The 72089-nt window shown below is 40.9% G+C and overlaps 1 protein-coding gene and 2 long non-coding RNA genes across 3 annotated transcripts; 2 read left to right on the forward strand and 1 right to left on the reverse strand.

Moving 5' to 3' along the window:
- Positions 1 to 6299: 6299 nt before the first annotated feature.
- Positions 6300 to 43928, reverse strand: E2F7 (E2F transcription factor 7). The gene is made up of 13 exons (XM_081796220.1): positions 43723 to 43928; positions 42939 to 43031; positions 35831 to 36106; positions 31699 to 31867; positions 27851 to 28141; positions 26306 to 26464; positions 24707 to 24841; positions 15355 to 15540; positions 14798 to 14870; positions 11728 to 12229; positions 10116 to 10371; positions 8233 to 8654; positions 6300 to 6697 (listed from the first exon to the last, which is right to left on the reverse strand). Exons 2-13 carry the CDS (start codon positions 43029 to 43031, stop codon positions 6527 to 6529), a joined length of 2733 nt encoding a protein of 910 aa, XP_081652346.1. The 5' UTR covers positions 43723 to 43928; the 3' UTR covers positions 6300 to 6526.
- On the forward strand, positions 24886 to 27840 carry LOC132694041 (uncharacterized). The gene is made up of 3 exons (XR_009617130.3): positions 24886 to 25040; positions 25700 to 25831; positions 26462 to 27840. It is a non-coding gene; the product is annotated as an uncharacterized LOC132694041 (long non-coding RNA).
- Positions 43929 to 45045: 1117 nt separating the features above from the next.
- On the forward strand, positions 45046 to 58527 carry LOC132695478 (uncharacterized). Its single transcript, XR_009617839.3, has 3 exons — positions 45046 to 45143; positions 48464 to 48529; positions 58244 to 58527. It is a non-coding gene; the product is annotated as an uncharacterized LOC132695478 (long non-coding RNA).
- The last annotated feature ends 13562 nt before the right edge of the window (positions 58528 to 72089 follow it).

Here is a 72089-nt window from a genome sequence, read left to right on the forward strand (position 1 = left end):
TCTGATGGTTGGGAACAGCATGAAACTGTGGCCAGTTGCTACATGGTCCAATCAAATATGGCAGCTGGGAAATCTCAGTGTGCTGCATTCTGTGCTTGAGGAAGAATGGCCCCAGCTTCCTTGCTCTCTATCAAATCCTGCAGGAGAGTAATTAACTGACAGAATCACAGCTAGCACCTGGTAGCAAGGGGATCTGGGAAATGTAGTTCCCAGGCTTCCAGACCCTGTGATAAAGAACTTGGAAGAGGAGCAGAAATGAATGCAATATCTAGCATAGGAGGGAGGGAAAGTAGGGTCCAGACTGTGAAGGGGCTAGAAAGCCTCACTCACAGGGTCAGGAAAATGCTGCATGGGATAACGCCTGAAAGCCTAAAAGCATGGTTATGGCCACTTTGTTGTAGAAGCATTGGTGGCACAGGAGATGTCATTCTTTTAAACTAAAAAAGGAAAAATAAAACAAGCTATACTACAATTATTTACTCAACGACTATTATGTACCTAGAACCATGCAGTGAAAAAGGCTTCAAAGGTTTTGTTTGTTTGTCTTTTTAAGTCTTTGTGGTAACTCATCCTTTAATACTCTTTCCCCCAATTTTTTATTGGGTGCATGTTTTGTGGTAGATACTGTGAATATGGATATAAATCATTTATGGTCTCTGACCTTAAGAAGCTAATATTGATCCCTTTGCTTTTCAGTGAAGACTAAGAAGTCTTAGAGAGTTGTTTGGTAGATTAATTTATTGCTTCTCAAAGTAACTTTTGCCAAACCCTGGTTTTGCATAGTACTCTAAGAAAAATAGTCCCACTATCAAACCAGTTAAAAAAAAAATTTGGGTATGTATTTCTTCTTGCAAATTTAAGTCTAATAAATCCTGTAGTAGCAATAAATTAATTTTATCAGGGTCACCCACTTTCATGTGACTCTTAATAAATATTGGGGCGCCTGGGTGGGTCCAGACTGTGGTTGGTTAAGCATCCTACTTCAGCTCAGGTCATGATCTAGTGGTTCATGAGTTCAAGCCCCGTGTCGGGCTCTGTGCTGACAGCTCAGAGCCTGGAGCCTGCTTCGGATTGTCTCCCTCTCTCTCTGCCCCTCCCCCACTTATACTCTGTCTCTGTCTCTCTCTCGTCTCTCAAAAATAAATAAAACATTAAAAAAAATTTTTTTTAATAACCATCAATAGTTGAGTTTTTCAGGGCACAGTTGGGGAAAGAGTGGATGCTTGTGCAGAAGAACTGGCAGGCTATTTACAAAATGGAATGGAAGGAAGAAAACTTTTAGCTTTATTATTTTTTAGCTTCTGAAGCGTTTTCAAATGCTTAAAGTACATTGACCTGATAAAACTGATCTTAACACTAAAAAATCAACAGCTATCAAAGATTACTTTTATGAGATAGTAAGTGCTGTAACAACCATCTAGGAAAACAGAAATCTTGGACAGTGGAAGTTTATAACTATCACGACAGGTTGTTAGATAGTGAACTTGGCTGCAGCACCAAATTGAATAAAGGCTGCGTTCCAGAGAATTGATAGAAGAGGTTTTGCACATCAGTTATGCCACTGTTGAATCTGTTCACCCATAGGCCTTGAAAAGATGGAGCAAATGGAAATAAAAATGGATTTTGTGATTTCTTTGGAAACTTATGCTGTGGCTTCACACCCCTGCCTCCCTAGAACCATTAAGGGGAGGTGTGGGAGGTGTTGCTTGCCTCTCCCTCTTTTCTGGTGTCTGACACTGGCCTGGGGGATGTAGGGGATGTGGGTGAGCCAGCAGCTTTGGCAGCAAAAGGAAGGAGAGGCCGCTATGAGTTTGGCTGGACCTTCTCTCCAAGAATCAGAGCAAAGGGCACCGCATGTGGGCTAACAGTGGATAGAGGCAGCCCTGGACTGTTCTAAATCCCGCCCACGAGCGCCTGTGGAACGGACTGCAGGAAAACCAGAGACTGCGGGAGAATAGCAGCTGCAGGAAAACGTACTGCCTGCTTTGCAGGAAGTTCAGGCAAATGTTCGCACGCTTTGACCTTGCCAGGGTTAGTAATCTAGGTAAGCACGTTGAGTAAGGGGAAATGCTCAGTAGAAACAAAGATCCACGCCTTCCTTGCTCATCTTGAGCCCCAGGTGCAGAAGTTTTAAATGTTCACCTGCATAAATTGAGACTGTCTTTGTAACTTAAAATGGCTGTAGAACTTCTGTTATTGACGGTAACCAGAGAAGTCACAGCACCTGACCTGATGTTCATAACAGGGGCAGATGGGTTACCCTGGTTGACCAGGCTTCAAAGGAGTGCGGGGAGACAAAACAAAATCGGCTTCAGGACTACCTCATGAGTCCTGATTGTTCACTGCACTTACCCCGTGAAAGACAAAAAGGGGAGGCTTGTAGGGAGAAGATATTGGTAGGTGCCTACAATACAGCACGATCCCATTATAACGTAATATACCGCTAAATATATGCTAGTAAAATCCTAACCAATCCTGGTGTATGTGAAGAAACATGTTTAATCCTGTGTTATACAGCTATGAATAACATGGGTTTGAACTGTGCAGATCCATTTAAATGGATTTTCTTCTTTTCTCTAGCTTTATTGTAAGAATACAATGCACAGTACCTATACAAAATATGTGTTATGTTATTGGTAAAGCTTCTGGGCAACAATAAGCCGTTAATAGTTAAGTTTTTGGGGAGTCAAAAGTTATGCTGGTTTTTTTACTGCACGGGGGCAGGCACCCCTTAAACCTCGTGTTGTTCAAGAGTCAACTGTATGTATGTGCCTTGCGAGAAGGAAGGCTAGAGACTGGGACAGGAAGTGGTGTGTTGGAAGGAAGAGGCAACAGTAAAATAAGAGAGGCAGGAGCTGACTCTAACAGTGCTGGCAAAGGGGCCAGCTCTGTTGGGCGGGGTCCTGTGGTTCCTCCCTTCACCATTTCGGGCCTTCTGAGTACCAAGACTGGGCTTGATACTGGGGTTTCAATGCCGCTTTCCCCAGGACCCTACAATTTAGCAGGGGTGGGGGGACTGACAATAACATGACATAAATGACTGGAGAGCTAACAAAGTAGAGAAAATCAGATTAGGCCTGTTTGGAGGTTAATCTGAAAGTGAGGGTTAACAATGGAATTTGGCTTTGAACTCAAGGTAGGCATTTGCTGGAATGAGAGGCATTTAACCTTGCAGATTTCATGAGAAGTTGGGGAAGTGGTCTGCAGTGCATTCACCTGAGCTTCTTTTAAGTGGATAGGCATCAGGATCATCTGGAAGCTCCAAACCTATGGAGATTCTGACTCTGTAGAAATCAGAGGCTCAAGGGCATAGTCCTATCCTCTCAAGCTCCTGTGTAATTCTGACATATTAAGATTTGGTGTTTGGGAACTACCGGGAAGTCTCAATCAAAAGATCCGATTTAGGGGCGCCTGGGTGGCCCAGTCGGTTAAGCATCCGACTTCGACTCAGGTCACGATCTCACGGTCTGTGAGTTCGAGCCCCGCGTCGGGCTCCGGGCTGATGGCTCGGAGCCTGGAGCCTGCTTCTGATTCTGTGTCTCCCTCTCTCTCTGCCCCTTCCCCATTCATGCTCTGTCTCTCTCTGTCTCAAAAATAAATAAACGTTAAAAAAAAAATTAAAAAAAAAAAAAGATCCGATTTGGGTTTTATGAGGGCTTGGTTAGCTGAGCTGCGACAATGAACAGTTTTACTGAAATTGGTACACACAGCCCACGAGCAAATACAACCAACATCTCATTAAATGAATTGATTTTTATTGCTATTTTATCAAGTTTAATATTTTTCTAAAAGAAAAACAAATCAGTTTACATGTAGGAAAGTTCCAAGCAGACAGCTATAGATAATATAGCCGTTAGAAAAAAGAGCAGAGCTAAATAGGATGAAAACAAAAGCAGTAAGCAGCAATAAAATTAATACCTACACAAAACTAGCAGTGCAATAAGATTAGCTGAAAGCAGCTTTACGTTGAAAAAAAAAAAAAGTTACTTAAATACAGAAATAGCACCTTACCAAAAAGAATTGAGCAATGTAAACTTGGTAGGTAGATTCAAGTATAAAAGTTCTCCCAACTCTTGTACCAGAATGAAAGGGTTTCACAAACCCTGGACAGTGTAGGGCACACACACCTTCCCTCAGTGCCTACTCACAGCTGCGTGTCCTTAGCAGGGTCCCCAACAATTATTTCTTTTACTAAGTAATACAACGATAGACTCAAGATTGCCATTGCTTTTCCGCTTCTCCAAATATCCAAGTCTAGCTTAGCAGTCCATTTTCATCAGTTGCTCTGTAAGGAACATACGTTCTCCTGACAGACACAACCACCGCATCATTTTATTTTTTTATGTATCACGAAGCCACATGAAAAAGTGTGTCCCGGATACAAAAGGGATTAGTTCTTAGTTTTCTATTGCTGAATATGGTCACAGAGTCTTAATAGTCTCATTTAGGGGGTTGGTTGCTCCTTAACACCCCTCAAGAACCGTGAACTCTCTGAGGTTTTTATGGTCATCGTGTGAACAGAATAATAATTAAAAAAAAGGGATAGCAAAGAAGTTTAATAAGTGGCGAACATCCAAAAACAGTGAGGGGAAAATCAGATTGGGATGTCTTCCAAATGTAGACCTCTCAAGTGAAAATATTTTTGTGGACGTTCTTAAGTATGGTATATTTAAAAATGCATGTACCCTGTGCAGATATAGATGCTGTGTGTCCTGAAAAGGGCATATTTTTATTTGTTTCAATAAAAGTATAAAACAAATATTAGCTCATATTAGCTCAGGGTAATCATTACCAGGAGATTGTGGATGATTAGAACCATAATTTTATCCATTTAATGCTAGGAAAGATTGTAAAAAAGAAAAAAATGCCATGTTGTAAACTTTATAAGTTTAGTGTTGATAAAAATTTTATATAATAACAAATTTATTTAATCTGGCTATCTACCTCAAGTTTTCAAAAATCTCATGGGGTAATAAGGCTAATATTATCCTGTAGTTAATATAAAGCTACTTTGCTCAGACTCCCAGAGTCTCTTAAATTAATATTTTTATTTCATAGAACATTTTATTGGGTCCAAAAATAATAAAATAGAACCCTACACCAAGATTCTAAATCTAAGACAGAAGCTTAAAAAAGAAAGGGAAAAAGGAAGGAAGGGAGGGAGGAAGCCACTTACTGGAAGAGACAAGAATGAGGTACATATCAAAAAATCTAGGAATAAAAGAGCTAGTTTGGCTACTTGATGAAATCCTAAAGCAATATGGTTTAACAAACGAGTATTGCATAATTGTTTCCAGAAAAGTATTCATGTTAGCACAATGAAATCCCTGCACTCACCACTTGTATTTTTCAGCAAAACTCTGAAAAATAACTGGTTTGCATACTCTTGGATGCTCAACGTAATGTGTCCATTTTCCCTCTTACTCTTCCAATAATAAAGAAAAAAAGCAAAAGAAAAAATAAAACGATCACCTATCTTCCTATATCAAGTTCCACATCATTAGCTCTTTAGAATTCTACCACCAGGTCCCATCCAGGTTCCAATTTTCCATATAATCACTTGCTACCATCCTGATTTATTCAATAAACAGCGATTCTTTGAAGGCCTCCAAACCTGATACTCTACGGTTAACATTTAAATAAAACACCCACGGGGCACAGAGTGAAGGGAACTGCACATGGTAGGATTTTTACAAATGAACAGTAAACACCTCACGGTTCACACGGGTCAGCTCTCAGGCTGCTGGCGTCCCTCTTGGTTCTCGCGCCCAGACAGGGTTAGCACAGTTCAGTATAGCAAGGCGTGCCATTCACAGTTATTTTGGTCTTGACATTCTGTCATGCATATACATTTATCCACATTATTAGCAGGTTGTGAAGTAAGTGCAGGGCAAATCATAGGAAAAAAGTATAAACATTCAAGTCGTCATACCCTGAAAAAACATGTGTTTTGCTGTAGTTGTAAACTTTTTGCACTAAATCCCATTTCAGGAACAAAATAAATAATACCATAGGATTCACAACTGGAGTTGGCTTCCTGATGAAGCCTAAGGAAGCAGTAGCTTTTTGAAACTGCAGAAAGGAAGTTTCTCTCACCACAGATCTATAGTCAGGGTGAGGGGAAATACATGCCCAGAACGCTCACCCTGGTTAAGTGCTAGACAGCTCCCCCTTCCCCCAGCAGAAAAACCACAAGGCTCCAGTAGCCTGTTCAGATCTACTTCCAGCAATAAGAGGATTCTTGAATCAAAACCACAGAAGTCAGTCGGTGCTTTCACTGTGACACCACGCGCAGAGTCTGGACTCTAACTGGTATTGAATGCACAATTAGTAACAATTACTTTCCGGAAAACAGAGGATCCGTGATGACGGGCAGGTAACCAGAACCAGTGGGTGAAAGACAGAGGAAGGACCTGTGCCGAAGACCGGATGGCTTGCGTTCCGTTTTGCATCCAACGTCAGGGCATCACCTGCGACAGGGAAGTTCAGGTGGTTTGATCCCGCCCCTGCCTGGTGAGGCGTGGGGTTAGTCAGCCCCGCTGCTGGGGATTTCGAGTCTCCTCTGTGCTGAGCTGGTGTTTCGTGACGGATTCCTCTCTCTTCTCCTAAGGACCGGGTCTCCTAGGCTGCCAGGCGTCTTGAAAAATGTCTCACGATGTGTGTGTCGGATGCTCTTGGGGGTCACTGGAACCGGTGACTGAAAGAGCAAATAAAAACAGCGGTGAGGTCCATATTGTCCTCGATCTCTGAACTAAGTAAGCCCTGTCTTGGCCTGCGTCATTGTGATCTTCGTGTAAGCGTTCTCTCCTTTGCACTTTTCTGTCACACTCATCTGGGTTGACCTTCCCAGCACTTACCACAACTGAAATTAACTTTGGTATTTCATGTGCAGAAAGGCAGCCTAGCAAACAGGTTAGAAGGGTGCCACTGGCACAACCAGCTGTGTGACCTTGGGCAAATTACTTAACCCATGTGTCCCTTAATGTTTTCATCCATACAATGGGGATGACAAAAGTGACGACTTCACAGAGCTGCACGAATTAAATATTTTTTTTTTTTTTTAACATTTATTTATTTTTGAGACAGAGAGAGACAGAGCATGAACGGGGGAGGGGCAGAGAGAGGGAGACACAGAATCTGAAACAGGCTCCAGGCTCTGAGCCATCAGCCCAGAGCCCGGCGCGGGGCTCGAACTCACAGACCGCGAGATCATGACCTGAGCTGAAGTCGGATGCTTAACCGACTGAGCCACCCAGGCGCCCCGAGCTGCACAAATTAAACAAGATCATATTTATCAAGCACCTTTTAGACCACACTGGGCAAATAGCAAGTATCTGCATCTGTCTCGCCGCTTTTTATTTACTTGCTAATATGTATCCTCTTGTGTTAAACGTTGATCTCCTTAATGTTCCCTCAAAGGACAGGGGCCTTTATCCTGTTTACTGGCATATCTTTACTGCCTGGATCAGTGCCTGGCACATAACTGGTGATCAGAAAGCATGTTATTACATTATAATCACCTTTAGAAACTGTTTATTTCAATGTCTAGCAAACTTGTCAGCCTCTGACAGACTTGTCTAAAATATTTTTGGCCACAGCATAACTCTTCCTCTGTGAGAGAAAAGTAACCACTCTGAACAATGCCTAAGGCATAAGAGGAAATCAACACATGCTTACTGACTGCTACAAATGGGAGTTTAGGGGGAAATAGGGTATTGATGAATTTATATCGATTATAATAGTCTTATGTGTACATTTGTATACATTATATGTATCTCCTGTCTCCTAAACACTGCATTTTAAGAAATGACAGATGCTAAGAATCTTTGTGTTAGTATCTAGACTTCTGTTTCTCTCGATTATTTCTATAGCTGTACAACGAAAATTCAGGGCGGTCTCCTTTATTGATCTACTGAAATGAAAGCCTGGAGAAATCATCTGACTATTCAGCATTCCTCACAAATCCCCCCTGAACCATCACTCAAATAAGTCCCTCTAATTTTAAGGAACAGATTGACAACTAAAAAATATTTCTGTCTTTAAGGCACAGCATTTCCTGCCTTAATATCTCCATGCCTTATAAAATAAGCAGATAACTCTGGGTCTACAGTGGAAGCTAGGAAGACCCTGACCTAGAGCCTCCGTCCTACAGTCATGTGACTTAAAGCTAATTAAAGGCAGGCAGACCCCATCACAGAGTGATGACCTTCCTGGGCTCACTTTAGGACTCACCTGCTGTAATTTTACTACAGAAACTGGATGCCCCCCATACATGGGGGATTCAGGCTGGATGGTGTTGTGTGATCTTGACATCACAGGGCTCAGGTTGAGTGAGCCTGGACACTGAAGCTGAGGGTCTGCGGAGGAGAGTGTCGATGATTTTGGATTAACCATGTTTGCAGGACCGATGAGAAGATGAGCCGTTGATCCAAGGCCAGGCAAGCCAAAATTCACAGGTCCCACATTTGGGATAGCACCAGGGGCAGAGGAAACTGGCCTGGGCATCGTGGGAGAATAGAGAACAGGAAAAGTGCCCAGCGTCGGGGATGGTAAGACCATGCAAGGAATGCTGAGTGATGGCAGCTGACCTGAAGGTGGCCCCACAGGATGGGGGGTCTGACTGCCAGATAAGAGCACGTTGAAACCATTTAATCCTGAAACAGAAGCAGAACAAGGTAAGTCAACACAACAGGAAGATACCATTCCAGCTCACATCCCGCACGGCGCTTCCAAATGAGAAAGAACCCACGATGAATGGATTCTGCCTGACCAGCCAACCCCCTTCCCGTGTTCTCCCCACCCTGCACTGCGTCTCCTCAGCAATGGCCACGAATGAGATCCCACAACCATCTGTGTGACAATGTGGTAGATGCCCATGGCTACTGAGAGGGTCAGTTAATGTGAGTTCCACGTCGAGGAGGAAAATGAACTTGGATGGAAAAATTGTTATCTTTATTCTTACAAACTTCTAGCAAATTTATATTTTCCTCAACTTGGATCCTAGGCAACAAATCTGACAGTATTAATAGCACCTTGACCTTGTCACTAGTAAAAATTATTTTTCGTTTGGTACAATTGGCTTCCCCTTATAATCGTATGTATTTAATAATTTTAAGCATTTGTAAACATTGTGAGGAGGAATCCACAGGCTTTACCAAAGTGTCAGTGGGTCCTTGGCCTAGAAAAAGCTAATAATCCCTGTGCTGGGCTGTCATTTTCATTCGGCAGGAACCAAGTCTGTTTCTTGTTCATCAATGTATCTGCACCACTGAGTATCACGCTTACGTCAGACCCTCAAAAAATATTTGCCAGTGGAATAAAGAACATTTTCTAGGTAAGAGAACAATAAAAAAACACCTGCCTAACCTGTGAAGTGAATGGAAAGCTGAGGAAAATCAGTTGAAGTCTCTTTGCATTGAGAGCAGCTTTACGTACATGGTGCATACCTTAAAAATTAGGTATCTATTATATTTCAGCTTTGTTTTGAAATACTAACAGCACTTGAGTCTTTCTGTCAGGTCCTATTATCGAAGTGCTTCAGATGTATTATCTTATAAAATTTAGTTCAACTTTGAGAGCACCCCCATGGCATAGCAGTCATGGTTAGTGCTGCTTTACCGGTGAGGATGGCTGAATACTTCATGAAGACTGTAAATGGCTTTGATGTCCAGCCCTCTGTCTCCAGACCTGGCCCTCGACCACAGTGAATGCTCAGTACCTCCAGATATGCGAGACATCGGCAGGCTAGCTGCACATAGTGGCCATGAGGTTCATGTTGTTCAGTAAACTGAACCAATGCCAGATTCAGCCGAATTATAAAAACAGAATGATCTTTTGAATTGTGCTTTTTTAGCAAATGAAGTTCAACGCATTAACAAAAAAACTCACTTGCCCTAATTATTTTCTTAGTATCCTTCCAGTTGGTGAAAACGAAGACAGCCTTCGCCTTCGGTTCACAGAGGGAGGAAACAAGGAGTTTAGAGTAAAATGGCTCAGAGGCTGTACACAGCATCACTAATGGGCTACTTCGGTCAGGTGACATGGACGAAAATTTAAAAATCTAATTCATGATCTGACTACCCCAAGGGGCCCTAAGACAGGGTGACATTCCTTACCGGCTGGCGACTGTACATAAAGATACTGCAGCAAAGAGGGCTCTTTGGTGCTTTCATTTTCTTTTGAAGACTTTTCAACCTCTGCATCTCTTGAAGAATTTCCCCACTCGGAAGAAACGCAGCAGTTTGCTGAAGCCTTTCCCGAAGCCTGTTCTGCAGCAGAGAGTTGACTCTCCATGTGAATGTCTTCGAGGGGCGCAGATCCCCCGGGACCCAGGGTCTTGGGAGAAGCGATGTCTGTGGAATCTGAGGGTTTCTAAGCACAACCAAGCAGGAACCAGAAAGGCACGTAAAAATCCCAGTAGTACATCTCAAGAACAGCCTTCTCAAAATAGCTAAGACATAAGCAGAAAGGTCAGAGATCGCCATGTGCCACACTGCATCGTGTATGTGAGTTGTTTCGGTCACACTTCTAGGAATGGTCTGAAAATCAAGGACATGTCATGTGCTCCTGGAGGTTTAGGATTCTGAAGCACAGAAATGATGGAGTTTTAATAATGAAAAACTGGCCACGGTATTTACACTATGAAATAAATTTCTGAGCTGCTAACGCATCCAGAGTGTGGATGCATCTTTTAGTGGCCCAGTATGAACAGCAGGATGGGCCCAAACCCGGTCTTGTTACCTAAGACATACCCCGGTCAGTCTTCCCTGCTGTTATGCAACCCCAGGCTATATACACAATTAGAACAATTCACTCTGGCGAGAGGGAGGAATAAAAGAGAAGGGGTTGTAACTAAGGTACTGATCTCTATGAGTCTGGCTGACCCACCACGGACTGCTGTCATGACCGTGCTTCTGCTCTCACAGTGTTTTACTGGTCATATCTCATTAACCTTCGAGGGCTACTTTGTGGGAGATACCAACAGCTCACATTTTTGCTCCCTTCACTTTGTAGCTGGGGATGAACAGGGATGAGAACAGACACAGACACTAAAAGCCAAATAGCACCCGTATTCCTGACTCTGAGACTCTGGTGCCTCCTGGATTACGGTGGCTATTTCAGTGATCTCAACTTGTTTGAAAAAAACAAACAAAAAAAAAAACCCAAAAACAAACCCAGAAAGTATAGAAAAAGGGAGGAGATCTACAAACATGTTAACGGTGATTGCCTCTATGTGGTGGGATTATGGGTCTTTCTTTTCTATTTTTCATATATCATTTAGCATTTTATGCAAAGCAGGAGCTTTATAGAAATCACTTTTGTTTTTTTAAATTTTTTGAGTGAGTCTGTGTGCGTGCATGCATGCGCTGGGGGGAGGAGCGAGGCAGAGAGAGAGGGAGAGAATTTAAGCAGGATCCATGTTCAGCACAGAGCCTGACGTGGGGCTTGATCCCACGAACCCTGAGATCATGACCTGAGCCAAAGTCAAGAGTTGGATGCTTAACTGACTGAGCCACCCAGGCGCCCCCAAAATCGCTTTTCTTATGGTACTACTTTATGGCAAGACTATGGGAGAGCCAGTCCCAGGCTTAGTTATACAAGTGATACACAAAATACCTTCCATTCCAGACTCAGTAGCTTATTAGTATCTGTGTGTCTTTACTGGGAAGGAATTCTGGGTTAACGGGATGTCACTAAACATGTCCCTCCCTCCCCAAACTCCCTTACCTTGGGCATGACAAGGGCTAGAGGGCTGTCATCATAGTCCCTGCTCTGTCTTTTAGTGGCTGGTTCCTCCTCTTGAGGCTTCCTCTCCTCACCCAGGCGCTTCTGAACTGAAGGTGTGGGTGACTGCTCTGATGCCGTGACCTCCAAGCTTCCACCGTCCCTCTCCGACCCTGAGCCTGACCCTGGGGACGGTCCCTCCTGTACGTTCCCATACAGCATGAACAGTGAGGTGGAGGGCACGTACACCAAGGGCTGACCGGTCAGCAGGGCTGGCTTTGGCGTTTCCCCATCTGAGGCGGCAGAAGATGGTGAGACACCTGCTTGTGCATTCAGACCATTCTGCATGGAGAAGGACTGCAGGTCCGTTTGGGTCACAGAAAATACTTGGTGCGCTAAAGGATTAACACGATATTCTGAGTCAGCTGACAGGGTAGGGGAAGGAGCAACAGGGTCCAGGCTGCTTGACGGAGGCATCACTCTCTTACCGGCAAAGGCCTTTCCCCTGAAATGAAAAGAAACATAATGGGTCTCAACAAGTTATCGTGTTCCACCAGCTCCTGATTCTTTGCCTTCCTCCAGAGAGATGTACCAAAGCAGAAATGAGATAATGCTGCTCACGCTGCTACTGAAGTGTGCCCCCTGAGCACCTATTAGCTAATCCCAGAGGCAGGGGCCCATGTAACGTGGATAGATGGTTAGGGATTGGGAGGGCCGCCCTTGAGGGATCTCAGGTTAGAGCTCAGACTGGCTCCTCCCCTGCCTCTCCTACATCTAATAGTTATCAGTTAGCATAATATTATAATTGTTTTACATAATTATGATAATGATAGCTCTCTGCCACCAGTTTACGAGACTGAAGCTCAGAGGCTCATCAGCCTACTGAGGGTCACCCGGCTCTAATGTGATGAAGCTGGGCCTCACACTAGGCACTGTATGACATTCTGGGTAGATAGCAAAGACTGGACCAGAGTTTATTCATTTTTTATTATTTTTTATTTATTTTCACTTATTTTTTTAAAGTTTATTTTGAGAGGGGGAGAGAGAGAGAGAGAGAGAGAGAGAGAGAGAGAGAGAGAAGGAGAGGGGCAGAGAGAATCCCAAGCAGGCTCTGTACTGACAGAACAGAGCCCAATGCAGGGCTTGATGTCACAAACTGCGAGATGGTGACCTGAGCTGATATCAAGAGTCAGACGCCTGACTTTAGCCACCTAGGTGCCCCCGGATCAGAGTTTCATTTAAAGGATGCATCTGGTTTGTTTCAAATCCACTGTGACATAAATGAAGTGGACAGTGAGGAAATAAAGTTACCTACTAAATTATTTTCTGCCATTCTTGTCCCATTCTGTTCAGTATCACAATTTTTAGGCAGAACACATGAAAAATTAACCCCCATTTAACATATGAGATTATAAACAATGGGTGTTTTCTATGGAAAAAATGTCTAAATATTAAAAAACATTTATATTTCTAGTGTATTTTTGGAAACAGATGAAGAAAATCCTTTTAAGACTCCTCTAAGAACTAATCAGTAGGACCTATTTTGCCCAGTCTTGTTGTCCGTGTGCTGAAGTTAAAATGGAGGGCACCGGGCTGCAGAGGTGAGCGTATCTGTCCGACCACAGCCTGAGAGAGTGATCAGTACTACTCGGCTGTGAGAAGCTCAACATGGCCATGCTGAGTCTATCACCCACCGTCCTCCCTCTGGTCGTCCATCCTCAACCTGTCTACCTCCACCAACAACAGCACCACTGTCTGAGATCCAGGTGTCCTTTGTGATGTCTCTCTACTTCGGTGAGTCTTGCTCACTCACCGTCTTACACTGACTTCTACTCTTCCGTCTGCAGCTGACACAGCTCAGATCTGCACCATGACAGAGCAGAAAGGCTGCAGGCGCTGAATCCCACCTGCTTAATAAAAGCGGACAGAGTGCTGTTCTCCACGGAGTCTACATAGTTCATTATCGTCTGTCTCATAAACCCAAACTCTTCCACCTGGCTTTCAAAGCTCTTTGCCAGCCTGACCTATTCGCCTCCAACACCCCAAGTTATTTTTATGGATGATGTTTCCCTTTACTATCCTACTTGGACAAATCATTACAGCTAAACTAATCGGCTTAATGTCCCGGTACTCCCTGGCCCCACATCATAATCTGTTTCTTCCCAAATTTGTCCTTAAAAACCACTCTCCTTCCCTCATCAGCACTTCCTCTGCTTCTTCTGATAATACGTGATTTTCTTCAAAATCAGACCCAAAATTTGAATCAAAGAGCCTGGGTTTGAATCCTGGCTCTGTCACTTATCAGCACTGTGACTTTGGGCAAGTTATTTAACCTCTTTGGGTTTCCATTTCCTTTCTGTAAAATCAAGAAAAAACAGTACCCACCTCAAACGTTTGTTATGATTAGATGAGTTAATATATATAAAACTTTTGGGACAAGATCTGGTGGTTCATAAACAAAGTTATCTATGGTAATGACAAAAATGACTCCTGGAGCTCCAATCTTCAGTCCTCAGTGCCATGTTAGTAGTGGATTGTCTTTTCTCACTGTATTTGTTTTTATTTTTTTCCCATAAGCTTTCGTTAGCATAGGGGATCCATTCTTCCTACTTTTGTGTCCTTGATGCTATATCCAGAACAGGGTTAGGCACAAAGGGGAAACAGAAAATTCTTTTTTTTTTTTTTAAGTATTTATTTATTTTTCAGAGAGAGAAAGAGAGAGAGACAGAGAGAGAGAGAGAGAGTGTGTGTGTGTGTGTGTGTGTGTGTGTGTGTGAGTAGAGGAGAGGCAGAGTGAGAGGGGACACAGGATCTGAAAGTGGGCTCTGTGCTGACAGCAGAGAACATGCTATGGGGCTTGAACTCACAAACTGTGGGATCATGACCTGAGCCAAAGTCTGACGCACAACCAACTGAGCCACCCAGGCACCCCAGAAAATTCTTAATAAACAAATGGCTGACTTCTGAGGAAGACTGCTAAATTTATCTTTTGATGGGTTGCATTTCAATGTGTTCAAAGTTAACACCAGAAAATAGAAAAGAATACACTCAAGAGTTTTTAAAAACTACTTACTGTGAACTGTCTTCTATTTTCTGTCGGTAAACAGCTGCCAGACTTCCAATTTCTAAGGAGTAGCCACCTGATCCTAAAAAGGAAAATAAAACTCTAACAAAATATGGCAAGAGACTTACACACACCAATTATATATAGTAGGATTCATTATTCACAGCTCGGGGATTATAAGATTATCTCAAATCCGTTCTGGTTTTGATTCAAAGAGAGAAATTTCCAGAAGCTAGCTATTAGTGGGGAGTTCAGGTCTCATCAATAATTAGAAACAAAACAAAGAAAACAAGTGTTGCTTTGTAAACCTGATGAATGTCTGAGATGCATCAAACAGACCCAGTTGGCAAACCAGTGGATCTTCATGGCTGACTAGGATGAATTTCAGGCACGGAGCCATGTTCATTCCCTGTGAAGTCAGCAACTCTTTTGCCCTCAACCATCCTTTTACTTCAGGTAAGTGAAAAAAAGGGCATGGCCTAGAGTCAGCTCATTTTAAAATGCCTGGGTAGGGTGACTGTTACATGACAGCTGACAGAGTCCACGGAATAAGAAAAGGCATATACCTTGTTCTTCTCTATAAGGACTGCTGGGCTCTGAGTTCACTTTCCTCTGGATCCTCTCAGAAGCCTGAACTGTGTTAAAAGAACCATGTCGAGCCAGCCTCTGTTTTGCACAGACTTGAATCTGGCCATATGTTTCTCTTTTCAATTCTGGTAAGACAGATGCAGAAACATCCACTAGTTCTTCATCTAAATAAATGAGAGAATTGGTAGTGTTGTTATATAGCTATAATTCAGGATAATTTTAGCCTTTTTAGAATATAGCTTTGGGAGCCTGTAATTGTAATGGAGCTATCCTATAAATTAAAAACTAAGACAATCAAAGGAATTTTATGAGCCTTGTCTCAAACCCCAATTTCTTTAGATGTACTAATTTTTTTAAGAGTTAGTAAAAGACTATAAAGTGAGACCGAATTCATATATATTCTAAAATTATCCCAACTGCAACAAAAGTAGAGCAAAATGTTCTCCAACCCAAATTAGAATGGACCTGACATTTCAGATGCTTTCTTTGGGCAGAGATATCAAAGGAAAACCCAACCATGCTCAGCCCAACACACATATTTAGAGATTTTAACATTAATTGGGATCAGCCGCTTCTGCCACAGCTCTAGGGCAATGAGTATACGAATCTCTATTTTCTATTATGCTCTATTATGTCTTTCTTAGGCGGTAGGAGGCTCAGTTACTAAGTGACCAAGGGAATAAGGTCAGCAAAAACGTCATGGTTGAAGTGCTGCAGAACAGTGAGAATAGAAGGGCCTTGGAGGCCTATTTTTTTGCTTAAAGAGGCTGTGTAAAATCAGGACAAAATTTCCTGTATAGAGCCAGGCCTATGTTTCTACATAGAAATAGTCCCTGTTGTTTAGTCATTCCTACCCTGTTCATCTGTGTGATTTTTCTTTCTAGGTTCAAAGCATGCACATTTGTTTGTTTATTCATTTATTTTGAAAGAGAGACAGAGGGAATGAGTAGGGGAGGGGCAGACAGAGAATCCCAAGCAGGCTCTGTGCTGTCAGTGCAGAGACCAAAAAACATGCATAATTTTATTTTTTTTTAAATTTTTTTTTTTTTCAACGTTTTTTATTTATTTTTGGGACAGAGAGAGACAGAGCATGAATGGGGGAGGGGCAGAGAGAGAAGGAGACACAGAATCGGAAACAGGCTCCAGGCTCCGAGCCATCAGCCCAGAGCCTGACGCGGGGCTCGAACTCACAGACTGCGAGATCGTGACCTGGCTGAAGTCGGACGCCCAACCGACTGCGCCACCCAGGCGCCCCAGAAACATGCATAATTTTAAGAAATATTTATTTATTTTGAGAGAGTAGGTGCCAGTGGGGGTAGCAAGCAGAGAGAGAGGGAGACAGAGAATCCCAAGCAGGCTCCACACTGTCATTACGGAGCCCGATGTGGGGCTGGAACTCATGAAGCGTGAGATCATGACCTGAGCTGAAATCAAGTCAGACACTTAACTGACTGAGCCACCCAGGCACCCCAAAGCATGCCCATTTTAATGAAAAGATTAATAAACTGAAGGGCCCTGCTAGACTTACATTTTCTAAAACACATAAAAACTGAAAAACAAAATCACCTTTACAAAAACCCCCAAAATGGTCTTTAGAAAGTTAAAAATTACAAAATCAAAAAGAAAATGGGTCCAGACAGTAACAGGGAACAAATTTACCCTCCTTCCTGAAACAAAATATCAGACAAAGTATATCAAAACAATGGCTCTCAAGACACTGGACAGCAGGGTCCTTAGAGACAGGAATCAATGGAGTGAGATTGAGGATTGCCCCCCCACTTACTGTCTGGAGAATGTTTCCAAGTTGGAGTATAGGGAAGGGAACCTGGACAGAAATTGGAAGTCTCTCCACATTGAGGTTGGAGCTGGGAGTCAAGGAAAGCCAGGATGATTAGAATTTGCAGGGCAAAATACCAGAAAGGAGAACCACACAAAAAGAATGGTGGAGATCTGCAGAAGGTACTCCCACTCTTAAGTATTCCGTGGAATACCCACGCATGTGAGAAACCTATCCAATGTTACGGAAAGAACCACTCAAAAGGAGAAGAAGGAATAGTGTCTTGCAGCTCACCCAGGGCTGAAAATAGTGCCTGTTGCCAATAGCTAGCATGGAAAAATCTTATAATTCATGGGTCACTGCTTAGAATGCTGAAAAGGGTATTATTGCCTCAGTAGTGGGGATAATGCACTAAAGACTAACTGCTGATGGTCCTGCCTACCAAAGCTTAAAAACAAGGCCTGAAAGGTTCACTGTTCCCAAGTAACTTCACTGCATCCCAGAACAAAGCTGAAGAACATTTTTAGAAAAACTGAAATATCTAGCACCCCACATCGTAGTGTCTGGCATATGATTAAAAATTACCAGGTACACAAAGTTGAGCGAAATATAACCTGCAGTGAAGAGACAAATCAATGGAAATGGATTCAAAAGTGACACATGATAGAATTAGTAGACGGGCACATGAAAACAGGTATTATAATTCCAAGAACTCAGGGAACTAGAGGAAAGACTGAACATGTTGAGTAGAGACATCGAAAATCTAAAGGCTCAAGTCAAACTTCCAGTGATAAAAACTGTAATGCTGCAGAAAAAAAATAGTGAATTTGAAGATATACCAATAGAAACTCTCCCAAATGAAACCCAGAAAAGAGAATGAAAGAAACAAAACATCAGTGAACTGTGGGGCAACTTCAAGCAGCCAAATTTAGGCATAAGTGGAGTCCCCAAAGAACAGAAGAGGGGACAGAAAAAAAAATCCAAAAAAATAATGGCTGAAAATTTGTCAAAGTTGATAAACACCTTCAAACCATAGATCTAAGAAGCCCAACAAACCCAAGTACAAGAGACATGAAGAAATACCAAAGCACACATAATCAAATCATTTAAAACAAGGCAGAAAGAAAATCTTAAAAGCAACCAGAGACAAAGGACACATTATATCTGGAAGAACAAGATGATGATAGATTTCTAACAAGAAACAATCCAACCTAGAAGACAGTAGAGCAACTTCTTTAAAGTACTGAGAGGAAAAACCTTCAATCCTGAAACCTTTACCCATCGAAAATACCTTTTTAAAAATTTATTTTATTTTGAGAGAGAGAGAGAGAGCACATGGGGGAGAGGGGCAGAGAGAGGGAGAGCGTAAATCTTAAGCAGGTTCCACACTGCCCAGAGCCCAATGCAGGGATCAATCCCATGACCCTGGGATCATGATCTGAGTCGAAATCAAAGAGTCAGACACTCAATTGACTGAGCCACCCAGGAGTCCCAGCAAAAATATCTTTTAAAAACAATGGAGCAAGGTGGTAAAAAACATACAGATTTCCTGTTACATGATAAGTACTCAGGATGTAATGTCTGCCATGATGGCTATAGCTAACACTGCTGTATGTTATATACAATAGTTGTTAACAGAGTTAACGGTTGTTAACAGAACTCCTAAGAGTTCTCATCACAAGGAAAAAAATTTGTTTCCCTTTTTTTTTCTCTTTTTATTGTATTAATATGATGTATGCTAACCAAACTTACTGCAGTGATGAATTCACAATATATGTAAGTCAAATCATTATGCTCTACACCTTAAACTTATACAGTGATGTACATTGAGTATATCTCAATAAAGCTGGAAAATGGGGAAAATAAAAACATCTTTAGACATAGGAGAGCTGGAAGAATTCATTAGTGGCAAACCTGCACTACAAGAAATGTTAAAGAAAGTCCATCAAGCCAAGAAAAATGATACCAGATGGAAACCTGCACCTACAAAAAAGGGATGACAAGCACCAGAAGTGGTGATTACATGGATAGATATAAAGTTTTCCCCTTATTAAAGTATTTTAAAAGACAATAGACTGTTTAAACCAAAAATAATAACAATGCATTGTGGAGTTTATAACACACAGAGCAGTAAAATTTTTGGTAATAATAGTACAAAGGCCAGGCAGGGAGAAGTGTAAGTACGCTATTATAAGATCCTTATATAAGTAGTACATCATTTGAAGGTAGCCTGTGATAAGTTAAAAGTGCATACTATAAATCCTAAGGCAGCCATTAAAATAACACAACAAAGAGTTACCGCTAATAAGCCAATAAAGCCAGTAAAAAAAATTTTTTTATGGAAGCATAAAAAATAATAAATCCAAAAGAAGTAAAAAAAAAAGTAAAAAGGGAAACAATGAGCAGATGGGACAAATTGAAAACAAATAGCAAGACAGACTAAAGTCAAATATCAATAATCACCTTAAATGCAAATGGTCTAAACAACTCAATTAAAAAGCAGAAATTGTCAGATGAGATGAAAAAACTCTCAACCATATACTACCTACTAGAAACTCACTTTATTTTTTTTTTAACGTTTTTATTTATTTTGGAGACAGAGAGAGACAGAGCATGAACGGGGGAGGGTCAGAGAGAGGGAGACACAGAATCTGAAACAGGCTCCAGGCTCTGAGCTGTCAGCACAGAGCCTGACGCGGGGCTCGAACCCACGGACCGCGAAATCATGACCTGAGCCGAAGTCAGCCGCTTAACCGACTGAGCCACCCAGGCACCCCTAGAAACTCACTTTAAATATAGGTACCAATAGTTAAAAGAATGAACAATATACACTATGCTAACTAATCGAAAGAAAGCTGAAATGATTATATTACCATTAGATAAAGTAGATTTCAGAACAAAGAATATCATCAGGCATAAAGAAGGGTCATTCATAATGAGAAAAGGGTCAATTCACCAAGAAGACGTAGGGATTGGTCTTAAATGTTTATGTACATAATGACAGCTTCAAATACACATAGCAAAACCTGATAGAGCTGAAAGATGAAATAGACAAATCTGCAACTATAATCAGACATTTCAACATTCCTCTACCAGCAATTGAGAGAAGAAATAAACATAAAGTCAGTAAGGATATAGAAGAATGACAACACAATCAACCAACCTGATTTAGTTGTCATTTGTAAAACATTCCACTCAACAAAGTAGAATATACATTCTTTTTAAATGCATATGGGTAGACCATATCTGTACCATAAAACAAACCTCAATAAATTTGAAAGGATTCAAGTTACATAAAGTATATTCTCTGCCCACATGGAATGAAGTTAGAAATCCATAAGAAAAAGATCTGGAAAAATCTCAGAAAAATTGGAAATGAGCACACATCCAAATAAAAGGAAAACATAAAGGGAAATTGCAAAATATTTTGAATTGAAAGAGAAAACACACATATCAACATTTGTGGGATAGAGCTAAAGCAGCACTTACAGTAAAAATTGACAGCATTAAATACCTACTAGAAAAAAGAACGATCTAGAATCACCTCCACTTCTACCTTAAGAAACTAGAAAAAGAGAAAACTGAACACAAAGTAGAAGGATAGATCTACTAGAGATAAACTGAATAGCCCAATAGCTGAAAAAATTGAATCTGTTATTAAAAACCTCTCATGTAGGAAACTGCTTGCCCACATGCTTCACTGGTGAATTCTACCATATGAACAGATGTACATGACTATTCACTGTAGCTTTATTTGTAAATAAATAAATTTATAAGTAAATTTCTAGCCAAACACTGGAAATAATCCACATGTCCACCAACAAGTAAATGAATAAAGAATGATATATCCATATAATGGGATACTCAGCAATGTAAAGGAATAAACTATTGATACATGATACAATACTATTAATCTGAAAGTAATTATGCTGAGTGAAAGAAGCTTGAGAAAAAGAGTATACACATTACAGTCAATTCTTGTTATTCACGGTAGTTATGTTCTGTGAAGTTACCATGAACACTGAATTAGCAAATACTGAACTACTGCTCTTAGAGGAAATACAGGGTTAGGTTCCTGCCAGCCTCCGGTTACAACATTTTCATCAACTGATCAACACATAACCCTGTTTTATATGTGTGTCTGTTTAAAGACACCTTATTTAATATACATTGTTGATTCATTAGTGTTCAACTCTTAGCCAAAAGCACTAGAACGCATGCCTGAAGGAAGCTTTTCTAACATATGTATTTCCACTGTAAGGCACTTCACAGCCTTCTTGTACTTAGAATCATTAGCACTTCAGTAGGACACTTGTGAGCCATTTTAACGGCACAATCCCCAACACAAAGCACAAAAAATGTGAATACATGGCCTTAAAAAGACCACGGAAAGGACACTTGTTTATAGCATGAGAGCCAAGTAGGAACAAGTACGAGAAACATAGAAGGCTGTGTTGCCTTGTTCGACCTCAGCTGGGAACAAGGGTGTTACCAACCGAAATTTTTTGCCACTCTTTGCATGTCTGTGAATGAATGAGAAAATTCTGCGAGTGTGTTGATTTTGGAGTTATCAAAAAATTTTAGTGAGCATGTAAATTTGCAAATATGCACTCTGAATAATGAGCATCGACTGTATATAATTTGCTTATAAAAAATTTTAGAAAATATGTACAAAATCTAGAGTGAAAGAAAGCAGATCAGTGGTTGCCCTGGGGACGGGATGGGGGTAAGGAGGGAGGAATTACAAAGACACAGGAGACTTTGGAGGGTGATGGGTTCATTATATTGACTGTGGTCATTCTTTCACAGGTGTACACAATGCAAAACCTACCAAACTGTAATTTTAACCATGTGCCATTTATCCTGTGTCATAATAACTCAAAAAAGCTGTGAAGAGGATGAAAAGGCCACAATGGTGGGAAGGAGAAGAGGAAAGAGACATTTATTAAGTTTACCCATGAGGAATTGCTACACAAGGAGTGAAGGAGAGTGAATTCAAGAAATCAAAGGTAATGTGAAGTTCCAGATTGCTGGGTTGTTGATGACGATGGTGATGTCAGTAATGAAACTAGATATACAGAAAGAAGATCAGGTTTCTGTCAGATAGAGAAAGTGGGTTCACAATGAGGTTCCTGACCTGGTCTCAAGTCCTGGTCCCCTCATCAGATCGGAGCCCTTCTAGCTGGGTACACAAATCCCTTCGTGAGACTTCTCAACACCACCTCAGTTCCCTGACTACCCTATTTTCTGCAATGACACTACTACCCTTGAGTCCCTCTTCTTTTTTAATCTATCTAAAGATCTCTTGTCACTTCTGCCTATTACATCTAGGACAGATTTCTTGGTTTATTTCGAAGGCCTCCAAAACGTCCCAACCAATCACATTTTATGTCTCGTTATCCTCTAGCCCATGCCTTACACCTAAATCAGGGTGGCTGATCTCTAAACATGCACCAGATCTGTTCTTAGGTATCTTCTCCCTGAACTCAACAGCTCTCCTTCCCTCCAAAACCTAACGGTTCCATCCATCAGAACGTCACCCATATCCTCTCTGAGTTCCCCCAGAGCCAGGACCACCGTGTGTAGTGCTTAATCGTTCTCTAATTTTCAAATGCAGGCTAATTACACCTTCGATAGAAGCTCATTAATCAACTAAAGCAAGTAAAGGCACTAATCTGGGTACTATAGGGTAATCATGGATGAATACAGGCTGAGTCTGCTTTTAACTCATCGGGAATCTGCCTCTTTAGAAAACAGTTTGACCATTTCTTAAAATGTTAAGCATAGTGCTACCATATGAGCCATCACGTCCACCCCTAGATATACCCATGAGAAATGCAAACAGACGTTCGTATCAAAACTTCTCTGTGAATGTTCAAAGTGGTATTATTCATAATTGCCAAAAAATGGAAAAAATCCAAATTTCTGTCAACCGATAAAAGAATAAATGAAATGTGGCACATCTATACAATGGGATAGTATTCCACAACAGAAGGCAAGGAAGTACTGATACATGCTATGAGGCTGGAGGACCTAACAACATTGTGCTAAGTGAATGAAGTTGGTCACAAAAGACCAGATATTGTGTGATTCCATTTATAGGGAATCTCCAGAATAGGCAAATCTATAGAGATGGAAATATATTAATTTTCTCCTGGTGCTGGAAGGGAGAGGTTGGGAAGAAGTGGGAAGGAAGTGCTAATGTGGACAGGGTTTCTTTTGGGGATGGACTGTGTTTTCCAAGTAATTGTGGTGATGGTTGCACAACCCTGTACTAAAAGCCACCGAACTGTACAATTTAAATGGATGAGTTATGTGAGTTACATCTTATGTGAGTTATATCTTAATATGGTTGTTAAAAATTAAAACAAAAACGACCACGTCGGGCTTCCAATGAATGCAGAGAGCTGGGGCAATGGCATGGCATCAACATCACCGAGTACAGTAGCACAATACTACATCGCAACAGCTCAGATGTGACAGTCTTTGCTCCGGGTGATCAGGGAAAACTTCACGGAGGAGTTGACATTCAAGCCAGATCTTGAAAGCCGAGTAGAATATATTCGGGTTGAAAAGAAGAGGGCTTCACAAGTGAAAAGGCTAGAAGCTAAAGGCAGAGGTGTGCAAAATGGCAAAGGTGTGTAATTCATGCAGGCAGGGATGGCGTCACATGCGCCTTTCAATCTCTCGTGGCATTTAGTACAGTAACTTCATGTGCACAATGCACATGCAGTAAGTGCCGGCTGGCCTGAATTAGTTATACTTGATTTTAAATGGTTTCATCTAGATCCTAAGTGAATAATGTGTTGTAAGTGAGGTAGAGAGCTGTATCTTTTATAAGCCTGGGTTAAGTGGCAGGAATTTATGCCACTAATACCAAAATTGGAAGGGTAATTTAAAAATAACTTTAATGGCTTCTTTTTTCCAGGCAGCATAGCTATATGTAAAGTAGCTGGTCTAGTAGGATCCAGTCCCCAATTGCTCAGATATTACCTGTCAAATTAGAAGATAATACCCTTTTTTGCTCTAGTTTAGTAAAATTATAACACTTGTAACCTGTTAAATAAATTACCAAAAAGGTGTTCATGACATCCATACTATATTTAAAAGCCATCTCACCACGTATTAGTTTTGTGATAGTAATGGATATAATTTTAACACTATCTGGGATTTCGAAGAAAAATAATGCTTTATTTTGCTGATGCAGAAACAACCAGAGTTCATAAGAAGTGTTATTTTTAATCCTTAATCCCAAACTTCCAGGAACTTTGGAATAAAATAAAACATGCTAATGAGTTATAATTTAATAGTTACAGAAACTCCCACATTATAAGCTCTCAGGATCTCCCTTCCTACCATACGGGAGCTGGCCCCACACACCATTTAAAGACTAACGTTCCTTGTTCCAAGAGTGATACCTCTAGTCTAATTTTGAATGTGACACAGGTTATGGGAAATGAAGATCAGTCTCATTGAGTAGTAGATGCATGATTTGGAAAAGGAACTGGGGATTGAAAATAAAATAGGTCCCTAGCAAAACCATGCCACCTTACCGCTGGAACTGAAGTCCACAGGCCCGATCCATTTGAAGGCTGGTTTCCGGCCTCGCTCCTCAGTTACATGCACCTTCTTTATTAGAGCCAAGCTGGTCAGAACATTGGCTATGTCATAGAGACGTCGTACCTTTGCTTGAAGATATAAAACACAATTATGGTCACACCGTCTGTAACACCATTACATTTTAGTTTATGTGACAGGTCACTTTTCTGGGCGGCCATATAAACCTCAAGCAGAAAGCAGTGGGGCGCAGCAGAGGCCAACGGCTCTGTCATGCAATGGCCTGAGATTTATGGATCTGATGTATCTGAAGACACATACTACAGGAAGGTCAGTGTGTCTTTCCTTTTCCACAACTTCACACCCCTTGTGAGAGGCACCTGGTAATGAGCAGGGAGCACCGAGATTTGCAGGGAGCGCCGAGATTTCAAGAACGCCAAGGGAGGGAAAGGGGCTATAATTAAAGGCTTAGTAAATGTAATTCTGATGTGTGGCATGTCAAAAGCTCGCTCTGAGTTTCTCCCAGCAGGAGGTGGTGGCACCAGCTCCAGCAGGCAGCTGGCCTGTGAAAATGACAGGGATTCCCCAGAGCTTCCTGTGAGGCTGCGCTCTTGGGCACACAAGACCGTTGGGGCTCAAGGTCACGAGGTTCAGCTGTGCTGAAGACAGGCATCTGGCCACCTAGTGGGGGAGGGGCGGGGTGGTCCTTCCCTTAGTCTTATGAGGGCTGGGGGAGAGACATTTGAAAATGCAGGTACTAGAGGAGACATTCAGAAGAGGTGGTAAGACATCTGACAGGCAGGGCAATACCCACAAAGTAATGTCCATTCAAGAAATCAATTTACAGGTAGGAAACCCACTTGACTTTGTATCTAAAATCAATCAGAGGAGCTCTGATTATGGTCCAGGAACCTCAAACATTCACCCCAGATGCAATCTTCTTCCCAATTCTGACAGAGCTGCATTTTACCTACTCATTTCTCCCACAGGGTGCCTATACCTCCAATGGAAACAGAAAAAGCAGAAAGCTGAGATCATGGCTTCCCAGGGCTTGAAAGGGCTATTGGCAGCCAAGGGCATTTGGCTCGACCCAGGCTTGACAGAAAAGGAAGATGCACTGGGTACGAATCTTGGAAACTATTCTTGCCCAGCGGCCTCGTCCCACCACCCCTACCCTACCCTGGTCATTCCTCTGTTTCTTACCTGCAGACAACTTTCATCTCCACCCATCAGGAGAGTAGGCAGGGGGTGAGGAAAAAAGGGGAAAGAAAACTCAGACATTCTGTCTTGGAAGCAGCAATACTAAAGAGAAACGCAAAGCATCTTACACCCTCCCTGACCTGCATTTGTGGGATGGATGGCATTCTGCTTCCACCATCCATCCTAACTGCCGAGGAAAAGGCATCGGACAGAACTTTAATGGGAATTATAGTATTTACTAACTTACCTCTCACAGCCCCAAGAATCTTTATGAGTGCAGGAAGGACTGCACTTCTCAAAAACAATTTCTTCTTCAATCTCACAGGCAGAAAATATCAATATATGATATGACACCCTTTTTGTACTTATAAGTGGATTTAGGTGAAGATGCTTACTTTTAAATTTACTATGGTCTGGGGTATCCTGGCTTTCTTCTATCAGTATTTTGGCAGCCACATCAAGAGTAACAATCTTGGTTTTGGAGACGAGGAATAGCATGACAAACTTCTGGCTCATAATTCTCAGAGACTTGTCTTTTCTACTGTTTGCAGATGCTACAAAGGGAATGAAATGAAAGCATCAAAACATATAATTTACCACATGAAAGACGGTACTTAGAGTTTGCCAGAACTACTAACTCTACCAGCAGATGGAAAGATCAGTCTTGTTACAGGCAGAAGCCTACTGGACACACAGCACAAAAAGATGGCTTGTAAACAAATGAGATGGATTTTTGTCTTCTTCTTTTTTTTTTTTAAGTAACCTCTACACCCAACGTGGGACTCGAACTCATGACCCTGAGATCAAGAGTTGCATGTTCTACTGACTGAGCCAGCCAGGCGCCTCAAGAAATGAGATGGGTTTTCTTATGGCTTGGAAAATGACTCTACAGGAGGCATAAACTCTGAAATGCATATTTGAAACCACTCTGAATGCTTTACACTCCTACTTCATAGAATAAATCCATGAGGTAGTTTTCCTGGTGCAACTTTTTGAAAAGATGAATGCAGAAGGATAAAAGGAAGGGTAGACTTCACAGACTGTTTTCAGAACATCAGCTGTTCCCTCAAAGGCAAGAACTCTGTTTTTCTTTCTCTGTGCCCACAATATCTAGACTATATCTTAAACACAGTAGGCGCTCGCCTCTTCCATTGCTTTTCAGAAATAAGTGAAGAACTAAGCTGTAAATGAATAAGAGACACTGATTAGATGTCTGTTGCTGTATATGGCAGGCAAACCATCCCTGACAGATGGCTGTCTCCTCTGGTTACTAGTATAAGAACTGGCTCATGGGGTGGAGCTAAAAGGCACGGGGCAGTAAATCTAATGAAAACCAGGCCCACATTTCCATCCCTATTATGTATGCAAGGGAAATGTTGAGTGATACTTGTACTTTATCATCTTAGCAATGGGATTTAGGGTAAGAATGATGAAGATCAGTGGTCAAAACAGGAAGAGGCTCAAAAGGAGCTGGGAGGGGAAGAATAATGTAGATATAAATAAAAAAAAAATTCTGTATCAAATGACAGCAGGGGTTATCTATCTTTCTTACCAACGTGTTCTCCTAACGGGGTTTGTTCCTAAGTAATCTACCCTAAATAGAATTTAAAAAACTGAATTCTGTGAAAAGATAACTTCTTTCCAAGTGAAATTTCCTTAAAGGCTCACAAACAGAAATCAGCATGGGGCTGTCAATCAGAAACGGGAGCGCCGTTAGCGATCTGTGGTCCAAACACACGAAGTACCAAGTGAACTGCCACCAGACAGGCTTGAAGTGAGGTCGAGTGGGAAGCCCAGTGGGGGAGCCATCTGTCCCCCTTTCTTCAGTAGGTAGAACAGGAGGACATCTCCCTCCAGGGCTGTCGATCTGGCACTTCCCGCCTTAGCAGTGAATCTCTGTGGAAGGAACCATCACTCGTGTGGTTTTATGGTGCACTCACAAGAGGGGTAGTCGGGTTCAGAGAAATCCAGTAACTGTTGATCTTGAGAATCTGGGCAGCCATCTTTTTTACGTTCTCCAAGTTTATAATCCATCAGCTCTAGCTCTTTCTGTTGGAGATGTGCCATCTGCTCCTCATATTTCTGCTCCTCTCCCAGTCTCTGGAGGCTCCTCAGGGTTTTTGGCAGGCTGTGCCGTCCATGCCAGCCATACTGATTCTTGGCCACCCGGCTGACCAGATGCAGTGATTCCAGCACATTTACAATGTCATAGATACGTCTCCTTTCAACGCCTGTTTGGAAAACAGAAGTCGACAATCATGCAGGCAAACATTTTTGAGTAAAAATTCCTTGAGGGCCTGGACCATGTCTGTAAGCTACTCTACATGCTGCCCAGGGCAATGCGCAGCAAGGGTGGATGCTCCACAAACCGAACCTGTAAGGATGTTCTTGGGATCCAACCCTTAAAAGAGCGAGGGTAAAAAACATCCACCCAGAGATGGAGGATGGTCGCGTCTCTATTACGTCAACACTAGTATGTCTCTTCTTTAGACCTGTTAGGTAAACCACGTGAACACCTCAGCACGTTAAAACAGGTGGGATCGAGCAACACGTGTACCAGTATGTCTAATGGACACCTGATGAATGCTGTTTGGTTGATTTTGACTTCTACTCCTAATTATGCAGACTGTAAAATAAACTGTGTCCAACGCGTGACACCTCATTTGGACAATTGTATCCTTTCCTGGAGTTTGAATGATGTGGAATAATTATCTTTGTTAACTTTCTTAATGGCCCAGGAAGGAAAACAGATGGCAAATATTTTGTTTCCTATTTTGCGTTGGAAACTTAGGAGTCTAGAGCTTGGGCACCCTTCTCAAGCTGCTGGAGGAAGCTACAGCCAGGGCTGAACAACATACGAACGAGGCTCCTTTTGCTCATAGCTTGGCCGCTGGTAACTGTCTCCGTGCTCCCATTCACAGCCGTTTGGGCTAAACAGCCCAGGGGTAAAGCACAGACACTCTTTGTGCACAATACCGGCTGACCATGAAGTTCTTCAAGTCTCTACCCACTTTCCCAACACTCTCAAAATAGCTGGAGTTATAGGGCCGTCTACCACATTTACCAAAAATATTTATAGGAGTTAAGTGTGGGGGCTTTGAGGTCAGACTGCCTGGATTTGAATCCCTGCTCAATCCCTTACTACCTGGGTAATCTTTCTATGCCTTAGTATTTATCTCATTAGATGATGAGGATTAAATGTGACCATAAATGTAACGGGTCTCCAATAGGGTATCAATTTTTATCTACTGTTATGTATTATTTTGTAAATACTTTCTGCACAGCATTGGAAATACCTAAAATCCCTGCTAGCATGAGAAGTCACAGTATAAACAGATTTTAAAACTTTCCTGTGACTCATCCTGCTGAGCAACAGGCCCTTAGGCCTTTGGAACCCACTGGCTCCTTTGCTCTCATCCGAGAACCCATAATAAAAGCCTCCGGGCATCTCCCAGAAAACTGGTCCAGCTACAAAGATGTCCTCTTTCTGCTCACTTGCCAGGAGCCGTTATATAATCAGAGCAGGCTTAGTGAATGTAGCTTCTGGCCCTTCAAAGATTTAACACAAGAAATTGATCAAATTCTGATGAAAACTTTGGAGGTGAAACGAAGTTCTATTATCTGCAGGAAGAGGCATTTCACAGTTCATCAGAACATTTCGGCTCATGACCCTGAAAGGCTCTTCATCCTCAGAAGCTCAGACTTCGGTGCCAGATGCCTGCTGGAAGGTGCTGGCAGGGGCAGTCAACAAGCCCCTTGTCCAGATCTGCCTGTTTTTTTTATTCCAGTCTGTTTTCATATATTAACACATCTTGTTTAGAGTGTAACATTCCATAAACCTTCCCATTAGAAATGTCATGTGAACGCAACTGAGACACCCCAGGGCCAGCCATATGCTGGGCTGTTTTGTAATTGTGTATTAGATACAAATTGTTAAATCTCCATCTAGTGGGTAGACATCCTAAGAAGGGAAAATAAAGGAAGATTCTGACCACTTGAAGGTAAGATGAGTGTTTAATATGCACAATGGGTGTTTAATAGGCGGTGTTGGTAAAAGCCACTGTGGCAGCTGCCTTTCAATCTGGACTGGGTTTATCTGTCTACTGGCTCGTGCACTAAAAAGTTCCATTTCACAGGTCTCGAGACCTTCAGGTTACTCTGGGGCTTGCTCCATCAGGAAGGTTTTTCCTAGCATCCAGCCTTTTCCTTTTGTATCAGCGTAATCCTGTTAATCCTAGCCATGGCATTACGTACGCCCCCACGGATTTATCAGTTATTACCATGCTTCCCTTAGTCCGCGATGGAGCTTGTCTGATGTTTTTGTCTAATCTTTTGATCTAATCTTTTGTCTTCTGCACTGACATTAGTGCAAGGTCCGTGGATGGAAGTTGGGTATATGGAGGAAGCTGGTTTCATGAACCTCAGTAAGGACACTGTGTGCTACTGTTTTACCCTCATCCTCTGTAAGATTAGTTTCTAGGCCTGTGCCTCAAATGGGTGTACCCTAAGTCTTCATCTGCTGGGTCACTTTCCCTTTCTTGTTTCATTGGCACTGACTCCAAATACTGTATTTTACTTCTGGGCTCTCCAATCAGGCACTGTACTTCCTTTCCCAGAGGGTGACAGGATAGCTTGGGGAGGGCAGAGAGAGATCTAGTAAGAGCTGAGTAGAAAGCGTTCCACGTAACAGTAGGAGTTACCCATGCCCAGCCCTGAGTTAGGCATGTTGCTGACATTCTCCCCAAACCTTGCTAAGTTTCTGCAAGGTAGGCGCTATGATCCTTGTGTTTCAGACAGGAATAGGTTAAGTAACTTTTTAAAAACTCTCACAGCCTATAAACTGGAGAGCTCCATCTGATCCAAAGCCCAGCCCATGGTCCTTCCATCACATTCACTGCCTCATTATCTCAGTTTCTAGCAACTTAAACAGTTTTAGCCATCAGTTTGAATAATTCAGATGGCCAATCATCTACTGGGGCACATTTCTCAGGGCTAGGGGAAGAAAGAGCATAAACAAATTAAAAATATAATCTATCATAAAGCCTGTTTAGTTGATTTTTTTTCTTTTCTTCTGTGTGTAAAACCTTATTTTTTAAGGGGACACCCTATACCTTCAAATCACTGTGATTTCTGCTTAGTTAAGACTGTCAACATGTTTATCCTGGGACCAACTGCAACCCATGCCCACTAGGGGTCTCTACTCTGAGGCAGCTGTCTTCATATTTACAGCCCATACCCCACTGCACATTACACACACCCATGCCATGTGAACACATGTACTCCTCTTTGTTAGGTTAGCTGTTTGAGTTATGTCCGGATGTGCTTCCTCCAGCTTGACAGGCTCGCTGTATCACACTGTATGGCTTCAAACATAACACTCTTGCTTTCAAATCCTATTTGATAACAGAAGTAATACCAGGTCTGAAATCTTAGAAGCATTTTTAAAAATAAACAGCAAGCAATTTTAAAATGTGTTTTGTCTGTCTGCAATAATATGAAATTACAAGTGATATGTTTTTAACATGAGTCTTTTATACAAATATTTTACGAGGTTAAAAAAGACACAAATTTTTGTTTGACCCTCAGGCCTAGAAGACTCCCTGAAATCCTCTGCATGAGGATGAGAAATTCAATGACAGAAGGAAGCGCTACCTGCTCCTCTGTCCTCATCCTTCGGGAGCCCACTCTTTACTTAATGAGAAGCTATCTGAAGACTTTGGCCTGCCCGAGGAAACCAGTTTCCCACTGTGACTGGAGACGGGCCCCCAGGTAATCTGACGATACATACCAAGACTGACAGCAACTTCATCCAGGGAGATGGTTGTTTTCTCGGTTGACAAGGGGTAACTTGGATAGCGAGCTAGAAACTTCTGGCACAGGAGTCCTAGACTTTTCTGTTTTCTGCTTGGCCTCTGCTTTTCAAATTCATCCACAGCACTGTCCCCAACAACATCAAGCTGCAAAGGGCAGACAAAAGGGAGAGGAGAGATGTCACCGAAATTGCATGTGGAGAAATTGCATGAAAAATGCAGAAGAAATGCATGGACTAATGAGTTACTGGCAAACCTGGGGGGACATCCCAGTCCACAGCATTCTAGATTCTGGTTAAAATATATTCATTACCTAATCCAATTTTCTTAACATTTTATTGGTTGTTTTCTTTGGACTGATTTTTTCCTCCTTTGAAACTTGAGGGTGAGTCTATTGGTTAAAAGCTTAAAAAATGAAAAATAGTCATTTACAGCTTGCTACACCCTTGCTATGAATGTGCTCACTAGACCTATAGATCGGCATCACCGGGAGCTTGCCCCATCCCAGACCTGATGTATCAGAATTTAGGTCCTGGGTAATTCCTATTGACATAAAATTCTGAGATTCATTGGCCTGCATTGTGTCACCAATGTGTTTTATTTTTTACAACTGACCAAGGTTCAAGGAACTGAACAAGGGCAGCTAAGTCTTACTCCTCTTTATTCTTTTTGTAAGGATACTAACGTGGTGTCCTTGTCTCAGCAACCCACATTTGAGAAAGGCTCAGTTCAAGCCGCAAAAGTAAAAGGCTTTTCTTTTTAATTATTTTTTTAATGTTTTTATTTTTTTTTTGAGACAGAGAGAGACAGAGCATGAGCAGGGGAGGGGCAGAGAGAGAGGGAGACACAGAATCTGAAACAGGCTTCAGGCCCTGAGCTGTCAGCACAGAGCCCAACAAGGGGCTCGAACTCATGGACCATGAGATCATGACCCTAGCTGAAGTCGGACGCTCAACTGACTGAGCCACCCAGGCGCCCCAGTAAAAAAGGCTTTTCAACGAACTGATTCAAGGAAGAAAGTGGTATGATTATCTCAATGGGCTTCAGAAAAAAGCATTTGATAAATTTAACACCCATTCATGATTTTTAAAAATGCTCTTAGAAAACCAGAAATGGAGAATTTCTTTAATAAAGCGTACCCATAAAAACCCAACTGCAAACACATGTCTTAATGGAAAAATCTTGGAAGTATTCCCTTAAAATCTGGAAAATGATAAGGATGCCCATTATTACTGTTCCTCTTTTATATCATATTGAAGATCCTAGCCAGAGCCTGAGGACAAGAAAAAGAAACTGATTAGAAAAGAAGGGATTAGAAAAGAAGCAGCAAAACTTTCACTTTGCAGAAGATGATTGTTTATATAAAAAAACTCAAAAGTATCTCAAATTATTTAAAATAATAAGTGAATTTAACAAAGTAGCTATAAAGGCAGATTTAAAAAGAGATTTAAAAAATCAGCTGTGGGGCGCCTGGGTGGCTCAGTCGGTTAAGGGTCCGACTTCAGCTCAGGTCATGATCTCATGGTTTGTGAGATCGAGCCCTGCATTGGGCTCCATGCTGAGCATGGAGTCTGCGTAGGATTCTCTCTCTCTCCCTCTCTCTCTGCCTGCCCCTCCTCCACTCGTGTATGTGCACGCACACCCACTCTCTCTTTCAAAAAAAACATTTAAAAAATCCAATCTAAAGTATATATGGAGGAACAAAAGGCAAAGAATAGCCTACACACTCTGAAGCAAAATAAGATGAGAGTCTTGCTTTACCTGATATCAAGGCTTATTACCATATGGTATTGGTGTAGGTATGCATAAATTGGCCAATCGAACAGAAGAGAGCCAAGAAACAGATACATACATGAAAAGAACTTTGACATAGGACAGAGATAGCAATGACCACTTGGGAGAGCAGGAGGGACTGAATAAATAGTGCAGGGACAATTGATTACAATATACAACATGAAAAAAACACAAGCAGTAAATTGAAATGTAACACACAGAACTGATAAAGGTATTTCAAGAATATACAATAAACTCCTACAAATCAATATGGAAAAATGAATAATAAACATCAGCAAAGAACATGCACAAACACTTCACAGAAAAGGGAAAAAACAACATGGTGGCCAGTAAACATGTCGAAAGAGGCTGAGCCTCATGAGTAACCAAGGAAAAGCAAGTGAATATCACAATAATACACAATTGTACACCCATTAGATTGGCAGAAATTAATAAATTTCACAGTGTCAAGTGTCAGAGAAGTGGATCAATAAATGTTCGTACATTATTGGTGGATGAGAATAGCACTTGGGAAAGCAATTACTTTGTGCATATTTGCATATCCAATGACCTAATCATTTCACTACTAGATGTGTACCCTAGAACAGTTGTTCTCAAATTTTTTGGTCATAGAATCCTTTCATATTCCTAAAAATTACTGAGGAATATCTTCTTTAAATTGATTTTTTACTACCTTTTGATAGAATATTTGGTCATATAAAATATACTTACCATGTACATAATATCTTTAATGCCCCAAACCAGAACAATACTATTAATTTACATCTGCCTACCCCACAGAGTAACCTTTCTCCTAAATTTGCATGTATCATTTCATGGCCATTTTCAAATAATCCTATCACATATGGATATATTCCTATATAAAATATTGCTTGGGTTTTGTTTGGTTTGGATTTTCAACGTTTGTAAAATTGAAACTAGTAGATAGTCTTCTGAAACTTGCTCTTTTCAATCAACATACGTCTTTATGATTCATCCACATTCTTGCATGTAGCTATGATTTTCTCTCATTGTCACTGCTGTTTGATATTCCACTGTATGAATATACCACAATTTAGTTATCCATTCTCCTACTCATAGCCATGTGTGTTGTTTCCAGTGTGCACTAACAGGAACTGTGCTGCTATGATATTCTTGTTCGTGTCTCTAGGCGTATACACACAGGAGTTTCTCTGGAGCGGTGGTTCTCAAAGTATGGTCTGATTTGTATTTAGTTACATGGAAAAATCTATTAGTTAGCTCTGTCGCTGCAATGAAGTATACCAGATTCACTTCATTTTGTTCTATTAATTTCATGTGGTAATTCAGGATATCTTTTTCTCTTCTTTTTCAATTTCTTCATTTTGGTAATTTTTATAGCATAAAAAGTCTACCAAAAGGAGGAAAAATAGAAGAGAAATAACATTCAAATCTGTAACTTTTCTTAGCAAGCCTGGGAAAAGGTTTAATGGGAGAGTGAAAATTATTGACCATTGATTTTTTTTTCTTTAAAGTATAGATATGCTGCTTATTCAATAGCCCTGGTTCTCCATGGGACAGATAATTTAAAGATGATTTACCTTTAAGGCCCCAAACCAAAGACTTCAACATATATAAAAATAATGAAATTTCCAAAGTCTAAAATAAACTGCTACCCTCAAAATCAGAGAAAAATTATAATTCACAGCAGCATTAAAAAAAGTCCAAACTTTTTCATTAAATCAAAATTATGAAACAGTTCTGCCTTAAAAATTATCATTTTTAAATGTGTACTGGGAGTAGTCAAGGGAGTAGCATATAGAAGAGAAAAAAAAACATTCATTATGAAAAAAATAAGACACAGAGTGAGAATTCCATTTCAGCTAGAAGTAAGATATTAAGTTTTGGCATATTTTGATATCTGTAAATAGCAGGGATTTGTGGATGAAAGATACCGCCTGCCTAAAAGTATTTTACCATTACAGACATCTGACATGCCATTAAAAAAAAAAAAAAAAAAAAAAAAGAGAGGAAGACATTAAGTTTAATACCGCTTTTGGCTCAATGGTAACTGAAAAACTGAGAATCCTATGACTTTTAAGTTGTTAAGTAAACCTGGGGTGCCTGGGTTGCTCCATCGGCTAAGACTCTGACTCTTGGTTTCAGCTCAGGTCATGGTCTTGTGGTTTCACGGGTTTGAGCCCCACATCGGCCCCATGTTGACAGCACAGAACCTGCTTGGGATTCTCTCTCTCCCTTTTTCTCTGCCCCTCCCCACTCACACTGTCTCTGTCTCCCTCAAAATGAATAAACTTAAAAAAAAATTTCTATAAAGCCTGAGACGCACAGCCTGTTTACCTGCAGAGAGTCTGTAAAGGCATCGTCCTTGTTTTCAATGGGTCTGAACAGTCCCTTTTTCTTCTCCCGGTCTCTTATGTCAGGGCTGGCAGCACTAATGAGCATCTTCAGGTTAGCTGTGGGCGTCCATGGTTCTGCCTGCTGTCTGTCAACAAGCTTAACTGGAGTAATGGGGTTTCTTTCTGGAGTGAAAATTTTTTGCTTTGATAAATCAATTGGTTCATTTTTTATTGGAGTCTTCGGGGCCATCCTTGAGAGATCAACAAATATATTTTCCTATTTAAAAAAAAGAGACCTTTTAGTAAGAAAGCGAAAGGGCAGGTATAAGCTAAGAGCATTCTGTTCCCATGATTCACCGAGACATGAAAATACAAAGAGACCATATATTCACCGCTGAAAAATACCAGGCTAGGACTAGTGAAAATAGACTGAAGGATTCATGGAATCCAACAGTGGTTCAGTGAGAACATGATTATCATCTACTGCTTTTAAATATACTTCTCATGGCAGCTCTGGGAAAGAAGTTGAGTGTATGTGCTCCTGGTAGATGCTTGTAATTGTTGGGGATGATAATAAGGGCAATTGTGGGCTGAGTCCATACTGCTTCTCCATTTACGAGTTTGCACTAACTAGTGCAGTACAGTTATGCTTTTGTAGTTCAGTGTTCACTGGTGCTAATTTAGAAATTTGTAGCAGGACCAACCAATGGAAAAGTATCCAACAAAATGCCACATTTCAAACCAACCTGGAAGGGCTGTTATTCCCTTAGAGCAGTACTTCTCAAACTATCCATGGTGAAGGGCCAGGGTTTTTTATTTCCAAACTCCCACATACTGATATGTAGTTTCACTTCACAGGACTTATATGCATTTTCCACCACCTGTAACTCTCCATGTGAGTTTGTCACTCAAACAACCTACAGCCTGTTCACTAGGAAGAGACCACTGATCATGGGCTTAGATGCCACAGGGGGGCAAGATCAAATTGTTACAGAGCTTTCTAAGTGCCTGCCTTTCAAATTCTGGTCTTAATTTTTTACAATTTTTAGCAATAGTTTGTGGGCTAGTACCTGTCCCCAGATCACACTTTGAGTAGACCGCCTTAATTATAAGAAAAGAGCAGTGATGGGTCCATTATGTCCCTTAGTCCACTTTGAAAAAGGACTAAGTGAATGGAAGCCACATTTGGAAATACCAAGTAATGAAAACAAGTTTCTTTCCCCTAAAATAAGGACTCATCATTCAAAAACGGAAAGATTCTGTTCTTTCTGTAGCAGAATTCACCTCCAAGCAATTGCATTTTACATAATGATGAAGGTGGATGAGCTAAAGGTTTGTCCCTGCTTTTCCTATATATGTAGCATTCTGTAGCTACTGTGTGCTTGGATTTCTGCTAAGCAGTCCTTTAAGAAAGGTACTTTCCCACCAATGAGCAACATATGAAGAGAGGAAAAGAAGATTGGGAGCCCCTGGAGTCTGTGTTGGGGGGCGGGGGCAGCATCTCTTGTTCCTTGGATCAGCAAAAGCTGCTGGCTGGCCATGGTGAGGTTTTGCCTCGGTGTCACTGGGGTGGGGGGGAGAGGAGGGAATGGGATGGTTTCCCACCACGCAGCAGAAACAGCCAGCCTGGAGCACTGCATCTACCCATATCTCTTAACACATCCGTACTAATGTGCAGTTCTGATGAAGTCTTCTACAAGGGAATTCTAAGTGTTTACTATGGACCACACCCCGTTTTATGTACTTTACATATATTAACACCTCATCCAATCCTGTGACCTAGGTACTATTATTTTTCCAGTCTACAGATGAAGAAACTGAGGCACAGGGAAGTTAAATAACTTGCCTGGGGTCACATACAACCTTCATTCAGTATAAAAGTTACTGGTATGCAAGAAACAGCTGACAGCAGAAGTTTCTGAAATCTTGCATCTAGAAGTGAGCTTATCGTGGGTGCAAACTTTTGTTGGATCAACAAAAGGTACTGAGCAGACCACTGATCCCCACTGGCACTATGCAGAGGCAGTATGGGGAAGTAGTTATGCACGCAGGCTCTTGGGCCAGCTTACCTGTCTCTGCTGCTTATCAGCGTGGGCAAGCTGCTTGTCTCACTATATTCTAATTCTCTCAACTGAAAATGAAGTCCATAAAAATACCAACCTCAAGGGTTATTAGAGTAGTTCCTGGCATATAGTGAGCCCTCAGTAAAACCTAGCTGTTACCTGTTCCCCTCTTTCCCATTCTTTGTTACCGTCCATTCTGGCACTCAGAGCTAATACAACACAATGCGTCATATTGCTATTTAACTTCCTAGGTGCGTGTCTTGACTCATTAATGTGACTGTGCACTTCTGGAGGTCAGGAATCAAGTTCCATATGGCTCATTCCTCATAGTTTTTTTGGCACAGTGCCTTGCCCCTTATGGGTGCTGACAGAACACTGTGCCTTGATTATCTCATTTTCCAAAAAGTATCCCTGTGATAGAGGGCGTGGGCCAGCCTCACTGAGGTGGACAGAGATGCACACTCCTTCTGTGCTCCCTCTAGCGGACCTACCTATTCTCAAAGGAGCAATGAGCTCCTACTTTTGCCCTATGGAGGAACTATGTAGATGGGTTATTTCCTTCAACACTTTGATATATTTTTACTACAGTTTAATACGTAAAGTTGGAGGGGAATTAGGTTACCTGCGAGGTTATGATTGTACACACCTCTACATCAAGAGAAAAAAGAATGCCAAGCAAATTTTTACGCTGAGATCTCAGATGGGCAGAAAGTCAACTGTAATCTAAAGTCAATTGCTTCATCTGTCTGTCTAGCCTGTAGTCCTAACACTGTATAAGTGGAAAGGAAGTTAGAATGAGACTGGAAACCTGGTTTTTGTCTCTGCTCTGTGTCTTTTTGATACTGGACAAATTGTTCTGTCTAGGCCCAAGTCTCCTTATCAATAAAATAAGGGGTTCCAACTAAAGAATCTATCTCTACAGCTTTCCAGCCAGGCTCCCCAGCTGTGTGATGGACACAGGGATGTGCTGAGATCTCTTCAGGAATGAATGACTCATTTCCCCTGATGCTAGAAGCCCTTCACCAGTCTGAGAGGGCGGAGTCCTCCAGAATCTAACTTCCCAGGGAGACCCGGACTGTCCTCGATGCCAATAGAGGTAGCACTGACATGTAAAAGCCTAGCCAGGCTTGCCCCCACTCAGGATGACTCTGAGGGGTCATTCTAGAACTCCTAGTTGGGTAAACTCCAGACTTCCCCTGAGACTGTCTCAGATCCGCTTCGCCCTCTGTCTAGTTCTGCTGCCTTCCCTTCCTACCCACAGACGTGGCTCCCCAGAGCACCCCTAACAAGCCTCCAGCATGTTACCTCCGTGTCCGATCTGCCTGTCGGTAAATCTAAGTGCAACACCCTGGAAGTAGCTTCTTCGATTAGAGAGGGCCTGGAGAAATGTAACCCTGAAACAGGCTCTCCAATTCTCATATGCAAATGGACACAACATAGCCTCGCTTACCTGCCATAGAGGTGCTGTGAGGATGGGATCAGATAATGAAGGTGAAGGCAGTTTGTCACCTGAGTGCTATACAAATATTTGTTATGAATTATACCAGTACTTCGACTCCGCTGTATGCCGCCATAGAAAAGCTGTGTAATTATAAGATCTTGGTTCCCGTCTTGCTTGGGTCTCAGATATAGCTTTGATCACGTTACCTCAAATAATATGTGCAGATATCAGCCTTGTTGGGGCCCTTGGTAATATTTTGCCAACTGCTTTTCCAGTTCTATCTCATGCATTATTCTACCTTGTGTCCAAACAGTGCACTTGCTTTTCTTCAAACCTGCCCTGCACCGTTCCTTTGTCTTTAATGCTATTGGTGAAGCTTTGCCCCTTGAAACTTGACCTATGGTTTAAGGCTCACTGCAAAGATGACATGTTAGGAAGCGTCTCTTTCTAGCTTTTGACTAACAAACTCTCCTTCTCTTCAGAGCACTTTCTAGAATGAGTAATCCACACCAAGGGCTTTCCTCTGCCCGTCTCCCAGGGGTTCCCACTGGTCTCATCTAGGTCGCCTCTCACTTGCCAAATCAACAGTAAAACACCTCATTTGACCTCACTGTACAGGTTGAGACTGTTGACTATTCTTTGCTCTATGAAACATGCAGCCCTTTGGAAACAGCACATTTTTTCTCTTGGTTCTCTCCCTACTTCTCAGTCTCCTTCGTTGGTTCCTCGTTTTCTACTCTTAGAACCTCAGCTCTCCACTCCTCTCTGTTCGCTCTCTCTGGGACAGTTCACTCATCCTCATGTACAGGGCTTTAAAACCAACCTGAATGTTGACAGTTCCCAAGTTTGTATCTGGCTAGGACCTTTCATGAATTCCAAAGTCAGGCAACCAGTGCCTCCTGCACACATTTATCTACCTGTAATCACACAGGTCCAGATACATAGTTCAAACTGACCTTCCCTTCTCTCTCAATCACTCCTAAAAATGATGAATGACCTTCAAAGAAAACTTGTGCCCACTAAGTCTGGGCACTGTCCCCAAATGTATCTGCTCATTGCTACTTCTTACCAGTTGCCTCCCTCTCCACTTGCCTAAGTCTTAGCATTCATCCCTTCAAGCCCTTGTTCAGGTTTATCTCCTTCACAAAGCACCCCGATAGCTCAATCCTTATTGCTCGCCCCTGCATGCCAAACCATCCATTTTCTTCTTTTGTCCTCCCCAAATGCTCTGTAAACAACTTAAGAGGAGAGTCTTGTTTATTACCTCACAACTGGGCTCAGGAAATGTGGGTACTGAAACTGAAAACTGTACACTTAAAAAAAAATTCCTCCGTAAGTAGCAAGAAGATGCATGCATCATACAGTACTTCTAGTTCTTGACCAATGTGTAGAAAGTCAAGAAAGAGAAATCCTCTAAATGCCAGCTGACCCACAAAACACTGTGCCAGGCATCTCTCAGAGGCTTTCAAGCAACAATTCAACACCATCAGCTTCTGGCCACTCTGAGTATCTTGAACATTTCTAGAACGCCTGCACCTCACATTATTTCCTCTGCTACAATGTCCGTTCTGCTCACTCCTGTTTTTCTGTAGGCTGAACGTCCTCAGGCCTGGAGGCGTGGTTAGCCCAGATGTTACCTGCTCTGTGAAGCTTCCCAAATCTCCCAGGATTCCCTGTGAATGTATTTCCTCCTCTGTTATTTTGCCAAACATTTTGTTCCCACTTCTGTGATGGCGCTTGGCAAATGATAGTACAGTTGGGTAGTTTTGCATCTGAGTCCCAGAAAGTCTCTTATGGCCTCTATGTTTATCTTTGTGTTGTCACTGAGTACAGTGTGAACAGTATGTGTTGCTGGGTACTTTACAAACACCTAAAGAGGGAGGTGCTATTTATTAGCTCCAGTTTATGGAAGAAAAAAATAAGCTTAGAGAGGTTAGGAAACTTAAACCACTGTATCTCAGCACCTGGAATATAAATATTTATTGAGTGACTGCATAAATATATTAGTTCGAGGTTATGGAGCTAATAAATGGCAGAGCAGGAAATCAAACCCAGATCTCTGTTACTGCAAATCCCACGTTCTCGCCATCCCTAGAAATCCTCCTTCGTTTACTACACAGCAATGTGAAAAGGAGATGAAAGCTCCACCTAGGCTCTGGGCAGAAGCACTATTCTCATTCCTTGCCTTCTCTTTGAGAGGTGAAATAATCCCTGCTCATACAATCCATTTCAAACATTTTAACCACTTTTCCGACCTCTTTGTGGAGTCATTTGAGTTATTCTCCACACCTATTAAAATGGGAAAGTTCAACTGCAAACAGCACTCACTGATACCAACCAGAGTAGAATGCCCTTGTGGAAGGCACTTGATAAAAAAAATCACTGACCCAGAAGGAAAGAAGTAGACGCTAACTCAGGCTTTATATAAATGCATGCATATTCCTTCAAAGCTATTCCATCCAAATTATAAAGGAAAACAAAAAGTTTTGCTCTGAAAATCCCAAAGCCAAAACTCTCAATATACATTTTAAAGTCTGGGCATTTCCATCCTCATATGGCTTAGGTTCATTTTTAGAAAGTCCTCTTGAAAACAACAATGTTTTGGTATCCTTCTTTTCCTAACAAAAAAATTTTGAAGGCTAGGAAAAAAAAAAAAAAAACAAAAAAACACTACAAAACATACAGTTGCACACCTATCCAAAATTAATGGTTGTCAAGTATTTTTCAAAGGTCCACATAAGAGGTGCTTTGCAACCAGACAGTTTCATTGTTGATGGCAAGTCTAAAAATAAAGACAAGGAACCTAGAGAAGTGCAATGCCCAAGTAAGTTGCTATGCTCAGATTTGTATTCAAAGTTTCTGTTATATATTTGGCTTCTGCCTAAAAATGCTTAGACATTCACTAACAAGCTATTACACACCTTTTCCGTAGGGCACTAGCTGGTGAGTGCAGCTGTGCCGACGTGGGGATGGTGACAGTTTAGACATTACAATGGCCACTTCGTTATGGGTCTTGAAGACACAACCATGGTCTTAAAAGTCACAAGGGGTGCAGAAAGAGAGAGAAAGGCTCAGTACAGAACCAGGAGCAGCACTGTAAAATATTCAGAGTATGCTAGTGGGCTAAGTCATTTTATCTCCCTATATATGGGTGGCACAGGTCTTAATTTTGGGTGAATGGAATAGTCGCTAGGAGAGGGTTCATTGGTATGAAGAACACTTCACAGCACTTTAAATATCCAGTATTTACAATGTACAGTCTATATTCCAGGACCCAAGGGGTAACATTCCTGCACAGCATGAGCTAATCCACTCTTGACAACTGTAAGTACAAATTTTTGGTTGCAGTGTCCAGCACATTTTCGATTCATATAAATTGGTTTCAACATTACATCTAACAGCCTCTTTCTACTGCACAGTGAGTGAGAAACTCAACAATAATAGTTTGGATGCCTCCATTTTTAAAAAAGTATATTTCTGTAATGATCGTCAACATTAATTATTATGTTTATAAGACAAATACAAGTGCCATGTCGAAATACTTCATTGAATTAGAAATGACCATCTTAAATATGTTAGAGCATAAGGTATTTAAGCGCACTTACCTTTTGTGCATTTTCCCCATCTTCAATTGCAAAATCTAGTCTGGGCTGCCTGGGGTTGATCAGGTCTTTTAATGTTAAACAATTTACCTCCATCTGTAATACACAATTACATTGGAAAGTGATTTTACAATTGGATGTTTTCTCCTCCAACAAAAATATTTATTACTTGCTCGTGAACATGAACTTCCCCTCTCTAAACTCATCCTGGGAATTTCCAGGAGTGCAGCCACCCTCAACTCTAAAACGCACATGAATAACACGAACACTTAAAGTGTGTGTGATAATTACTAAAAACCTGAGAAGGCAAAAAATCGACAAAACTGGTAATCGTTTATGCAAAGCAACAGCACAAAACAAAGTTACCAAGTCAGAAGAGTGTAGGGCAAATCTGTCAGAAAGCACAGGGTCTCCTAGGTCAGTTAATTTTGGCGCAAAGAACTGGGAGGAATTCGGCTTTGAGGGGGTTTTGAATCAGGGGGGAGGGAAACCTGATCGCTAGACCAAACCCACTCAGCTCTTAACGCAGCCCCTTCCCAGGCCTCCAAGCAGACCCCAAGGATAAACCCTTCCAATGAACCCCCCAGATCGTGAGGAACAAGTCCCCTCTACTGCCTCACGGGAGGGAGAGCTGGAGCCAGGACACCCCACACGCTCCTGGTCCGGTGGCAGAAATGACTCGATCCCCACCAGCCAGGGAGGCTGGCAGCCTGGGCGGGAGGGGGGGAGGTCCCCTTTTACCCCAATTCCCGCCTCCACGCAGCGCTTAGGGCCGCACGCTACTTACTCCCACTTTGAGAAGGAGGTTTCCTGCCTCTGTGGGGACCTTCACGATCCCACACCGGCGAGGGACCAGCGGGGAGAGGAGATCAGCAGGCGGGCGGCGACATCGGGCGGGGAAAGCGAGGCGCGCAGATCCCCGCTCCGAGCGCCCTGAGCTGGCGGGGACCCCGCGGTGTCAGGGCAGCGCCAGCGCTCCAGTCCCGGATCGCAGTCCCCGCTAAAACACCTCCTCTGGCGCCTTGAGACCGAATTTGAGAATCAACCAATCAGCGGCGGCCGGCGGGATGGCCCCGGCCAATCGCTCGGCGGCACGGCCCGGGCCCGCCGCCCCTCGGAGTCTTGGCGCTCCCGGCCGCGCGTTTCGCCCTCACCCGCCCAATTGTTACCGCCTCGGCCCCCTCCCCCTTCCGGGTACCTGGAAACCTCGGGCCCGGGAGCCAATTCCTGCCGGGGACTTGGGCCCGGGCGGCCGCGGGAAAGCCAAGGTGGGGGGGGGGGGGGGCGCGGGGGCGGCGGGAGGAGGAGGGGAGCTCTTTTGTTATGCATAAAAGGCCCGCTCCTGTCCCCTCGGCTTGCCGCGCTGGGGGACCGCGGGCACAGCCAGGGGAGGGGAAAGCAGATGGAGTTTGGAAAAACGATATACACACTCTGGACGCTGCCGCCGCCACCCCCTCCCCGCAGCAACCTGCGCGGAAGCTAAGTTGTCCAGGCTTGTTGGGGCAAACTTCCTAACACCGCACGCTGGTGTGGCACGTGAACCATGGTTACCACTCTATGCTGCGAGCAGATGGCACGCCAGTTAGTCCTGGAAACTAGACTGCAAGCACAACCAGCTCTTTTGTTTTTGTTTTTTTTTTCTTTTCCTTTTCTTTCTTTTCTTTTCTTGTTAAGTCTGGTGTTCCTTTTTAAGAACATCGCCGATAATTAAGGGGGAAAAGACTTACTAAATAATTCCTTGCAACATGCACTAGCATTCCGGGAAGTAGTCGAGAAAATTTCCTCGACTTGCTGATTTGTATTAAGTGTTTCACTTCCTTCAACTTTAGTTTCTTATTTGAAATATGGATATTGATAGAGACAGCTGTGTGTGTATGTATGTGGTGTGTTTTAATAGATTGGTGCTTAGAACAGTTTTACATTTACAGGAAAATTGAGAAGATAGGACACAGACTGCCCATATATCCTGCACTCAGTTTTACCTGTTTAACACCTTATATTTGTATAGTGTTTTTGTTGAAATTAATGAGCCAATAATGATAACTGAAGTCATTTCTTTATTCAGATTTCCTTAAATTACCTACTGTTTTTCTGTTCCAGGATACTGCATTATATTTACTGTTCATGTCTCCTTAGGCTCCTCTTGGCCATGATATTTCTCATACTTTCCCGGTTTTTGCTGGCCCCCATGGTTTTGAGGAATAATTGGTAAGTCATTTTGTAGGATGTCCTGCTGTTGGTATTTGAGACATCCTTTTAAAAGCATGTCTACAGACACTTCCCAACAAATCATATACCTCCTTATCCTTTCCTGTCTAGTGCTCTGCTCTCCACTCCTCACCTCCCAAGCAGAATTTAGAATGCTCAATCAAGTCCTTCACTTTGTACTCTATTTAGATTACTGATAAATACAGCCTAAAAATCACTGTTAGATGGTATCAAAGAGACAAGCATGGAAACATTAAACATAGAGGAAAATAACAACAGTAATAAAAATTTGACATTTTTATATGAGAAATGATATTTTGAACTGAAATCTATCTTATAGGTAGAAGCATAAGGAGACAAGTATAAAGAATAAAATTCCATTTATTAAATTTACCCTTGTATAGAAGCAGAAAATTTTGATTAGGAAATATTTTTTTTTCCAACTGTATTAATTTGCTGTGGCTGCTGTGACAAATTACTACAAACTGGTTGATTTAGAAGAATAGAGATTCATTTTCTCACAGTTCTGGGGGCAGAAGTCTGAGATCAGGGTGTTGGCTGAGCCACATTCCCTCTGGGGCTCTAAAGGAGAATCTGTTTTTTGCCTCTTCCAGCTTCTGGTGACTATGAGCAATCTTTGATATTTGGCTGCCTCGGTTCTCTGCCTCCGTGGTTACATTGCCTGCTCCCCTTCTATCTGTTAAATCTCTATTATGTATCTCTCATAAGGACACTTGTTACTGAATGTAGGTCCCACCTATATTCAGGGTGGTTTCCCCTTTAGATCCTTAACTTAATTACATCTGCAAAGACCTTTTTTCCCATATAAGGTAACATTCATGGGTTCCAGAGATTAGGACGTAGATATTCCTTTTGGGGACCACCATCTCCACTTTCAAATGATTAAAGTCTATTCATTTCTCTGATATGTTAAAATAATAATGGTTGTCTCTTTGAGGTTAGGCAGTTTTATGTTACAGACCTTTTCCTAGCATTTTCAGTGTTTTTTCTATCTATGTTTCAAATGTAGCCACTATTCAGAACAAGAATAACTCAACATGTAGCTTCAGACTCTTGCATTGCTTGCTTAAAGAGTGATCTTAAATTTGGAGGGAAACTGGAAAATGAGTGTTCAATGGGCAAATTCGGAGACATTCCTCTAATACACTTACTTTGCTGCTTTCAGGTCCCAGAGTTTGTAAATGTTCTGTCAATCTCTCAGTTACTCAGTGGACACTGATGGTGGCTGGGAACTTGGGTGGGGCATCAAGAAGAGTCTTTGCATGTGGCTTCTCAGTGTAGCTTGATCTTCCTTACAGCATGGTGGCTAAGGCAATTGGACTTCTTTCAGGGGCTCAGGACTCCACCATGAGTACCCAAGTCCACAAAGTGGAAATTGTACTGCCTTTCATGGTGTAACCTTAGACCTAAGGTAGCATCAATTCTGCTATATCTTTTGGATGAAGCAGTCAAAGATCCACCCATATTTGATAGGAAAGGACATATACCCTACCCTTCCTTTTTTTTTTTTTTTTTGGTTTCAAGTTTTTATTTAAGTTCTAGTTAGTTAACTTATAGTATAATATTGGTTTCAGGGACAGATTCATCACTTACATATAACACTCAGTGCTCATCACAAGTATCCTCCTTAATGCCCATTACCCATTTAGCCCATCCCTTGCCCACCTCCCCTCCAGCAATCCTCAGTTTGTTCTCTATAGTTAATAGTCTCTTATGGTTTGCCTCCCTCTCTCTTTTTTTCTTTCCTTTTCCTATGTTCATCTGTTTTGTTTCTTTAAAAAATTTTTATTTAAATGTTTATTTATTTTTGAGAGACAAAAACAGAGTGTGAGTGGGCAAGGGGCAGAAAGAGAGGAAGACAGAATCGGGCTTCAGGCTCTGAGCTGTCAGCACAGAGCCCAATGCAGAGCTTGAACCCACGAACCACGAGATCATGATCTGAGCCGAAGTCGGATGCTTAACCAACTGAGCCATCCAGGCACCCCATCTGTTTTTTTTCTTAAATTCCACATATGAGTGAAATCATATGATATTTATCTTTCTCTGACTAACTTATTTCACTTAGCATAATTTACTCTAGCTCCATCCATGTTGTTGCAAATGGCAAGATATCATTCTTTTTTTTTTTTTTAATGTTTATTTATTTTTGAGAGAGACAGAGACAGAATGTGAGTGGGTTAGGGGCAGAGAGAGAGAGGGAGACACAGAATCCGAAGCAGGCTCAGGCTCCGAGCTATCAGCACAGAGCCTGATGCAGGGCTCGAACTCACGAGCTGTGAGATCATGACCTGAGCCAAAGTCGGATGCTCAACCAACTGAGCCACCCGGGTGCCCCAAGATATCATTGTTTTTGGTGGCTAATATTCCATTGCATATGTATTACCACGTCTTCTTTATCAGTTCATCAGTTAGTGGACATTTGGGCTTTTTCCATAATTTGGCTATTGTTGATAATGCTGCTATAAACATCAGGGTGCATGCCCCTTCAAATCAGTATTTTTGTATCCTTTGGGCAAATACCTAGTGGTGTAATTGCTGGATCATAGGGTAGTTCTATTTTTAACTTTTTGAGGAAGCTCCATACTGTTCTGCAGAGTGGCTGCACCAGTTTTCATTCCCACCAACAGTTTAAGAGGGTTCCCCTCTGCATCCTCACCAACATCTGTTATTTCCTGTGTTGTTAATTTTGGCCATTCTGACAGGTGTGAGGTGGTATCTTATTTTGGTTTGGATTTATATTTCTCTGAAGATGAGTGATGTTGAGCATCTTTTCTTTTTCTTTTTTTTTTTAATTTTTTTTAACGTGTATTTATTTTTGAGACAGAGAGAGACAGAGCATGAACGGGGGAGGGGCAGAGAGAGGGAGACACAGAATCGGAAGCAGGCTCCAGGCTCCGAGCCATCAGCCCAGAGCCTGACGCGGGGCTCGAACTCACGGACCGCAAGATCGTGACCTGAGCCGAAGTCGGACGCTTAACCGACTGAGCCACCCAGGTGCCCCGTTGAGCATCTTTTCATGTGTTTGTTAGCCACAGATGTCTTTTTTTGAATAATGTCTGTCTTCTGCCCATTTCTTAACTGGATTATTTGTTTTTGGGGGGGTGGTATCGAGTTTGATAAGTTCTTTGTAGATTTCGGATACTAACCCTTTGTCAGATATGTCATTTGCAATTATCTTCTTCCATTCCATAGGTTGCCTTTTAGTTTTGTTGATTGTTTCCTTAGCTCTGCAGAAGCTTTTTGTCTTGATGAGGTCCCAATAGTTCATTTTCATTTTTGCTTTTGTTTCCCTTGTCCAGAGACATGTCTAAAAAGATGATGCTATGGCCGATGTCACAAAGATTGCTGCCTGTGTTCTTCTCTAGGTAATGGTCTTTAAACACATTTAGGTCTTTCATCCATTTGAATTTTTTTTGATACACCCTATGTTTCAATGGAAGAAGTGTCAAATGATTTGGGGCTATATATTAAAACTGGCACACCAGGTTTCATGCTGATTGAATTATTTTGCAATTCTACCTCTATAAACTCTGCCTGAAAGGTCCCTGACTTTGGAACAGTATTGTACTGCCCACATAGCAACAGTCACCAGGGCTCTGTATTGTGCTAGGGCTGTGGTTCTCAACGCTGTCTATGCTTTAGAATCCCACGGGGGGAGATTTTTTTTTAAATACCAGTACGTGAATCCCACACCCAGAGATTTCTAGTTTACCTGATCTGGAATTGTGCTCGGGTGTTTTTTTCCAATGCCTAGTTTCTTGTGCCTTAGCATCATGCTGGTTGTATGCTTATTCATTGATTTTGGGGGATGCTTCCGACTCAGTGATTTCAGAAATGGACCCTCTTGTGCCATCAATGAAGAGAGGAAGATTTGGGCAGGTGGGTCACCCTCTGGCATAGATGCAGAATTCAGAGGGTTGGGTCTTACTGGTTCATGGCTAAGTCACTGATTTTTGAAAGGAGTTGAGGTTGTAAATGAGAACTCATGGGTGAGGTAGAGAATGAGCAGCAAGGGTTGTGACCAAGAGAAAATACATTGATGACATGTGACATTCCTGTGTGCAAAGGAGGAAATCAAGCTTATCAAACTTGCAAATAGTCTTTTATCCCTTTAGGGTTGCAAATCCCAAGAGTTTTTACACTTTACAGTAAAAATACTTGGTAGTGAAATATTAATTCATGTCAGTCAGACAGGTTGAGTTGTCTAGTTAATATTTAAGCTTCCTCAGATATTTTCCTTTTCCTTCTTTAAAAAAAATTTTTAATGTTTATTTAATTTTCAGAGAGAGACAGAGTGTGAGCAGGGGAGGGGCAGAGAGAGGGAGACACAGAATCCGAAGCAGGCTCCAGGCTCTGAGTTGTCAGCATGGAGCCTGAAGCCGGGCTCGTACCCACAAACCTTGAGATTGTGACCTGAGCCGAAGAAGTCTGATGCTTAACTGACTGAGCCACCCAGGTGCCCCAATATTTTCCTTTTCTTCCACTCCCTCAAACTCAGTCATCTGGGTGTAGCATCATCTGTTCTCAAAAGTGCAGTTACAGAGGGAATTAGAGGTTGACGTTTTCTCCACAAGGAGCAACAGAGGGACCTTGGCTTCACATCCTGGCAATTCTCAAGTCTCTTTTGAGTGTATCAATTTAGCAGTTCATAAACTGAGGGCTTTTCTTTTTTTTTTTTTAATATAATTTATTGTCAAATTAGTTTCCATACAAAACCCAGTGCTCATCCCAACAAGTGCCCTCCTTCATGCCCATCACCCACTTTCCCCTCTCCCCCACCTCCCATCAACCCTCAGTTTGTTCTCAGTCCTTAAGAGTCTCTTATGGTTTGCCTCCCTCTCTCTCTGTAACTTTTTTCCCCTCCCCCTCCCCCCTGGTCTTCTGTTAAGTTTCTCAGGATCCACATATGAGTGAAAACATATGGTATCTGTCTTTCTCTGCCTGACTTATTTCACTTAGCATAATACATACCCTCCAGTTCCATCCACATTGCTGCAAGTGGCCAGATTTCATTCTTTCTCATTGCCAAGTAGTATTCCATTGTATATATAAACCACATCTTTATCCGTTCGTCAGTTGATAGACATTTGGGCTCTTTCCATAATTTGACTATTGTTGAAAGTGCTGCTATAAACATTGGGGTACAAGTGCCCCTATGCATCAGCACTCCTGTATCCCTTGGGTAAATTCCTAGCAGTGCTATTGCTGGGTCATAGGGTAGATCTATTTTTAATTTTTTGAGGAACCTCCACACTGTTTTTAAAAATGGCCTTTGTCTGCAGCCATTCATGGGCCTAATACATTTGTTTCTCTAACTGCTAGAAAGTTCAAAGAAGGCAGGAGATTTATTCTTGGCTGACCATAAGCGATGTCAGGAGAGTAAGTCTATGATTGGCTCCTGCTCATAGCCTTAGCAACAACAACAACAAAAAGATCATATTAATACCAAAGCGCAGTTATGGCTCCCATCTCAAATTGCATCCAGATGTCCAGCTGTTCTAAGAGAGGTACCTAAGCTGTGATCACATGTCTCATAGGGAACAGAGGAATACATTCTTTATAGATTCGTTGTCATCTTGAGCACTGTGGAGCAAGGTCATTTTCCTTAGTGATCATGTAATTGTGTTCTCACTAAAGGAAAAGATAGTGTGTTTGGTGTGCATGCATGTGTATGTGTGTACCCATATGTGCATGTTGAAGGCCAGGATGTGGAGAGGGTTTTGTGCTGTAACAGACATTCCAAACCACAACAGATAGGATGAATTCCGAGCTGGGTTAGGTGTTTCTGGAAATGTGATAGTGGGGGGTGTATAATGGGGCACCCTTTACGTGGCACCACATCTATGCTGCCACTCTGGAGGGGTCATGGTGGACGGGACAGTAAAAATGGGAATTGACCACTGCCCTGGAATTGAGATTCTGGAGAAAATGGGGGACAAGCTTCACCTTAATTTCCAGAGCCTTATAGAAGGGAAGGAATTCACACTGAGTAGTAGAGAAACAGGTTCTAGCCCAGGCTTGGCCGGAACTTGCTGGGTAACCTGGAACAGAAAAGTATTGCCTACCTGGGGCTCAGGTCTCTCTTTATTTTTTTTTTATTTTTTTTATTTTTTTTTAAATTTTTTTTAATGTTTATTTATTTTTGAGACAGAGAGAGACAGAGCATGAACGGGGGAGGGGCAGAGAGAGAGGGAGACACAGAATCGGAAGTAGGCTCCAGGCTCTGAGCCATCAGCCCAGAGCCCGACGCGGGGCTCGAACTCACGGACCGCGAGATCGTGACCTGAGTTGAAGTCGGACGCTTAACCGACTTCAGGTCTCTCTTTAAAGTGGTAGGGTTAGGGTGCCACCTAACGTGGGTGGCCCAGTGGGTTGAACACCTGATCATGATCTCACGGTTCGTGAGTTTGAGCCTCACATCGGACTACCTGCTGTCAGCATGGAGCCTGCTTCGTATCCTCTGTTTCTGTCTCTCTCTGCCCCTCTCTGGTGTGCTCACAGGCACAAACTCTTTAAAAAATAAATGCACGTTAAAAAATATTAAGTGGCAGGAATGATTTGGAAAACCTCTGAACCTGCCAATTCGGTTATTCTAAATACTTACTGGACACTTAGGTTATCATCTTAAAACTACTCACTACTGAGTCCTTATCACTTAGTATGGATATATAAGAATATTACTGAAATAAATTTTTATTTCCATATTTAGTGAAACTGAACACCTCTTTCCTTATTACATTACATAGTGCACCTACATTAGTAAGGAGAATGTTAAAAAATATCAGGCCAAAGACTGACCTTTGTGACCTTTATTCTTCTAGGCTTAGAATTAAATGGCTAAATGTATTTATATACCTACCTAACAGCATTATATTTTTTTTTTAATTTTATTTTTTAATATATGAAATTTACTGTCAAATTGGTTTCCATACAACACCCAGTGCTCATCCCAAAAGGTGCCCTCCTCAATACCCATCACCCACCCTGCCCTCCCTCCCACCCTGCCCTCCCTCCCACCCCCCATCAACCCTCAGTTTGTTCTCAGTTTTTAACAGTCTCTAATGCTTTGGCTCTCTCCCACTCTAGCATTATATTAATAACATTTATTCATTGTGATCCTTGGTAGGACGGCATGAAGATGTTTCCATTGTGCAGTGGAAAGAGGAGGTTGGGGTTGGAAGTGGTGGAAAGAAGGCTTGGGGTTAGCAGCTCGGGAACTAGAAACTTGTGCTTAAATACTACAGGTATTACCTTTCCTAACCCAGAACCACCTTATCATATGCAGGGCCTTTCACCTTGAAAAAACTAGACAATTAGAATATTGAGCCCAAATGGAGATGTATTAGCCCAGGTCTTCTCTAAACAATCAGGGGGAAATGTTCGTGTACAAAGGTTAATGTATTGTCTACAAGAAGTCTCTGTTAAAATGCATACTGTTCCTGGAAAGAGTAATCATTTAACCAACATCGCCCACATAGCACATTAAGACGTCTTTCCTCAGTCTGTCCCTGGAGATGAAAATGGGGTTAATTTCTCTGTAATACTTCATGTAACACACTGGACCTTCTAGCTCCTTCAGAAACTCACCCCTGTCTCGCCAGTGAATTCCGAGAGTCCCTGGTCATACCTCCTCTCAAAACAGGTTCTTTAAATCTTCCCTGATACCCAAGGCCTCCCCTGCCGTATGTTGGTTTCTTTCTGCCCTTATTAGTGATGCGTGACATCGGGTATCTCCAGGTAGCATGGCCACCTCTGGCAAGTAAAGCCATTGGCACTCAGGTCAGGGATACTCTGTGATGACACTGTGCCCCCATCAAGGGTGCTGGCTGCAGCCGCTGCCATCTCATGAAACCAGAACTGGCTCTTCACTGCTTTTAGTACCGGTGTTGCTGCTGCTACTGCTTCTGTGAGGTGCTACTACCATGGAGTACGAATGGGAGACGGCCTGGTTCCCCCTCGCACTCTCCTCCTACCCAGCAAAGTCCTATCAGGCCACTGCTTCTCTGTGCTGAAATACGGAGTCAGAGAACAATCTCTGTTGGTAGTTGCTTTTTACTTCTTATCCTTTTTCTAAGCATGGGGCCTAGGCTGGTGGCCAAATCTGGGTTGTAGACACTGTGTTGTACTCATAATTCCTTCCCTCCTACAATAGCAGAGGCATTGTGATTGGACGAAAGTTTGGTCTCTTTCGATGAATATTTCCCAAAATGCTCCTCTCTACTATTTACTTACAAACCAACATGGCCACTTCTTGGGCATATTCAGTAATGGCCTCACTACTCTCAAATGGGTGTATCTGTGGCTTAGAGAATAGGACCGCGAAGGTATAGGCCCCAAGAAGAAAGGGCTCAGGGTAGGCTTATTTGAGTGGTACAGATGTGAGTGGAATCAGGTAAGATTGGGGCAAGAGTTGTTCCTTCCTCCAGGAGGAAGGCTTGAATGGGAGGGGACCCCACATTCCTAACAGAGTTGGAGGAGATGTTTCCTGATAAATGGAGAAATATTCAGAAAAGAGTGCAGAAAACAGCAGCCTGCATGACCAACTTAATAAAATCGCTTGGGATTCCTGGATTATTATTCTTGTTAAAGATTTAAAAGATATGAATAAAATCTTCCCTGGTGATCTAGAGCATGACTCTCAAATAAACTGGTGCTTCTGAGATGGTAGAATAGAAACTTCTGTGTTCTTATATTCAGCTGCACACACCTATGATACCATATCACACAGGGAGCTATAAGGCCCTACGAATTAAGACATATTCTTTTGATCTACATTTTAATGACATACTTTAATTAAGTTTTCTTTCTCTCTAATCCAGATGTTCTCTGTTATAAAAGTGCCATCAAGCGTGATCCTGTTTTGGCCAAGGAAGGCCAAAAAATTATGTTTCTTCTGTTTAATGTTACTTTTAACAGTTGTAGGTCCTTATCCACAAGAGAGCATAGTTTCTTTTACTTTATCTTATACTTTATGTAATTTAAGTAAGCAAAGTAACAATATTTTCCTATCCTTGTGTGTTTTGGTTTTTGCAAATAATATCTAAAGTTTTTTGCATTTATTTTTCCCCCTTAGACTTACGCCAGCATATAAAATGGTCTAATACCCTGTGTGTGCACGTGTGTGTGTTTGTGTGTGTGTATGTAATTCCTCTTTATTTCAGTTATTCAACATTTTTTTTGGCTGATGAAGTTAAATTTTGCCTGTCCTTTTGACTCAAGGAGGATTTCTTCCTATTTTCATACCCAGTTTTACTGGGTTTCTTATTTAATTATGTTCCCAAGTGGCCACTTCTATTTTCTTAAGCTTGCTGAAATTTACTCTGGAAATATGTTTTCCCATTTTAATGATTTCTTTACTTGTCTCATGGTTGTTAAATATTTTATTGATGTTTGCAATCATCGTGACATGATGCTGGAGTATCCACTTAGGGTAATTTGTGTTTGCTCTTTTCCTAAACTTTTTGTAATCTTGCAATTTTTTTTTATAATGAAAAATTTTGAAAATATTTTACCTTTGTCAGTGTCAACATAAACTGAGCAAAGTTGCTAGTTGAGGAAAAATACAGTTATGTAAATGATTTACCTTTTTTCCAGTGACTCCTCTAAAGGCATAAAAAAATGACAAACTCAGCCGAAGCATAACTGGGACATATGAGAAGAGGAAAGCCCACCATATTGTTTGTGGGGGATTCCGCGTGTGGCAACTATAGGGCTAAAATTAAAAATGTAAAAGCAGGAGGTAAATTACAATTTGCGCAATAGTAAGAATAATCTTGCTGTCACTATTTTCTAATGATTCTCTTGTTAAACATGTAAAGAGAAAGTAAGAAAAACCTCTATATAGCCTGTGAGGCAAGCTTCACTGAATTTCATGGCTGTAAAACTGACATCTTCATAGTTTTCCTATTTATTTATTTATTTATTTATTTATTTATTTTAATTTTTTTTTTTAACGTTTATTTATTTTTGGGACAGAGAGAGACAGAGCATGAATGGGGGAGGGGCAGAGAGAGAGGGAGACACATAATCGGAAGCAGGCTCCAGGCTCTGAGCCATCAGCCCAGAGCCCGACGCGGGGCTCGAACTCACGAACCGCGAGATCATGACCTGAGCTGAAGTCAGATGCTTAACCGACTGAGCCACCCAGGCGCCCCAATAGTTTTCCTATTTAAAGTAGTAGCTGATTTTTGTTTGTTTGTTTGCTTGTTTTAGAAAATCACAGTTTGCTGTTTGAAGGAAACCAAAGTAACCTTGTCTCTCAGGCCAATGACCATCTCGTGGTTAATATTAAAGGTGGCACTGAAGATGCATGTACTTTAATAGCATTAAATCTCAGTGGGAAGTTCTTTATGGGGTGGGTAACTCAGAAAGCATCCGTAAGACTTTCAGTTAGTTTCATTTACTTTGTACAAGTTAATTATTAATACCTATACCGAAACAATAATACTATTCCTTTTTCACTACAGAGGACATTAAGCACTTTATGAGCTGCTGGGATCCAATTTCTGGTCTTGATGCATATGTAGTTCTCTGACTTGAGCCACCGAGAAGCATAAGCATCATTTATGCCTGAATTTCAGACAGGGAGCCTTTAGCACTACCTTAATGGTTTATCCAGAATCCGAATACTGATTACCACCAAGTTTACAACCTCCTGATTCCAAACCACCTCCATCTCTCCCCTGGATTGTTTTCATATTCTCAGAGCTCATTACCCTATTTGTTGTTCCCCTGTAATTTGTTCCTAAGCACCAGCTACAGTGATCCAAATTAAAATGTCAGATCATGTCCTCCTTCCTCTCCAAATACTATAGTGGCTTTCCAACTCATTTCAGAGTAAAAGCTAAAATCTTCCCAGTAGCCTACAAAGTTTTAAGGATCTGGCCTCTTTTTTACAATTCTGATCTTATCGCCTTCAATTTTCCCCCTTGTTTGCTTTGCTTCAGCCGTGCTCAGCTCCTTGCTAATCCTTGAACACGTTTGGTATTCTCCTGCCCAAGGGCCATGCGTTTACTGTTCTGTTCCTTCTGCCTGGAATGCTTTTCGTCTAGAGATACACAGCTCCCTCTTTCACCTCTTTCAGGAGCACATTAATTAGGTTCATGTGAACTTATATAGCAAAGGAACTTTACAGTTTCAGTGGTTTAATAAAACAGAAGTCAATCTCTCACTCATGTAAGAGTCTGATAACGGTGTTCCTGGATGTCAGGTAGATTTCCTGTATGTGGCAACTCTGGGACCCAGGCTCCTTCCATTTGTGTGCACTGTCTTTAGACAATCCCTGAGACCTCTGTTTCTCACTGGTGGAAGGAGAAACAGACAGTAGACAAGGCATGTATCACTTCTGCTCACATTCTCTTGAGACAATAGCTAGTTACTGGCTCTGCAGCACATTCCCAGTAAGAGCCTGACACTAGAGACAGAGAGTAACAACTCTTGAGGCAGCTAGCTATTTCTGCCATGGACCGCGTCCTGGCCACAAGTATCTGTGTGGCCTCCTTCCCAAAGGAGACAGCCCAAAGTTCCACCCCGGTGCTTCATCCAGAACACAGTCCAGGCACTCTGGGTAGTGTGTTCCTTTGGTTCAGAGACCTATGAATTCAAAGGCTAATTGTCTGCCCACCTCCCCCACAGCAAACCTCACATAAAAAATATGAATCAAGAACAGGATAGCAATAGAAGCTCTTCTTTGGAAAAGGGCAGCTGAGTGATCCATAGCAGTAACTGGTTCACAGCAGTGGCGAACCCAAGGGGACAGACATTACGAATCCTCCCTACCCTCATGGCATAGGAAGTTCCTTCATTAGACTGTGGTTCTGCTTGATGGGAGGAACTTGCTTGTTCACTGTTTTCTGTAGTTCTTGGCTCTGCCCTCTGGGGTGATTTTTCTTGCCCAGTATCCTTTCTGGCAATATCTGAGAGCAGCAGTAAAGAATCTGACTTCCTTGGAGCACGTACAGCTGTGTCCTGCCATTGGGCACTTGAGATCCCTAGGTGTCCAAGGGATCACAAGCCTGTTTAGTCACAGGCTTTTTAAGACAGATCACGGTTCTTCAGAAACATTATTCCCATGATTTCTAGCCAGCTCCATGTGCCAGTAACCACATCCAAAGTTCTTTCTTGAAAATTATTCTTGGGGCGCCTGGGTGGTTCAGTCAGTTAAGTGTCTGGCTCTCAGTTTCGGCTCAGGTCATGATCTCATGGTTCACAGGTTCAGGCGCAGCATCGGGCTCTGTGCTGACAGTGCGGAGCCTGCTTGGGATTCTCTCCTTCTCTCTCTCTGTCCCTCCCCTGCTCATGCTCGCTCTCTCTCTCTCTCTCTCTCTCAAAATAAACATTAAAAAAAATATAAATAATTTATTCTTAGGCCTTCTCTATTTCTTTCCCTCCTTGCCTCTCTACTTATTTTTCTCTTAATTTCATGGGGTTAACTTGAGGCCCCCTTGAAGCGATAGGCTTGGTGGGAAGAGAATAAGTTACCCATGATCTCTGTTTTAGCCTTGAAAAGTTCTGCTTAACCAAAAACAACTTAATGGGCACTTTTACTCAAAGCATTTCTGATGTTATCCCCTACTGCTTGGTATCTAGAAGCAGTCAGCTTTCCATACCATCAAGGCCCCAAACTCACCTTGATTTCTAGATTCTCTTCATTCTCTTTTATTTCTGCTTGCAGACCAGCCAATTCTTCCCTGAACACATTTTTAAAACAATTTTTTCACATTAAGCACTTTATGAGCTGCTGGGATCCAGTTTCTGGTCTCGATGCATATGTAGTTCTCTGACTTGAGCCACCCAGAAGCATAAGCATCATTTATGCCTGAATTTCAGACAGGGAGCCTTTAGCACTACCTTAAAGGTTTATCCAGAATCCAAATAGAAGATGCTGAATGCTCCTCTCTGTACTTTTACTCTGTTCAGTACAGAGAGGAGCATTCAGCATCTTTTATGAACTGAATGGTGTCCCTCCAAATTCATAGGTAGAAGCCCTAACCCTCAATGTGCCTGGATTTGGAGATGGGGACTTTAAGGAGGTAATTAAGGTAAAATGAGATAATAATGGTGGGAACCTAATCCAATAGGACCAGAAGTGGAAGAGACACCAGGAGTATGCATGCACAGACAAAAGACCATGTAAGGACACAAAGAAGGCAGCTATCTGAAAGCCAAGGAGCGAGGTCTTTCCAGAAACCAGTCCTGGTGGGGCTGATCTTGGATTTCCGGTCTCCAGAACTGTGAGAAAATAATCTTCTGTTGTGTAAGCTACCCTGCCTGTGGTATTTTGTTATGGCAGCCTGAGCAGATGACTACAGCATCTGTTGGCATTCTTGTTTTTGTTTTTTTTTTAATTACTGAAATGTTACAGGGTCACTACTTGTACCTGTTCTGTCTCACAAGTGTGCGCAGTTAAGAGTTCTATCAGCACATAACATGAGTCTCTGATTTCCAGCTCCTAATGTCTCTTTTGTGTTGCCTGTTACCTTATTCCTAAGCCAATTCTCTATATTTTAGTTTTTTATTTTCTACACCACTTCAAGGAATCAGTTTCTGCAAGATGAATCTCAAACCTTTGGAAGATTAACACAAAGGAAGTTTATTTTTCAGGTAATGATAACATGTGGGTGTTCCTGGTTGATGGGAGGCTGTCCTCCATACGGAGAATAGGGACGCACCTTCTTTCATCATCTATGCTCCACCATATTCTGGGCTTGCACTGTCTAACATGGTGCCACGTGTGCTACTGATACTTGAAAAAGGGCTAGCAGCACTTGAAATGTGCAATAAGAGTAAAACACATACTGGATTTTGAAAAAAAGAAGAGTATCTCATTGATATTTTTTGTATCTTAGATACATGTTGCAATAATTTTTGGAAATACTGGGTTCAAAGATGCATTATTAAAATGAATTTCACCCGTTTTTTCCCCAAACACATAGTAATGTGGCTGTTGGAGAATTAAAAATAACGTGGTTCACATTATATTTCTCTTGGACAACCGCTCTGAAGCCTCCGGGTCTTCTGCTTCAGTTGGCAGAAGAGGGAAGAGCCAGTGGAGGAGACACACTAGATCCCTAACACCTCTGGCTTAGAAGTAAAGAACGTACATCTGCCCAAATTCCATTGGTTATGCGGCTATGTCAAGATGCAGGAGGGGCCGGGAAAGGTCCTGGCCCAGAAGCCACCGTAGTAACAATTCTACTCTAAGATGGGGAGGGCAGAGCTAGTCCTCTCTAGCACAAGGTCTTTGCTCAAGAATCACCTCCTTGGTAAAATCTTCCCTGACCACTGCAACCACCTCCAGCCTCTTTCCCCAGCATTCTCTGTCTTCTTGCCTTGTTTTGTTTTTCTCTAGAACATTCTCACCATTTGGCCTAGCATATGTTTTGTTTGTTCATTTCCTTTCTTTCTATGTGTAAATTCCCTCAAGGAATTTTTTTTTTCAAAAAAAATTGTTTTCTTTTTAATTGTATTTGAGAGAGACAGAGTCAGTGTGAGTGGGGGAAGGGCAGAGAGAGAGAGGGAGAGAGAATCCCAAGCAGGCTCCATGCTGCCAGTGCAGAGCCCAATGCAGGGCTCGACCCCACAAAACCGTGAGGTCCTGACCTGAGCCGAAACTAAGAGTCGGACGCCCAACTGACAGAGCCACTCAGGCACTCCTCAATTTTTTTTTTATTGTGGTAAAAAGTACACATAAAATTTACTATCTTGACCATTTTTTTTTCTTAACCATTTTTAAGTGTACTGTTCAGTGGGATTAAGAGCATTCATATTGTTGTGCAACCTTCACCACGACCATCCATCTCCAGAACTCGTCATCTTGTAAAATTGAAACACTATACTCATTAAACATTAACCCCCATTCCGCCCTTTCTCCTAGTCCCTGGCAACCATCAGGCTTTCTGTCTCTATGATTCTGACTACTTTAAGTACCTCATATGAATAGAGTCATATAGTATTTGTTTCTTTTTTGTGACTGGCTTATTTCGCTTAGTATAATGTCCTTAAGTTTCATCTATGTTGTAGCATGTGTCAGAATTTCCTTCCATTTTAAGGTTGAATAATATTCTAATGTATGTATATATCACAGTTTGCTTATCCCCTCGTCTATCTAGGGACACTTGCGTTGCTTCCACAGTTTACCTCATTTAAATAATGCTGCTGTGAGACTCTGATTTCACTTCTTTTGAGTGTGTACCCAAAAGTAGAACTGGTGGATCATATGGTGGTTCTATTTTGTAGTGGTGGTTCTATTTTTAATTTTTGAGGAACCACCATACTGTATTCCACAGTGGCTGCACAATTTTACATTCCTACCTATGATACACAAGGCTTCCAGTTTCTCTACATCCTCATCAACACGTATTATTTTCTGTTGTTGTTGTTGTTTTTTTGATAGCCATCCTGATGAATGGGAGGGGGTATCTCATAGTTTTGATGTGCATTTCCCTAATGATTAGTGATATTGAGCATTTTTTCATGTGCTCATGGGCTATTTGTACGTCTTCTTTGGAGATGTCTGTCCAAATATAAAGGCATTCATTTTTGTCAATATATTCAATGCTGTGTCCTTAATGACTGAAACTGGGCTGCCATGTCCTAGGCACTTGAGGACTGTATGCTGACCAATGAAGCAGCGGAGTGATACTGGTCTGCCAAGCCACAAGTAAAGCATAGAGAAAAAACTTTAGGGTACTTGATGACATAGTTCCAAAATTGATTTTTATAGTCAGGGTAAATGAAATATCATATTTTATCCATATGCAGGTATGAGCAAACCACTGTTAGACATAATGGCAATGTCAAGTTACATCATAGATTTCCAACTTGAGCTGAAATTTGTCATCCTGGGGTTTTGTTTGCTCTGCACAATATTGAAAGTCTTTTTTTCCTTGAGAGTTTAAAATTTTTATTTATTTTTACTTAGGGGCTGACTTAAAAAATCAGAATATTTTTACATTGAAAGATTACATCAATATTTCCCTTTTTAAATTTCTAGTTATTTAAGTTATATGCTTTATTTCTACTTTTTTAGTGATTGCTATTTAATTTGTATCATATCAGCATACCAGCAATAATAATTGTAATAATGATAATAAATGCTTTGTGGGGTTAACAAAGGACACAGAACCTAATTCTGGACAATAAATCTATGTAAGTTAAGAAGGAGGGGATCAGAGTTAAGTTTCTAAATTCCTTGTGTTATTTGGAGGAGGTGAAAGTATTGACCATAGACTTGGTTAGTTATTATGCATGCAAACTATTACTTAAAAGTTAACCATTAAAGAGTAGATACGGAGTCTGTAATCTTCAATCAGTAGAAGGAAACAATCAAATAAGAAAGCAAACTGCAATTCCATTCCTATATATATACCCAAAATAATTGAAAGCAGGGACTCCAACAGTTATTTGTACACCTGTGTTCATTGCAGCATTATTCAGAATAGCCAGATGGTGGCAACAACCCAAATGTCCATAAACCAATGAATGGATTAATAAAGTATAGTATATACGTACATTGGAATATTATGAAACCACACAAAAGAATGTAGTTCTGATCATGCTACAACATAGATGAACCTGGAGACTTTATGCTAAGTGAAATGAGCCAGACACAAAAGGATAAAGATTGTATGATTCCACTTATGTAACATATCAAAAATAGGCAAATTCATAAACACAAAAAATAGATTAAGGTCATCAGGGGCTATAAAGGAATAAAGGAATTATTGCTTAACAGTTAACAGAGTCTCTGTTTCAAGTGATGAAGAAGTTTTGGAAATAGATAGTGGTGATGGTTGCACAACATTGGGAATGTAATTAATGCCACTGAATTGTACATGTTAAAATGATTTAAGAGGCAAATTTATGATATATATTTTTTGCCCTAAATTTTTAAAAAATTGAACCAAACCAATAATTTTCCTGAAGAAAGAATAAACATACAAAAATACAACAAAGGAAAAAGCACAAGAAGGATGATAGAAACTAGTCCAGGTAACAATATCTATAAGGCAGCTGGACTCATCAGCTAAAAGACAGAGACTGATAGACTGTTATAAACATGGATTTTGCATGTTTATAAGAGACACATCTAAAACATAAGGACTAAGAAAGGTTGAACGTGAAAAAATAAAAATATTTTTGAAAAGTATACCAGGAAAATACTAGCCAAAAGATGTTGGGGTTTCTTTAATAATATTAATGAAAATAGAATACAAGACAAACAAGTATTGTCAAAGATAAGGAGACTCACAACGTAATGATAAAAAGCTCGTTTCAACAGGAAATTCTAATTCTAACCTTACAGAACTCAATAAAAGATATAAAATACAGTATAAAAATGATAAAGTCTCAAAATTTAGAGAACAAAACTGATGTAATAGTACAAAAAGTGGACAAATACAATATGTGAATTGTAGGCCAAAAGTTTTCATGAATATATGGAAGACCTGAATCATGTACTGAGCAGCTTGATTAATGGATACATATAGAACCATTGGTATATAGAACCAATGATTAAAGAATGTACATTCTTCTTGAGAACATAAGGAACAGATGAACCAACCTAATCATGTGGTAGGGCCATAAAGCCAGCCTCCAGCCTCAACAATTTTCTTTCTTTCTTTTTTTTTTTAATGTTTATTTTATTTTTGAGACAGAGAGAGAGTATGAACGGGGGAGGGGCAGAGAGAGAGGGAGACACAGAATCTGAAGCAGGCTCCAGGCTCTGAGCTGTCATCACAGAGCCCGACGTGGGGCTCGAACTCACGGACCGTGAGATCATGACCTGAGCCAAAGTTGGACGCTCAACCGACTGAGCCACCCAGGCGCCCTGACAATTTCCAAAGGGTATGTATCATACAGCTCATATTTTCTGTCAACAATGCAATCTAGTGTAAAATCAATAACAAAAGTGTAAAAAAAGCAAACATAATACATTTGAGCATTTGCAAATATGTATTTCTAAGTAACTCTACGTCAAAAAGAAATAACGATGATTAAAATATACTTAGAACTCAATGGTAAAGAAAATACTAAAGATAAAACTTCAGAGATGGGCAAAAGATATTTAAAAATAAATTTATAGTAATAAATTCTTTAAAAGAGAAAGAATGTAGGTTGAAAATCAAGAAGCAAAGTATGCAGTTAGGGAAAAAATGGAATAAAACCAAAGAAACCAAAGAAAATAAAATATAAAAATATAATAAAAGCAGAGATTAGTGAAAAAGAAAATAGAAGCATTAAGATAAACAAAGCCTCAGGTTTCATGCCTAAGTATATATCCCTACAGAAATTCTTACATAGTTTCTCTAGGTGAAATAGACCTAAATGACAGAAATGCATTGCTAAGATAGAAACAAAAATGGACATATAGTGAAAGTCACAAATACTCAAAAAAATTAACCTAAAATCTGAGTAGCCTTATATCTTTTAAATAATTTGAATTTATAATTAAATGCCTTCCCATAAAGAAAACTCTAGTCTTGGATGGACTTACTAGTGAGTTCTACCAAAAATTTAAGGAAGAATGATAACAGTCCTGCATAAAAGCTTCTGGAAAACAGAAGAGGAAGGAACCCTTCCCAAGTTGTTTTATGAGGCTAGAATTCTCCTGAAAACAAAGATATTAAAAGATAATGAAATTAAAGACCCAAATCCTTCAGAAACACAGAAAAATTCTTTTTTTTAAATACTTATTTATTTTTTTTACAATTTTTATTTGAGAGACAGAGATAAACAGCAAACAGGGGGCGGGGGACAGAGAGGGAGACAGAATCCTACGCAGGCTCCACACTGCCAGCACAGAGACCGATATGGGGCTCGAACTGAGAAGTCAAGAGTCAGACGCTTAACCAACTGAGCCACGTAGGCACCCCAAAACACAGAACAATGCTTAAAATATTAGCAAACTGGGGTGCCTGGGTGACTCAAACAGTTAAGTGTCCAAGTTCAGCTCAGGTCATGATCTCATAGTCTGTGGGTTCGAGCCCTGCATTGGGCTCTGTGCTGACAGCTAGAGTCTGCTTTGGATTCTGTGTCTCCCTCTCTCTTTCTGCCCTTCCCCTGCTGGTGCTCTCTCTCTTTCTCAAAAATAAATAAAAACATTAAAAAAAATTAGCAAATCAAACCCAGCAATATATAAATATGATAACACCTCATGACCAAAGGAGATTGATCCCAGACGTGCAAGATTGGTTTGACCTTAGCCTTCAACAATCAATTAAGGTAATCCACCTCATTAAAAGAATAGTAAAGGGGTGAAAATCAGATTAGCCATAGGTACAGTAAAAGTACTTAGAAAATTCAACACACGATAACGATTAATAAAAATCCTGGGGAAACTAAAAATAAAAGAACACTTCACCCTGATAAAGAGAGTCTGAAGAACCTGCAACTAACATCATGTTTACTAGTGAAAGACTGGATGTCTTCCCTTTGGAGTGATCCAGGGTATATGATTTTACCACCTTTATTAACCATTTTCCTGGAGGTCCTAGCTGTTGTAACAGGCAAGAAAAACAAACAACAGGTATATAGATTGGAGAGAAAGAAGCAGAACTTTCTATTTGCAGAATATGGGATAGAAGATGTAGAAAATCCTAATGAATCTGCAAAAAAACTACTAGAATAAGTACATTTAGCCAGATGGCATGATACAACTTCAATATACAAAACTCTGTTGAATTTTTTATACGACCAATGAACAATTGGAAAATTAAAAGAAATAAATATTATGTACATAGCACAAAAATAAAGTACCTAAAATAAATTTAACAAAATATATTTAATATTTGCACCTAGAATATTACTGCACATTGCTAAGGAAACTTAAAGAAGAGCCAAACAAATGGATGTGTATCAGGTTCATGGCTTGGAGAAATCAGTGGTGTTAAAATTTCAAAATTCCCCAAATTGTTCTATTGATTCAGCATAATCCTAATCAAATTTCCTGTAGCCTTTCTGTTGTAGATATTGGCAAATTTATTATCAAATTTCTAAGGAAGTGCAGAAAATCTAGCATATTGAATACAATCTTGAAAGATAAGAATCAAGTTAAAAATTTAACACTATCTAATTTCAGGATGCCATAAAGTTACAGAACTTAAGATAGTGAATATTAGTGTAAGAATAGATGCATAGGTCCGTGGAACAGAATAGAGAATCCAGAAATATGTACACAAATTGATTATAATCATAATTATATACAGAGCTAAATTATACACATAAATTGAATATGAATTGGTTTTTGATTAAGATTTTGAGGTAATTGAATGGGTCAAGTGGTAATATTTTCAATAAGTGGTGCTGAAATAACTGGAAATCCACAGAAATAAAATGAATCACGTCATGTACTTCACATTATATACAAAGATTACCTTGAAAAGGATCACAGTTCTAAATGTAAGAGTCAAAACTATAAAACTTCCAGAAGAAAGTATAGGAGAAAATCTACATGACCTTGGAGTGGCAACAGTTTCTTTGATAGTACAAACCATACATTTTTTTTTTTAAAGGACAAATTGTACTTCATCAGAATTAAAACCTTTCATTTTTTTTAAAGAAACCATTAAAGAAATGAAAGTCAAACCACAGACTGGGAGAGGTTATTTTCAATATTTATGAAGAAATTACTTGTATACAGAATATATAAAGAACTCCTACAAGTCAAAAGTAGGAAGACAAAGAATCCAATAATAAAATGAGCAAACGATCTGAACAGATAATTGGCAAACAGAGATATACAAATGGCCAAGAAAACACATAAAGAGATGCTCAGCATTATCAGTCATCAGTAAAATGAAAACTAAAACTATAGTGAAATACAATTACCCTCTAGAATGCCTAAGAAGGGAAGAAAGACAGAAAGAAAGAAAGAAAGAAAGAAAGAAAGAAAGAAAGAAAGAAAGAAAGAAAGAAAAAGAGAAAGAGAAAGAGAAAGAGAAAAAGAAAAAGAAAAAGAAAAAGAAAAAGAAAGAAAGAGAAAGAATGAATATCAAGTTTTGGCAAAGATGTGGAGCATCCGTAACTCATACATTGCTGGAAGGAGTGTAAAATATTACACACACATGGAAAACAGTTTTGCAGTTTAAGCATACCATTGTCATATTATCTAATAATTCCACGCTTAGATATTTACCTAAGATAAAGAGAAATACATGTCCACACAAAGCCTTGCTCATGAAAGTCATAGCAAATTTATCCATAATAGCTCTAAACTGGAAACAGCTCAAAGGTCCATCAGCAAGTGAGTAAATAAACTGTGGCATAGCCATATAGTGGAATATTGCTCAGTAAGAAAGAGAAAAGAACACATGGCGTGGAAGAATCTCAGAAATATACAAAGCAAGGAAGCCAAAGAAGAACACGTACTGTGTGATTCTATTTACTTACCATTCTAGAAAATACAAAACTACCCCTCTGGGAGAGAGAGAAGTGGTTTCCAAGGTCCTGGACTGAGGTGGGATTGACTAAAAAGAGCCACTGAACACTTTTTGGTGAGGAAATTTTTTTTTGTTTTTATTTATTTATTTTGAGAGACAGAAGAGAGAGAGTGTGTGGGGGAGGGGCAGCACGGAGCCCAAAGTGGGGCTCGAGCCCATTAACCATGAGATCATGACCTGATCTGAAATCAAGAGCCAGGTGCTTAACCGACTGGGCCACCCAGGCACCCCAGGAAATGTTCTATATCTGGAGAGTGATGATGGTTACAAATTGTGGTAGTTACAAATTGTCAAAACTCTTTTAAATGGTATAGTTAAAATAAGTATAATTTGTCATATATAAATTATACTTTAATAAGGGTCATTAAAAAGATGGATGTCAAAATCAATGTCAGCTCTCAGCTTAGTCTAACACTGCTGTTCTGCACAACCAGTGGGGTGTCTTCCTGGAAATATGGCTACTAATTTGGGTGCTACAGTAAGGCAGTCTTTGGAATTACCGGTAGAGCTACTCCCTTTCAGAAATTTCACTGATTGTTCATTTTATTAACATCTGTTTTGGTTTCAGTGACTATAATATCTCCCAATTTATCCGAAGATACTAACTGGAATTTTATAATGGTTGTCTCCAATCTCTGATTTATCTCTATTTCGTCTATAGACATAAGGACAGGTAAGAGGAGGAAATTTCTAACAGGTCAGTTATTTTGTTATTCCCTTTCTCCATTCTCCTGCAATTTAAGACCTTGCATTGAAATTAAAGAGGAAGGATCCCCTAATAAGTAATATACTGACCTAGAATATAGTAATTGTTTCTAGGGTCAAATTATAAACCAGATTTCAAGTTCTAGAAAGAGTAGAGAAGATTAGAAAGCCAAAAAAGCAATTGATTTGTCACTCCATTATTATGTTTTAGAATTAATCATGATTTTTTACATTTTTATTTGAGCTGTTCCTGGTTCTCATTTTTCTATTATTCTCCACCATTGCTCTTATAACTCATTTATAATTAATTACATTCATAATTCATTTCTTTCTAAAAAGGTCTTGTGAAAATTAATTCTGAGAATATTTTCTTCCAAAGCAAACTCAAGAGTTTGCTTACATTTTCTTTTTTTTTTTTTTTTAGAAATTTATTTTATTTTATTTTTTTTTCAATTTTTTTTTTATTTTTTTATTTTTTAATATATGAAATTTACTGTCAAATTGGTTTCCATACAACACCCAGTGCTCATCCCAAAAGGTGCCCTCCTCAATACCCATCACCCACCCTGCCCTCCCTCCCACCCTGCCCTCCCTCCCACCCCCCATCAACCCTCAAAGCAGGAAGGCCAGCTTACATTTTCTTAAACAGGTAACATTTTGGTTTTCATATTTAATTTCAGTTGTGCCAAGAATTACCAAGTGTCTGCTATTTGCTGTGCACTGATCCTGGAATTGGTAGAGTAAATGTGCTAACTGGACCTGTCCTCAGAGTCAGAGAGACATATAAAGAAGTAAATTGATAAAATGCAGTCCCCCATCATAGAAGGACTTTTAAAAGGCTGTCAAAATCAGTTGAAAGAACAATTGATGCTGCCTTTTGAGAGAGAATTAGAGACAGCAAGTGGCTATCAAAGACTGAATTATCTAGAGGTGAAAGAGAAAGGAAGGGAAGTTTACATAGAGGGGAGTGGAGTAAGCAAAAAATCCGGGTATTTTTTTCTTCCATTGTCTGGGAAAGTTGAATCAAGGAACAAGTCATTGCAACAAACTTTCCATGACATTTTCAAGTTGCATTCTAGATTTTCACAAATATTCACAGAGTCAACACCTCCTAACTGGGCTGCACTAAAAAAGAACATTGCATAAAGAAGGCAAGTATATTGAATAGCTAGTGGAGTGGGCTTCCAGAGCCCAGGAGATAAGCCCATGTGAGGTTTCACTCATGTAAACGCCAGTAGTCATGTACACCTTAATGGTAAAAATGTAGAACCTTGGATTTAGAACATCTATTAATTCAAAGCATGGTTGAAAATCCTAATTAAGGGAAGCATTTTATAATTTGGGGGAGAAAGTGCATACAAGGTGAATGTTAATAGACACAGTATAGTTAACAGCATTGGCACTGGGTTAACTTTTTTGCTTCAATACCCACACCTCTGTGCTCTTCCTTCTGAAAGAAAAAAACAGTTCATATGTCCTCTGTGAAGGATGGTTTAGTCAGGATGCTGCCCATTATTTCACTCACATTAGTATGAGGGCAGCCCAAGGCCAGGCAAGCAGTTCCAGACCAGACTACATACCTAATGGGATAGGCCACACCCAGAAGCAGTAGCTAAAGACATTATAATGTTTTTCAGTGTTGGTTTGAATTTGGTCAGGGCTCAACTGTACTTTTCCTCTGCTTCATGGGATTGTATCTAGGGTCACTTTCCATATCATTCAGTGTTTAGCTTGGACTTCCTTACACTACAGTGGCTGGACAATAGTTTGGTTCCTCTTTCATCCAACCTTGGTGTTGTCCCTTCACCCATTCCCTAAACCCTAGGGAAATATATTTCACAGACATGCTCATGAAGTTCTCTCTTGCTCCTCTGCTTTCCATCTGCCCATTAAAATCCCTCTCATCTCACCATGCCCATCTCCACCACCACTTTCTTCTTCTTCTTCTTTTTTTTTTTTTAAAGTTTATTTATTTTTAGAGAGAGAGAGCAAGTGGGGGAAGGACAGAGAGAGGATCACAACCAGGCTCTGTGCTGACAGCACAGAGCCCAATGCAGGGCTTGATCTCATGAACCATGAGATCATGACCTGAGCCAATATGAAGAGTTGGGTGCTTACCCAACTGAGCCACCCATGTGCCCCTCCACTACCACTTTCTTGATGAAAAGAAAGATGATGAAAAGAAAAACTTTTCTTTTCCACCTGCTTTATCCATACCCTCTGATGGCAGCACAGTAGCTTCTCTCAGATCTTAAAGAATGTCATTCTGTCTTGTGTTTTGTTCAGCTGTTTTGTTCTCAGAAAAGCTTGGCCCTATCTATGAATTCTTATTCCATGGACCTGTTTTGTGTTTTCTCTTCAGAAATATATCCTATTTAGTTGTCTCAACTTTCATATGAGACTGTCAACTCTCTCCATTTTGACTGACCAATGAAACATATGAAATTGAGCACTGTAAAATAATTTGTGCTCCAAGTTCTTGTCAGAGGTTACAACCTAGAAATTTCTGCTGCCCAGTACCTATCAAAAACTCAATTGTGAAAAGTAATATATATGGAGAATTGCCTGAAGGATATGCAGTCCATCCATTCTCTAGACACTCAATTTTATTCCTGGATTAAGCCAAACCAGGAGAGAGCTGCAGCCTGAAATACTTTGGTTTTTGTCCCCCAGAGAATTGCTTTTACAGAGTTGCCCTTGGCATTATGCCATTGGCTTCCATTTTGATGGACATTATAAGGAAAAGCCTGTTCAACTTTTTGCCAATAAATTAGAAAATCTACATTTTCTAAACAATATATAAATTATCAAAGCTGACTCAAGTGCAGTTAGGAAAACCTAGGTAGACCAGTCATGGTGGAGGGAATTGAAAAAGGTTGCCAAAGATTTTATTCCCCTCCAGAGCTAAGCCCATATTTTTGGGAGCAGATATCTATGGTGCCTAACATTTATGTCTCTGTCCTCCCTTTTACCACTCCTTCTTTTGGGAATGGATCCTCCTCCACCTCAATTATGTGAGACTATGATAGCGGGAAGTCACAGTATACCAATTGCTGGACACAGAAATTAATCTATCTTGTTGAATCATCTTTGCAAATATCTTTGTATTTATTGGTTCAAAGTAGGGTATGTGGTTCCAACAGAGTTCATTGAAGTTCTTTCCTGTAATTTTGTATTTGTGTCTGTGGAAAAGTTCTCTTCTTCTGGGTTGCTAATGGGGATTGTGTGAACCTGTAACTGAGAATGGTCACAGCTATCTCTTCCCATGCAAATTAAGCCCATCTGCAATGAAAGATGAGAGAGAGGAAGAGGAGGAAAATGGGATGTGGGCAGGGACACAGTGATGAGGGACAGACAGACATATGGTCAGAAACTCCCTGACTGAGAGATGGAGACTGAGTGAGGCGGCACACACACATACAGCACTCAGACACAGATATGGAAATCAAGGAAAAGAAAAAGAAGAGAAAGATCCCAACATCGCTTGAGTCCCTGGTGCTACTGCTGTCTTTCCTACATGTAGAGCAGTAAGTTTCTTTCCTCCTTTCTTTCTTTCTTTCTTTCTTTCTTTCTTTCTTTCTTTCCTGCTTCTTTCTTTCTTTTTACTAAAGCTAGTTTAATTTAGGCATCTTTTATCTGTAAGTGAAATACTTCTGATCAAAATGCTTTTATAAGTTAACTTAAAAGAGTAATTAAGGGACAGGTAATTCCTTTGTTCCTTTCACTATTCCAAATCATAGGGGAAAAAACTCATAAAATTTGCCTACCCATGTTTTAAGGCTAGCATAACTGTAATATAAAAACTGAAAAATCATAGCATAAAAAGAAAACAGTGAATGTACATGAATACATCCTAAATGTAACCCAGAAGATATCTGTCTTCTTGTCCCCACAGGATGACTCCATTTGGTTCTGCCATTGAGTACAAAACTCACTTCCTTCCCTGGTTTACTCAGAAAACCCAGTCACATTATATCTGTCAGGATACACAAGTTTTTCTGTGGTAACAAATAATGCCAAATTCGTACTGGTTTAAAACAATGAAAGTTTATTTCTTGCTTACTCTTCCGAGGGTCAGCTGGGGACTTCCTTACATAGGGATGGATACAGGCTTTCAGAGAGTCAGACATTTGGAAAATTATTTAGTGACTGCTGGCAGAGGAAGGAAACATAGGAAATCATATTCTGGCTCTAGAGAAGTCCTTTCTGGTTGCCAATTATTTGGTTTACTCTCCTTTCTACATTTAAAACACAAATTTTTCCTATCCAAGGAAGACTACTCAAAATTTCAATAGTCTAACAAAACCAGTGTTAATGACTAGGATCTCTGGGCAATGTGTGAGTCTCTTCACCAAGAAGGAGGTAATGCCTAATAGTCTCTGTCAAGCCTGGATATAACTTCTGAAGACTTCTGAACTAAAATGTTACCTGCTTCTCAGACATTTAATATATACAAGAATTGGGTAACAGGAAAAGTGCCCCTTTTCTGGATGTGGGGATTTTTCCTTGAACTAGCCCTGAGTTGGCTCCCTTGACCATTCATTATTCTTCATTGTTCCTAGCTTCTACCTCTAAGAGATTCTTCCTTTTCTCTTATTCCCTTTGGTTATAGCTGAAGTGGGCATCAAGAACTATGTCCTTGATTGGAGCAAGAAGGTTTATGGACCCACTTTTCATTCCAGAGAAGATTGGGACCTGTGGTTGTCTTAAGTCTAGAAGAGTAACCACATGTTACTATGGTTATAACAGTATAACCACATGTTAACAGTATAACCATAAT

This window comes from Panthera onca, chromosome B4 (genome assembly GCF_046562875.1).
Source record: "Panthera onca isolate mPanOnc1 chromosome B4, mPanOnc1 haplotype 2, whole genome shotgun sequence".
Taxonomy (NCBI): domain Eukaryota; kingdom Metazoa; phylum Chordata; class Mammalia; order Carnivora; family Felidae; genus Panthera; species Panthera onca.

What these genes read in the sequence shown, in the direction of transcription:
- E2F7 (XM_081796220.1), bottom strand. Translation starts at nt 43,031, where the DNA reads ATGGAGGTAAATTGTTTAACATTAAAAGACCTGATCAACCCCAGGCAG. An exon ending in TGAAGTTGCTGTCAGTCTTG is followed by an intron (nt 28,142 to 31,698) that starts GTATGTATCGTC and finishes TTTTCCAAACAG; the next exon opens with GCGTTGAAAGGAGACGTATC. An exon ending in TAGCCCTTGTCATGCCCAAG is followed by an intron (nt 10,372 to 11,727) that starts GTAAGGGAGTTT and finishes GGTTGTGCTTAG; the next exon opens with AAACCCTCAGATTCCACAGA.